Source organism: Phragmites australis, chromosome 9, assembly GCF_958298935.1.
Source record: "Phragmites australis chromosome 9, lpPhrAust1.1, whole genome shotgun sequence".
Classification (NCBI taxonomy): Eukaryota; Viridiplantae; Streptophyta; class Magnoliopsida; order Poales; family Poaceae; genus Phragmites; species Phragmites australis.
This window is the reverse complement of record NC_084929.1, coordinates 333752-397097: the sequence shown is the minus strand read 5'-3', so window position 1 is coordinate 397097 and position 63346 is coordinate 333752. Positions and strand designations below refer to the sequence as shown.

Sequence of the window (63346 nt, the reverse complement as noted above, 5' to 3'; positions counted from 1 at the left end):
CATATATCCTCATGTCATTTATATTCTTCATCACTGACCCGATCAATTTTATAGCATAAACAATATTATGATTTCCCCCCTACAAGCATTATGATAATTCTTGTGTCTTCCCCAACACTCTGATCATGAGATGTAATATAAGAACAATCTCAAAACTTTCCATTTTTTGCTATCAAGCTTGATGCTTGAGTTCTCTTCACATTTTTTTTCATCTTCACTAACATTCTCTGATACCTTCAATTCAGAGGTCCACATTAGCCAAAGACAGGACAATGTTTTTACGATGGGTGCCCCACTATGCATTATCGGACCTTGCAAGATTAGATTTTTGGTTTTTCCCTCTTCTTAAAAATATCTCATCTGTCTTTAATTGCTCAACATTTATTTATGTTGATCTTGGAGAAGTAATTCATCCTGGGTGGTTTGAAGAGATAACAATAAAAGCAATAAATAGTATCTTTATGCACACTATATTCTAACCATCAAATATTTTGAACCATCTTTTTACAAATACTAACCAATCAAATCTTTCGAACCATCTTTTTACAAATGCCCTCATTTGTCCCCTCATTATCTTTCTGTTTCATGGATTCGAAACATGTTGTTGTGTTTGAATTGCTATATTGTAACTGTATATGTTGCAGGTATGCCAGTATAAGTAAAGTATGCGAAAGAAATAGAGACAATTGTAATTGAAAATACGTAACTTTATTCATTCATTATCGAAATCATAAAGTATAGTTTCATCCGATTACAATGTCACACACACACGTACAAACGCACACGCTATCTGACTAAACTTCCTCGGTGACTACTGTCTTGGTTCCCAGGGCCTCGTGAGGCCGCCGGTTAATTACGTCCGACTTCTGGCCCAGACAACCTCCGATTAAGCTGCTTTGTCACTGATCGGCATTAAGTCATCTTCGAGTCTGCAAGGCTGTAGTCACATACATCATAGACAAAGCAAAGTAAGCGTTAAAAATCAACACAGTAGAAAACACAGAACAAACAGTGTAGCATGAGCTTTATGGACTGTTTTATATATCCCGGTGTAGGATCAAGGATACCGACTAAAGGAGGTGAATAGGCGGTTTTAAAACTAATTGCTAAGCGATCACGAAAACTTCTGAAAATAAACTAAGGATCACTAGAGCAATATGTAGAACAACTAAGAGCTAAGTTGTGGTTTGCAAACCTAGGGTGACAAGCAACAATTTATAATATAGGAAGATAAATTACTTGAAGTAAATTACGTGAAAGTAAATAACTCAATGATAAGGTAAATTGCTCAAGGATGACACAAAGAGATTTTTTCTCGTGGTATCGGTGATTTGTCGATCTACCCTAATCCACGTAGAGGTGAGTTCAAGCTTTAAAGCGTTTCTCTATCAAGTATTCAATTCTAACACGAGAAAGGCCTCATTCGAGCAACTTGACCTTAAGCCGGAAATGAACAAGAACTACTCAAAATCTCGATTTCACTAGTGAAACACTTTACCACTCCGGCAAGGCATGCTCAAACCTCTCACAATCACCACCGCGACTCCTTCACAATCTTTAGATGACTGCTGTTCAAAATCAGTGACAATTTATCAGTGTTGTGTTGAGATTCCGTTTAGGATATTTTAGAGGCATGATAAAATTACTTTTTCTGTATGTAAGTTGTAGATATCCTTCTGTAGTTTCCAAATATGTATTTATTTGTTATCATATATATGGTAGAAAAATAGATACGAAAAAGTGAAGCAGTACTGCTGCAGTCAATTGAATGTGAAGATGTTGGTTTGTACGTTGTGAGGTGTAGGACTGTGTTCCATGTTGTTTGTATGTTATTTGTTGTGTTGTGGTGCTGATATGTGAGTGTATGAGTATATGGTGTTGCAACGAGGCGTGTACATCTTATCTTCATCGTCAGTAACGCAAGTGAATGTAGCTGTTGCATTGCTACAACTTTAACCTGTTATTTTTACTACTAATAATGCAACATACATAGTTATATTTAATAATTTAGAGGATTAAAACTGCTGCCCTAATTCAGTGGGAATGTGCCATTAAGTTGATAGTATTGTGGTTCTGATATTGATATTTTTGCTTTATGCTTAAATATAGATGAATGGGTAAATGCAAATACTTAAGGATGGTTCCAGAAATTCAGTGTGTGGATGATTGTATATCGAACATATGAGGTATGCTTGTGTAAGTTATCTATGCTTTGAACTAACTCAATTATAATAATGAAGTTCTTGTTATATACATGTTTCAAATGAAATAGATTAATCATGGGTTAACATAGATGGATTGGTTGTTTTATTGGTGTTCAGTATGGAATATGATATTCATAGTGGATACATACGAAACAAGTCTATTGTTAAATTTATATTTAGTATGTCGGGGTTTGACTATAAAGTCTTTATTTGTGTCTTGATGGATGCTTGCAAAGAATGCATTATTTATATCTTTGTGCCGAAGGTACATGTTGAAGATCATGTTATATTTATTGTACCTTTTGTTATTTGAAGTATTATTGGTGGTATACTTTAATATGAATGCAGTATATCATATGCACTTGCATTTCATATGTATTGTAAGTTATGTCGTAAATATCACGACTGTACCGGTACACATCGTACGTTGCCCGAGGAGGGGTGCGATGTAAAAGAAGACATATTATTGCATTCATATGTATTGTTGTATGGAATTGATTGCTGGATATGTTGAGGTTGCATTGGAGATCATTATGAGAAGCGTCGTTTCTGCGTGGATATGTTCATTGTGGTATGACTTGTGAATTCATGAAGGTATTGAAGTCCTACGTGGATTTGCATTGCATGGTATCCATGTGCGTCATATTGTGTTGCAGTAATTTTTCATGGGATGAATTGCATGCAAATATTTGAGTAATCTTACTAATCATAGAAGTTATGTGGTTACGACTAGGTTATTCTTAATGCTGTCATTTACTATTATTATGACTTAAACTCTATTCATGATGTTTTGGATAATGATATTTTTTTAAAGTCTTATTTAACTCTTAGAAGTTGAAGTCAATTATAGATGTTGATATCATGTCATATGGGATAGATAAATTTCTTTATCTGGCTTATGCTATATTTATGTTTGCTATGAACATGTTTTTATTGATCTACTTTTAGAAGTAACAGTTTAACCTTTTTAAAAAAATGAACATGATGAATATTGTAATGTCTTTACTACATGTGTAAGTTTTAAATTGATGCTTTAAATATTATGGTTTAAATAGCTTGTTAAAGTAGTTCGCTTGCTGAGATTACCCAATCTCACCATTGCATTTTCCCTCCCCAGGTTGTCTTCTTGAGGCTAGTTTGGAGGGAAGAGCTTAGTAGCACGTCTTACACATTCCTAACATCACTTATACTATTCAAAGTAATGTTACAGTAATAATGTAATAGATGCTGGTATTGTTGCTTGACTATCTTAAATATGCCCTAGAGTGATTAAGTTCTTGTTCTTCTCTTTTACTAAGATATTGTTAAATGTTAGTGTGATGTTATTTCATAATATATACCTCTATCTATTGTTGCTTTCGTGTTGCCTCTTGTTTCAAAAGAGATGTTACTGAAATTTATATATATATATATATATATAGTTTGGCATGTTTGAAGCGTAGTTAAGTAGCATTCCAAGCGTCTGTAAGACCCTGGGGTGTTACAGCTTGTATCTAAAAGTAACTCAAGGCAGATGAAATATGATCTCTGACTTCACCGGTGAAGTCTTTCAAATTGACGTGAACCGTTAGATTTGAAACTAACTAATCAAATCTGCTGCTACAGCACGGGTACTACAGTATTTTCGGTTACAATACTCTTTACTGTTCATCCGCGATTTGAAGTCAGAGTATTTCGATCTATTGCGGACTGGAATCGGACTCAATTATAAATAAATACTCCTATTTATAAATAAATCGGTCTCGCTCTCCGAAAAAGAAAGCATACCAAGGCGAGGGAGGCAGAGGTGATCTCGCCGCCGCCGCCGCCGCCGCCGCCGCATCGAGTTCCCGTGGTCGCTTCCCTTCTCCTCGCCGCCATGGTGCTCGGCAACGTCGCCATCCTCGTCGGTTCCGGTCGGCCCCCCTCCACTCCCCTCAAAATCCCATCTGCTTCTCTCTTCGCGGGGCGATTAATTCTCGAGCGAGCCGACTTGGGTTTGTAGCTGCTCATGGAGGGAATACAGAGTTTGGTTAGTTCCTATGGTTTATTCAGTTCGGGCGGTTCCATCTTCGATCGATGTTTGGCCAGGTCCAGTTTGTTCTAGATTGCCCTGGCACATGAGCAGGATTTAGTTCGCTAGCTGCTCTCTATTCCTAGTTCCTGCTGCCCCCCCCCCCCCCCCCACCTCTCAAGCTTCTTGTCTGGATTGCTGATCACGAGGAGCATAGGGCTAGAGGCGATGCTAGTAGCAAGCTTAATCTACAAAGAATAGCAACGTCAACTAATTGCTCGGCTGCTTCCACATGCTCTAGTTGTAGAAACCAAAAGGACTACTGTACTCTTCTGGTTGGATTTAGACAATGGATCTACTTCTCCTAGATACTATATAGGAAGGAACTTTTACCAAGGCCACTACTCTTCTGTTACTCTTATCTATGCACCATGGACTTGCAACCTTTACAGCAAAATTGCAGTTCCGGGCAAGTGTAGTAACTGTCAGCAACTTTTTTTTTGGCAGGCATTGTTGGATCAGTTCTTACCAGTGATGGCAAAATTCCTAGTGTCCGTGATGTAGCCTCTGGTGTTGCCAAGGTATTATCTTCATGCCTGAACTCTCAGCTCAGCACACAAGCATTCATATTTACGCCAAGACATAGTGTTTTCACCTTCGCATTTGTTTGCTTCTCTTAGTTTGGGAAAAAACTTGGGAAAGAAGGCGGGGACGCAAAGGCTGGCAGCGATCCACATACTGCTCAGTTGATAACTCAGGTTTGTCGATATATTATTTCTGTCTAGTTCACAGGATGAAGAATCCTACGTGTGACATGATGCTTAAAGGGCAGGGCTCTTCAATATTTCAGGTCAACTATCTCAGAGAGGAGCTACAGTACCTGGCCTCAAGACCAGTTACAGTTGTGACAAATGCTGCTACATCAGGTCAGCGCTTGCTTATGGTTTCTATCAAAGATATGAACTGTGGGTACTGTGTACTAGTTATGGCTTATGAGTGGAATAGAGTGTCATAACCACGAAATCACAACAGGAGCGTAAAATAGAGCTTTCACAAACTCAAGTTAATGGTGCGTGACATTTGTATATTGGATCCAAAGCAAGCATGCATTATATGAGAGCTACATTTGGCAGTGCTGACCCATCTTGAGAAGTATTCATGTGCTCGTATAGCTCTATATTTTCCCTGTAGTTTTTTTTATGTCTCAGTCTACTCAGATATGAGGGTTTATTTTGCATGTTGATATACCTGTGAACATACACGGCCAATAACCTACATTTTTCTATATCCTATACAATTCTGATCAAAGTCCTTGAATAATTAGCATCTTATTCCTACCTTCTTTTGTAGGATCTGGTGCATACACTATAACAGCAGTTGTTGTTGCTGGGATTATTGGCTATGCATACATAAAGTGGAAGGTAAAATTTGACTCTTTTAGCTGATGAAAGAGTGCAGGTCATGGAGGACAAATATACCATCTTAGATTATTGTAGTTTCTGCTAATGTTTATTATGTCATTCTAAGATCATGGATATAACCGCTTATTGTTAGAATCCTATATTGTTTGATTGCTGTAGCTAGTATTTAAAGTTTGTGCATTAATTTGCAGGGCTGGAAACTATCCGACATGATGTTTGTGACAAAGCGTGGTCTATCTGATGCTTGCAACGTAGTTGGCAGCCAATTGGATCAAGTTTCAGATAGTGTTATTGTAAGCTTTTACTTAACTTTTCCTTGCCAAAAAAAAGTTTGTACTTACTTTCATATTCACTAATGCTTCACCTGAACTGCGTTATGGGCCATGACCCCAGAATTGTGTTATATTTTCGAATTTGTTTTTTTTTGTGTTTCAACCACAACATATACATCGATTTCTGATTTTCTGCTCAGGTTACAAGGAAACATCTAGCTGGGAGGATTGATCGTGTGGATATTACCTTAGATGAAACCCAGGAGATTATTGAAGGCACAAGGGATGAGGTTGGCACCTTGCTGCCACATACCATCTTCCTTTTTCTGGTTTTGATGCATATTGAAGTGAGACTGATACAAAACTAATTGACTCGTAGGTCACAGTCATCCATGGGGATCTAAGCGCTTTCCAGGAGGACTTACAATCGGTTAATTTAGTAGTTCAAAGTCTGGTAGGCACCTTGTACTGAAACACATTTCCACCTTATTATTTATTGAATATTATTATCATGCACTGATGCACTCATGTACATATCTCAGGAGTCAAAGCTGGGGTGTCTTGAATGCGCTCAGGTAAGGAGAAGTGGTGGTACCACTACTTTTTCCCCTCGTCAGATCCTACATGTCCCTAATGTTATCTACTTGAATCCTGTCAGGATCAAACGGTACAGGGAATACATCAGTTGTGTGAGTTCAGTGAGAAAATGAAACATGGCCAGAATGCCAATGTTCGTCAGGCAAGTCGCATAGCCTATGAGTTTTTCTTTATGGAATGTTTCTTGTATGAGTTGTGACCATTCCCTCCTGAACTGTTGTGTATTCCACCTTAGATACTCATCCTGAATAGGTGTTTTGAATTTCAGGTCTCATCATCCATTCCTGCAGCTATCGGATCTTCTTCAGAGCGAATTGTGAGGGTAAAAGAGTCAGACCTTTTCCAGCTGTGCCATAGTTTGAACTTTGAATACTCATTTGTTAACTATGTTTCACAGGCTACTTGCTTGCCTCGTTCTTCTCCTCGTCTAGCTCTGGAACCAATCCCACCTGTAGCTGAACCGCCTAGAGCAGAGACATCTGCTGAATCGCCTAGAGCAGAGGCATTGCAGGTTTGCTTTGGTTTGAGTCTTCATTTGGCTGATATACTTGTTTGTGCTGCTTGCTGTGATTTTTAATCAGCTGCGCTTGACATTTGCAGGAGCCCCAGGGTGTTGTCAGCGGGACATCTTGGACAAGGGAAGGATCATCTGAGCCACCATCACCTGGAGCCTCGTCCTCGACCGGAGCTAGCACGAGCACGCTGCGTAACCCGAGCTCGAGCTCGAGCCTATTTGGTGGACTGAGGCTACCTGGGCTTGGTTTTCTTAGGGCTTCTGCCAGTTGACGAGGTGCTTTAAGTTAAGGTGATGGTGGTACTGCTAGTGCCATGAGGGTCCCAAACGGGGCGGCTTCTTCTTCTTCTTGTAGTTAGGTTGTGGTAGAAGTGAGTCATAGCAATACGGGACGGGTGAGTCCCTTTTGCCCCCCCCCCCCCCCCCCCAAATTTTGTAGAAAAACTAGTGTCTCTGTATCTAGCGGATTCAGTGTTTTCATGGCTGGGCGTTGGTGACCATACCTCACTCACCCTCGTCGATGTACATGTTGAAACAAGAAACGAAACGGGAGTTTCATTGATGCCAAAGGGGGTTTTCCTCAACCTTTTTAGCAGCTGAGATACAGATAGTGGATTGTGAGTCAGCATCCAGTAGGGGGCACTTTTCTTATCGTCATGATCATGTTCAATGGGTTATCTTCTCTGAGCGCCAAAGACGAGAGCTTCGCCTTTGGTGCTGAGAGTTAGGATCGGCCGGTCGTAAATACTTACATTTTAGATAAGATATGGTCTTTAATGCGTATTTTTTTACCATTATTTTTTATTAAGATATATTTATAAAATCCAAAATCTTTAATGATATTGTGAAGCATTTTTCAATATTAACCTGAAGTCTACACATATGATGTTTCCGTTTCCAAATCAAATTTTTTAGAATCTATTGATATTGAGACTTTGACAGGACCTCCTCTAAAACATGGACTATTTGTAACCAGGAGGAGTATTATTTTGGTCCTGAAGCTTGTACAATAGCTTCTTCACAGGAAACTCTTTCACCAGCTTACCCCACAAGCTGAATTCCTTTTTTTCTTTTTTGAGATGCCCACAAGCTGAATTCTGCACAAGTTAGGCCATTACATTATTTGCCATGGTTGATGAGATGAGAGAGTCCGACTTCATCTTCTTCCCCTCGTCTCGCCACTAGACTAGAGTCTTTCTCCGCCGCCGCGCCGCCTCCAGAGAAGAGAAGCTTATAGAAGAACCCTCCCCCCTCTTCCTCCGCATCTCGATGCCCTCTCAGGTTCCAATCCAATCCAATCCAATCCCTCTTTCTCTCTCTCCCTCTCAGTTTAGTTTGGTTGAGTTTGATTGGATTCGATTTGACTGCCTGGCTCGGTAGCTCGGAGCAAGGTGCAAGCTTTCCTGGAAGCCGCGCGCGCCGGAGACCTCGATTCCCTCAAGAGTACGTGCCGTGCCGTGCCATCTTCTGTTCCTATCCGATTCCAGTCTCAACGGAACCTACCTGCAGAGCTCGTCGCGGCGCTCGACGAGGAGGGCAAGGGCGCCGCCGCCGTGGCCTCAGCCGTCAAGGACGCCAACAAACGCACCGCGCTCCACTTCGCTGCCTGCGAGGGCCGCACCGACGTCTGCGCCTTCCTCATCGACCCAAAGGACGATGACGGTACCAACCAGCATATGCTTTGCATTTCACAGTCCCCAATACATATACGTAGTAACAGTGTGTGCTCAAATTGTATGCTTTCGTATTTATTGGTTACATGGGCATCTGTACCCGCTTCCTACCTACCTACCTACCTGCTAATCGTTCGTTATTCTCGTTCCTCACCAGGTGAAACTCCACTCATCCATGCTACACGGCAAGGCCATCTGGACACTGCACAGTATCTTCTTGACCATGGAGCCGATCCTTCAGTGGCCACTAGTCTTGGAGCCACAGCACTACATCATGCTGCAAATGGGTACCATGGGTGCTCCATGCAACATTTCTTGCGATAGCGATCAGTCACCAAATCATATGTATGACAACAAATAAATGTGTGAAAAAAATGTAACGTTTCGTTTAAATTGAGCAGGAAACATAGAGCTGATGAAGCTTCTTGTCTCCAAGGAAGTCGACGTCGAATCAGAAAGCGACGCCGGTTCTCCCCTCGTATGGGCTGCTGGTCATGCACAGCAAGATGCGGTCAAAGTTCTGCTTGAACACAATGCTAAGGTAGCTCATCCATACATTCTCTTTCTCCTTACTGGTTTTTTTTTTTTTGGTCCCACCACAATATTAATCAGAGTTTTCGGTTATTCTTTGAAAATCTCTTGATTAGGTTGTCGTAAATTTAACATCAAACATAAGCTTGACTAAGCTTGCAATTGTTCTGATGCTGTCATTTGGTCTCAGTATTTATCTCCGCTATCTTTCATTATGATCGCAACCCTTTCTCCTTGATTTAAACCAATGAACTACAAAAACATGTAGCGATAATTTCTTTTTTAGGAAAACAATAGGGAAAATCCCTACTGAATATGCTAATATAGATATAAAATAGAGTTCAAGGTCTACAAGACCAGAGACAAAAGTACAAAGGTCTATGAGACCAACAGATATCAAGCGACTATAGTATAAAGGGATAAGTTCATTTTACTCCCTCAAAGTATCATATTTGTTCGGATAATTCTATGAATTTTTAAATCGTCTATTTTACTCCTCCGAACTATCAATACCGTTCATTTTACCTTTTAGAGTGATTTGTTTGGTAGTTTTGATGACATGTTGGCGGTTTCGCCACGTGGCAGTCCTGATATTAGCGTTCCGTAGTAATTCGATTTTTTAGAAAAATAATTCAAGAAAATAGGTTATTCCGAAAAATAGGTTTTATGTTTAGAAAAAAAAATCCAAAAAATATAAAATGATTTAGATAAATGTTTTAATATGTTTTTAGCTCTGTTTTTATTTCTGTAAATATTATTTAATGTTTTTCTAGTGTAAAAATTATTCCAAAAATGTTAGAATAAATGTTTTAATTTGGAAAATAGTTTTAGAAAATATAGATTAATTCTGATAAACTTTAAAAATATTTTCTTTGATAAAAATAAATGCTTTTAATATGTTTTGTTGTATATAAAATTAGTTTTAATTATAAAAAAATAGGTTTAATTCCAGAAAAATAGTTTTCGTTTTTTAGCCGTAGCTTTCGCGTCGTTTCTAGCCGTTTAAAATTAGTTTAGCCGTACTTTCTGGACACATTTTGGGCACATTTTTTAACACATTTTGGCACATTTGACATTGTCGGAGGATGAACTCCTGTCGCAGGGATCCCGAGAGACCCCTTTTTAAAGATTCGGCCGGGGGGATGATCCTGAACGAGTTCGTCGGAGAAATAAATGGAAGTGGAAATAAAATGCAACGGCCGGTGGTGGGGGATGATCGACCTAGTGCAAAGAGAAATAAATGCACCGGAGTTTAGACAGGTTCGGGCCGCACGGGGGCGTAATACCCTACTCCTGTGTGGATGCAATATCCTTCCTCGAAGGGAATCCTTCAAGGATGTATCTGGTTACAAGGGTGTGTTGTCTAACAGAGAGCTTGAGGCTCCCTTGCTCTAGCTCTACTCGAGCTTGCTTGTGGTGTTCTTCGGATGTTTTTGGGGAGATTGCTTCCTTTTTGGAGAGATAGCTCGATCTATCTTCGTATGTTCTCTCGTGTATCTCTGTCGTGCTTCTGCCTTGCTGATCCGATTCTTTATCCTTTTCCTTTTATACGCTCGCCGACCACGACTTACCCCAAATGGGAAAGAGGGGGCGCAAGTTCCAAGACGCCACGGAGAAAGGCGTCATCATTCCCTCCGGACGAAGCGACAGGGGCGGTGGAAAAACGTAGCGCGCATCCGATCACCCGTCACTGTGGACGTCCTGGCGCTGTTGAGAGGGCCCACCGGGCGGCCACAGAGGCACCCGGCGCGCCCACCCTGTCTTGTTCTTCTACCAGGGCAGGGTGGCAGGCGAAACGCTTTGATCCTGGCAACGTTATCCCGAGATACCCCGGATGATACGGGACGGGACCCGTGCAGTTAATGGACCCACGCCCCTCTGCCAAAGCATGGCAGGGATTGACACCGCGGCGTGGGCAGTTAGGAATGTCAGGATGTCAGGCCGCGCATGTCCATTAAATGCGGCTTCGGACCTTTGACTGGTTGACACCTCGCCGACGGGTCCTTCCGGGTCGTCGGGGCGTCGGGTGATCTTGCGCGAACCTTCGAGGAACCGGGTGCTCGGGGGCTGCCACGTGCAGCCCCGAGCACTCTCTCCCGAGCACTTCTGCAGAACCTTTGGGGAACCGAGTGCTCGGGGGCTGCCACGTGCAGCCCCGAGCACTCTCTCCCGAGCCCTTCTGTAGAACCTTCGGGGAACCGAGTGCTCGGGGGCTGCCACGTGCAGCCCCGAGCACTCTCTCCCGGGCACTTGGCTGTTCGGTCCATCGGGGGACTATGGTACTCGGGGGCGAGCGGGCACCTCCCCGAGCACTTTCTTCCCGGTACTTGGACTCTGCGGATCATCGGGGAACTAGGGTGCTCGGGAACCAGAGGCTGTGGCCCCGAGCACCTTCTCCCGGAACTTAGATTTTCCTCATCCTTCAGGGGGACCTCGCGGGATGGTGACACGTGACGGACGGCCGGCCTGTTCTCTGGACTCAGGGACCCCTAGTTCCTAATACACCGACAGACATATTTGGCCATATTTTAGCCACATTTGGGGCACATTTGGCCACATTTTGATACATTTTAGCCACATTTTGACACATTTTAGTCATATTTTGGTCACATTTGGGTACATTTTGGGCACATTTTTGCCTATTTTAAACACATTTTGAGCACATTTTTGGTACATTTTTGCTAAATTTGGGCACATTTTGGGTATATTTTGGACATATTTTGAGCACATTTTGGGCACATATGTTCAAAATATGACCATATGTGCTCAAAATGTGACCAAATGTGCCAAAATATGACCAAAATATGTCTAAATGTGCTAAAAATGTATCCAAATATGACCATAATGTGCAAAAATATGGCCAAATGTGATCAAAATGTGCCCAAATAGGACCAAAATGTGGTAAATGTGCCCAAATGTAAGAAAAATGTGCTCAAATATGCACAAAAGTACGGCTAAACGAATTTTAAACGGCTAGAAATGACGCGAAACTACGACTAAAAACGACGAAAACTATTTTTCTGGATTTAAACATTTATCTAAATCATTTTATATTTTTTGGATTTTTTTTCTAAACATAAAACCTATTTTTGGGAATAATCTATTTCATGAATTGTTTTCTAAAGAAAAATCGAATTACTGCGCAACGCTGATGTCAGCATGGTGACTGGACACGCTGACTAGGACTGTCACGTGGTGGAACCGCCACCATGTCATCAAAAACATCGAGAAAACCACTTCGGAGGGTAAAATGAACAGTATTGATAGTTCGGGGAGTAAAATGGATGGTTTAAAAGTTCAGGAATTATCCGGACAAACGTGATAGTTCGAGGAAGTAAAATGGACTTATTCCTAGTATTAAGTCAAAGATGGCCAGCTAATTATTTTGTAGCCATGCCATTATATGGGGCAAAAACTTCTTTGAAGCTCTTTCCTTTACCAAATCCATGCCTGCCAATAAGGACATCTTCGATGATTCCATCAAAACTTGTTTGGAGGAACTATATCAAAGATGATACATATATTTCTCTGGATCCAGATGTGCCAACAGCCCAAGGTGACCAATTCTTTTAAAAGCAATTTTTGCAGCAGAAGACCCTTTGGCAGTCTCCAATCTTCTGGAAGCCCAAGAATTGTTTTTTCTGATTCGCTGTGTATGACCTGAAGTTAGTTAGTTTTTTTTTTTTTTACGTTTGTACTTGGGCTAATTCGTCTGCTAAATCTTATTTTTGCAGCCAAATACTGAAACCGATGATGGTATCACACCATTGTTGTCTGCTGTTGCTGCAGGTTCCCTCCCATGCTTGGAGGTTCTAATCCAGGTACACGGTCCAATTTAATGAGTACAATACCTGTACTTCTCCCATACTATGTTTTTTTGTTTCATGTTGTGGCTCAGGCCTCGGGCCACTAGAATTTGGACAAACATACACATGGATAAAACTAAACACATTTCTTATGCCCCTTCTTTTTATTCTTGCTTATATTGCTGTGTTGCAAACCATAATACTTGTTTACCGGTATACAAAAGTCTTAAGGAAAAGAGCTGAAATGTTTCTTCTCTTCACTTAGTTGACTAAGCTGTTTCTATTATTTATCTGATATAGTACACAATATTGTTCTATGTACTTAGTTACTAATACACCTGGTATCAACTATGCTTTCTACCTCAGAAACTAACTTAATAATCTGCAATGTAGGCAGGCGCAGACCCAAATATTAGGGCTGGTGGAGCAACGGCATTACATATTGCTGCAGACAGTGGAAATATAGAAGTAATCAAATGCTTACTTAAAGCTGGAGGTGACCCAAATACCTGTGATGATGTAAGTTGCATATTTCATGTTAAACTGTTAATTAGACAAATAGTGTTATACTGAAATGCTAATATCGAGGTTCACGCTATGCATTGACTGGTTTTAAAGATCCATAAGATGCCGTCAGCCTTTGGCTCTTTGTATCCACACCATGTCAGCTAACACCGCATATAACTTGCTGGTGCAGTTGTGCCATAATTTCTTCTATGTTCATATTACAAAGTGTGTTAACATTGTAACTTTGGATTGCATTTGTTTATCTGGGTTGAGCAACAGCCTTTCTCTGGCTTTTGTACCCAAACCTGGTGTGCTGAAAGTTAATCTTTGTTTTGGACGTCTATGCAGCTCTGTGCTGTACATTGACACGCCGTTAAATAGTACATGGCTCATTATTACTTTGTCATACAGCCAAGTGAAGCAAACATTTGATTGCCATATCATTTCCTTGCTCAGGATGGACTAAAGCCAATACAGGTTGCTGCTTTGGGAAATAACCGTGAAGTTGTGGAACTTCTTTTACCATTAACATCCCCGATTCCAGGTGTTTCAAATTGGAACGTCGATGGAATTATAGAATACACATTGTCTAAAGAGGTTGAGGAAAAGGTGCCACTTGAATCGCCTATTTCAACTATTCTGTGTCCTCATAGGTTCCTCAAACCTCTTACATTACAGATTCGCTGCCTCTCCTAACCGTTGAATAAATTTTGCAGCCCCAAGTAAAGGAAGCTACATCTCTGAAGTCAGCCAGGGCACAACCTGTTGAGGTATGTCATGCTCATATATACTTTTGGTGAAGAGTCAAGACTTCTGTTATCTTAAATAATAGTCAAGTCATATGTCGGTGTATTTAGAACCAGGGGTCCCTAAGTCCCGAGGCCAGACCGGCCGTCCACCACATATCACCACCCTGCAAGATAGGTAGAAACAGAGTGCTCGGGAGCGCGCAAGCTCGTTCAAAGACTCGAAGGGCCCCGTCGTCAGGGTGTCATCCAGTCAAGGGCCCGATGCCGCATTTAATAGGCGCGCGTGGCCTGACATTCTGACATCCTGACATTCTCGGCTGCCCACGCCCCAGTGTCAGACCCTGCCATGCAATGGCAGGGGGGCGTGGGTCCATTAAATGCACGGGTCCCGTCCCGTTTTCGCCTGCGCGCCTCGGGATAACGTCGCCAGAATCGAAGCGCTCGGCCTGCCACCCTGCCCTGGCAGGAGAACAAGACAGGGTGGGCGCACCGGGCACCTCTGAGGCTGTCCGGTGGGCCCTTTTCAGAGCACCCCGAAGCTTCCGCAGCGGCTGGTGGTCGAATACACGCCGCCTTCCTCCACCGCCCCTGTCACTTCGCCAAAATGAAATGATTACGCCTTTCTCCGTGGCACCTGGGCATTCGCGTCCCCTCTTTCCCATTCAGGATATGTCGAGGTCGGCGCATCTATAAAAGGAAAGGATGGAGGACACCGAACAAAAAAAGAGAAAAGAAAGGGGAGAGGAGAGTCAGTCGAAGAACAAGAAAACAACAGCCCCCGATCGCAAGACGATCAAGAGACCAGCTAGCTAGAACATAAGAGCCTCCAGCTCTTTGTAAACAGCTCTCCTTGGAGAACCAGATATATCCTTGAAGGATCCCCTTCAAGGATAGATATAACACTCATACAGGAGTAGGGTGTTACGCCCCCGCGCGGCCCGAACCTGTTCAAAAACCCGGTGTACCCGCAAGCCAGCGCATTTACTTCCGTTCCCGCTTTTTTCCCGTACAAGCTTTTCTAGGATCATCCCCCCGGCCGAATCTCTAAAGAGGGGTCTCTCGGGATCCCTGCGACAGGAGTTCACTCTCCGACAGCTGGCGCGCCAGGTAGGGGGGAATATCCCTAGATTGTTTGTTTCCCTTTTTTCTCCACAGGAAAAGATGGCCGGTGGGCACCGTCTCCAGCGTTCCGGCTCCACTTCCAGTAACGGAACGCCGCCCCACGACCAAGAGGTTTTTCCCGCCCAAGGGGATCAGGGCGCTGGGCCCATCAGCGCCGCCGCTGCCGGCGTGCTCTCCGACCCCCAGCAGATGGTCGGGGCCCCGGCCGCTAGGTCCGCCTCTGGATCACGTCGAGCGCCGCCCCGGCGCAGGCTAGCTTTTAGTGAGGCCAGCCCAGGGAGCGCCTTGCTTGCAGCGCAAGCCCTCCTCAGGCACCCTCCCATTCGGGCCACGCCAAACACTCCGGAAGGCCGGTGGATGCAAGATATCGCCGCTTTGGTCGGCACCGCTCGTCGCCAGGTGCAGGTCGAGAGCCCTCGCGCCACTTTTCAGCGCGGTGCCGCCAGAGTCGGCTCCTCAGCGGGCAACACCCGCACGGGCGGAGGGGCCTCCAGGCGGAGCGCCATCCCCCAGGACGTATCCGAGGCCCGGGACCTCCGTTTGCGTCTCGACGAGCGAAGGGGCCACGAGGATGCCCGGGTCACTCTCGAGCGCCAGCGGGAGACCCGGCAGGGGGTTGGGGCAGAGGACCAAGCTTCCTCTCTCCCGGTCCACGACCACCGGGGATCCCCGGCTCGCCGTTCCTCTCCACCAAGAACCCCCGCTCGTGCTGCGGGGTACGGCACCGGTTGCCGTGCCTTCACCACCGAGCTCCGTCGGGTGAGGTGGCCTTCCAAGTTCCGCCCCGAGCTGCCGGAGAAGTACGACGGGTCCATCGACCCCGTCGAGTTCCTCCAGATCTACACGACGGCCGTCCAAGCGGCCGGAGGCAGCGAAAAGGTGATGGTAAATTATTTTCATGTTGCCTTGAGGGGTTCCGCCCGCTCCTGGCTTATGAACTTACCCCCGGGATCTATCAGCTCCTGGGACGACTTGTGCCACCAATTTGTGGCCAACTTTCAGGGTACGTTCGCACGTCCCGGGCTGGAGTGCGACCTCCACGCCGTCCAACAGCAGGAAGGGGAGACGCTGCGTCGATTCATACAGCGTTTCAGCCAGGTTCGCAACACTATTCCGCGAGTGGCCCCCCATGCTGTTATTGTTGCTTTTCGGCAGGGCGTACGTGATGAGCGGATGCTCGAGAAGCTAGGTACGCACGAGATCGAGACCCCTGCGGAACTTTTCGCACTGGCCGATAAGTGCGCCAAAGCTGCGGAGGCCAGGGCATGGCATGCTCCTCGCCCCGCTTCCGATCGACCAAGTTCTTCCCGCTCTGATAAGCGGGAAAAGAAAAAGAGGAGGAAGCGCGAGGCTGCTCCCGTTGAGCTAGCCCAAATCCCCGCTCACGGGGAGCCACAAGAGCCCGATCGCCGGCAAGAGCGTCGGCCGGATGCCGATCGGCGCCCCGTCAGGGCCCCCGCTCGGGCTCCTTCTCGGGCCTCTGCGCCCGCGAGGGCCCCAGCGCCGGCTAGGGCGTCAGCTCCAGCAAGAGCCCCGGCCCCTGGCCGGGCTCCTATTCCCGCGAGGGTCCCCGCTCCCACGGGGCCCGAGCCAGGTAAATGGTGTCCCATACACCTGACCAGATGGCACGACCTCACAGAGTGTCGTACGGTCAAGGGACTCGTGGAGCAGCGCCAGAGGGAGCGCGACGAGTCTCGCGGGGGAGGCAATACCGAGGTCATTCCCAACAATGCCGAGCTCGGTTTCCAGGAGCCAGAGCATGCGGTTGCCTTCATCGACGGAGGCGCCTACACACCCTGCTCGCGCCGTGGCATCAAGGTCATGCGGCGCGAAGTATGCTCGGCAACCCCGAGCGAGGAGGCCGCAAGACCCCTGATGTGGTCGGATGCTCCGATCACGTTCAGCATGGCCGACCACCCCGTCAGTACTGCAGCTGTGGGGCGGCTACCTCTGGTCGTATCTCCCACTGTCTGCAATGTCAAAGTCGGCAGAGTGCTGATCGACGGTGGTGCCGGCCTCAACCTCCTTTCCAAAGAGGTTTTTGAGAAGCTGCAAGTACCTTCCCGACGCCTAAAGCCGTCGCTCCCCTTCTGTGGAGTAACGCCCGGGCACTCCCTGCCCCTCGGGCAGGTTGAGTTGCCTGTCACGTTCGGGAGCCGGGACAACTTTCGTACGGAGTGCGTCCTCTTCGATGTCGCGGAGCTCCCTCTCCCCTACAACGCCATCCTCGGGCGTCCGGCGCTCGCCAAATTCATGATGGCCGTGCATTATGCATACCTTACGGTTAAGATGCCCGGCCCCGCAGGCTCTATCTCCGTGATCGCTGACTCCGGTGGCGCTGTCTCCTGCGCCGAACAAACCTACATGGCCCTAGTCTCAGCGCAAGCCGAGGCTGATGGCTCTTCAGGGGGCCCGGGACCCTCTTCATCCAGACCCCGACCCGCCGCCGACACGACTGTTCCAACGAAGGAGGTCAAGGTGGGCGAAGACGCTACCCAGGTTGTCCGTATCGGCAGCGACCTGGGCAGCAAATAGGAAAGCGCGCTCATCGCCTTCCTCCGGGCTAACGTAGACGTGTTTGCCTGGCAACCGTCCGATATGCCCGGGATCCCTAGGGAGGTGATCGAGCATCACTTGGCCGTGCGTCCGGACGCCCGCCCAGTGAAGCAGAAGGTCCGGCGGCAGGCGCCAGAACGCCAGGAGTTTATCCGCGAGCAAGTCCGCAAGCTCCTCGACGCCGGATTTATCCGAGAAGTTCTCCACCCCGACTGGCTAGCAAATCCAATCATCGTCCCGAAGGCCAACGGCAAGCTTCGCATGTGCGTGGACTACACCGACCTTAACAAGGCTTGTCCTAAAGATCCTTTCCCCTTACCTCGCATTGATCAAATCATAGATTCAACTGCGGGATGTGATCTTTTATGCTTCCTAGATGCAAATTCTGGGTATCACCAGATTCGCATGGCCGTAGGGGACGAGGAAAAAACTGCTTTTACTACCCCGGTGGGGACTTATTGCTACATGTCAATGCCTTTCGGCCTGCGCAACGCTGGATCATCCTTCCAGCGCGCCATTCGTATCACACTTAACTCGCAGGTTGGCCGCAACGTCGAGGCTTACATCGACGATCTCGTGGTCAAAACCCGAGACCGCGCCACCCTGCTCGAGGACCTTGCCGAGACTTTCAACAGTCTCCGCTCTACCCGCCTCAAGCTCAACCCGGAGAAATGTGTCTTCGGGGTCCCGGCGGGCAAGCTCCTTGGTTTCTTGGTCTCTGGCCGAGGAATCGAGGTCAATCCGGAGAAGATCCGGGCCATCGAGCAAATGCGACCCCCGGTTCGACTCAAGGAGGTCCAGCGCCTCGCCGGCTGCATGGCCGCCCTCGGGCGCTTCATCTCTAAGCTCGGGGAGCGGGGGCTCCCCCTCTTCAAGCTTCTGAAGAAATCCGGTCGTTTCGACTGGACGCCGGAGGCCGAGCAGGCCTTCCGCGACTTAAAGAAATACCTTACCTCGCCACCCGTTTTGGTGGCTCCTTCTCAAGGTGAGCCCCTGCTGCTTTACGTTTCGGCCACTCCTCAGGTTGTGAGCGTAGTATTGGTGGTGGAGCGAGACGAGTGTTCAGGGCCGGGTGCTGGGTCCCAGCTCCCAGAGGCCCCCGATCACTCACCTGTCCTCGTGGCTCCCCCGGAGCGAGGGGTCGAGCCCGAGCACACTGCTCTTCCTAGCCAAGGAATCGAGCTCGAATGCCCGGTCAACCCCGACCATACCGCCGACCCTGGGAGCTGTAGCAGCCCCCCGGGTGGGGCCACCGTCCGGGCCCGTCGGGCACAGCGACCGGTGTACTTCGTCAGCGAGGTCCTCCGGGAAGCCAAGACAAGGTATCCTCAGGCTCAGAAGCTACTCTATGCCGTGCTCATCGCCTCCCGGAAGCTGCGCCACTACTTCCAGGCGCACAAAATCTCAGTGGTTACCACTTATCCACTGGGACCCATTCTCCGAAACCGGGAGGGCACCGGGCGCGTTGTCAAATGGGCAGTAGAGCTGGCGGAGTTCGATCTACACTTCGTTAGTCGCCAGGCAATTAAAAGCCAGGCGCTCTCCGACTTCTTGGCAGAGTGGACGCCCGTCCCCTGCGTCGACCCAGAAGAGTTTTCTGCCTATCCCGGGCGCGACGCGCCCGGGTACTGGGTCATGCACTTCGACGGCTCCCTCTCGCTGAAAGGCGCAGGGGCCGGAGTGGTTCTCACCTCCCCAACGGGTGAAGAGCTCCGGTACGTCGTACAGTTGCATTTCCGCGCATCCAACAACATGGCGGAGTATGAAGGTCTCATCGCCGGCCTCCGGGCTGCGGTGGGGCTCGGGATTCGTCGCCTCCTGGTCAAGGGGGACTCCCAGCTGGTCGTCAACCAGGTCTCCAAGGAGTACCAGTGCACGGATCCTCAAATGGCGGCGTACGTGGCCGCAGTCAGGAAGCTCGAGAAACGCTTCGATGGCCTCGAATTACGGCATATCCCTCGCCGCGACAACGCTCCGGCCGACGAGCTCTCTCGCCTGGCCTCATCACGTGCGCACGTCCCTGCCGGAGTCTTTGAAGAAAGACTCGCACGGCCTTCCGTCCTGCCTGCCGAACAGGATGAAGGGGAAACCTCGAACTCAATTCAGGGGACCCCGGCGGTGCCCTCAGTGGGAAACCCCGTCAGGGCGCCGCCGTCCGGCGAGTGCGCTGTGCTCACCGAATGTTCTCAAGATGCCTCGTGGATGTCTGACATCCGAGGGTACTTGAAAGAAAGGTTCCTACCCGAGGATGAGGCGACTGCCGAAAGGGTTGCTCGGCAGTCCAAACGCTATGCCATAGTAGACGGGGATCTCTACCGACGTAGCGCAGGAGGTGTCCTCCTAAAATGCATCTCTCGGGCAGAAGGCGGCGATCTTCTCGCTGAGATCCACGAGGGCGAGTGCGGTGGCCATTCATCGTTCCGCGCGCTGGTCGGGAAAGCCTTCCGGCAAGGTTTCTACTGGCCCACAGCTCTCCAGGATGCTTCCGAGCTGGTTCGGCGCTGCAGGGCATGCCAGTTCCATGCAAAGCAGATTCACCAGCCCGCTCAGGCTCTCCATACCATTCCCCTGTCATGGCCTTTCGCGGTCTGGGGTTTGGACATTTTGGGTCCATTCCCCCGAGCAGTCGGGGGCTATGCATACCTATATGTCGCTATCGACAAATTCACCAAGTGGCCGGAGGCAGTCCCAGTCATCAAGATAACCAAAAGCACGGCGCTCCAGTTTGTCCGCGGTATCACTAGCCGTTTTGGTGTCCCCAATCGGATCATCACCGACAACGACACCCAGTTCACTAGTGCCTTGTTCGGGGACTATTGCGAGGATCTTGGCATCAAACTTTGCTTCGCTTCCGTCGCTCATCCTCGGAGTAACGGGCAGGTCGAGCGTGCCAACGCAGAGATACTAAAGGGCCTCAAGACCCGGACCTATGACGTGCTCGCTAAGCACGGGAAGGGATGGGTGGATGAGCTGCCAGCCGTGCTATGGGCCAACCGGACTACGCCAAGCCGCGCTACCGGGGAAACTCCTTTCTTCCTCGTCTACGGCGCCGAGGCGGTCCTCCCCTCCGAGCTTACTCTAGGCTCCCCTCGAGTGCACGCATACTCTGAGGGCGAGCAGGAGCATCAAAGGCGCGACGACGTAGACTACCTGGAAGAGCGCCGGCGGCGTTCTGCTGTCCGGGCGGCTCGGTACCAGCAGAGTCTGCGCCGTTATCATCTGCGTCACGTCCGGGCCCGGTCTCTCGAGGTGGGGGACCTAGTTCTCCGGCGCATCCAGTCGCGCGAAGGAATGAATAAGTTGTCCCCTGTGTGGGAAGGTCCTTTCACCGTAATTGCAGTCCCCCGGGCAGGTTCTTTCAGGTTGGCGACGGAGGAAGGGCAGCCACTCCCGAATCCGTGGAACATCGAGCATCTTCGACGCTTCTACCCGTAGACGGTCAAGCTCGCGGTTCAGGTTGATAAGGCCGGGGGCTTCTCCCCGCCCGAGCAGTCTGGAGGCTTCGCCCCGTATGGTAAATCGCTGTCACCCAACCTTGTAAATATCGTACATTCAGTATTTTAATAAGCAATCACTATGGCAAATTATTCCTCTGGATCCCCTATGTTTAATCTGTCTGGTGAGGTGCTCGGTTGTGCGAGAAAAAGTTCGCTCTCTCATTTTTTCCCGTTGATAAAAAAATCCCAATCGGTATACATACGAGCAGTCGCCGCTGACTTACGTCCGACATGGTAGGCTGTGGTATTCGGTGTCGTAACGGGCTCCCGGGCACTAACCGAGTTTCGGGGCGCTTTGGGTAATCCCATCACTCGAGCTACTCGAGTAGGCCGGAGCTCAGGCCCCCGGAGCGGGCTGTCGGTGCTCGGTCTGGCCTGTCATACCCGGGCGCCACCGAACCATAGGACCTCTAGGTTATGCCTCTGTCCACCCTTGTCTGCCGGTTCGGGTATTCGAGAGGTCTCGGGTCGAAAAAACGAGAGCAGTCTATGGCAAGTACCGCACTAACAGAGCGCACCAGACAAAGAAATTCTATATTCTCTCTTTCAAGTCACAGGTCGGCAATCACAAGCAGTTCGGCCGCAAGGGCTTCAATGCCCCGGTCTCTGGTCGGCCCCAAGGGTCTTCGGGTGGTCCTACCGCCTAGGCTTGGGTGGTCGAGATCACCCGACCCTAGGAGCCTCGTATGCCTCCGAGCGCTCGTGCGCTCCGTTGAAAGAATCAAGTCCCCGGGCCCCCGAGCTCGGAATCAACCCCTTCTGGATCGGCTGGCCGGAAGGCCGACGGCTGTCCGGTGAGTGGTTATGACCAGACAAGTCTGTTTTCAGTGAATTTATGTTCCCGAGTCCTTCTCGGGGGCTCTTGCGCTTTAATCTGCTCGGTGAGGTGGTCTCCTGGCACGCAAAAACCCTGCCACGTGTCGGCTTTTTTCCAGAACGACAGAGCGGTTCGTAGAAAGGAGTACCGTGCGTGCGGTAACGTCTGACCGAAGCCCTTCGTGGTGGTCGTGGTGTTCGGTCCGCTCTTAAGGACCCCGAGCACTACCGGGTCCTCAGGTGCCCTGGGTAATCCTATCACTCGAGCTGCTCGAGTAGTCCGGAGCTCAGGCCTTGGGGGCAGGCTGTCAGTGCTCGGTCCGGCCCTTTTTTGAGCCCGGGCACCACCGGACCGCGAGGACTCTTGGTCACATTCTCGCTCACACGCGTCTCCCTTCTACCGGCTGAGTGGTCGCAAAGTGAAAAGGTGTCCGCTGGGCACGGCGTGTTCCGGGCAGGGCCGTTCCATCTCCCGAGCAACGGAGTCTGTGTCTTTGTTTCTTAAACTAGGCAGTACGGACTCGCGAGAGCTTGAAGGCTGGCTGCGCCAACGCCAGCAACCAGAACAACTTCATTTCTCGGGGATGGGAAGGTCGGGAGCGGCCCGACTGAGTACTCCTCGGGACTTCCAGGCGGAGCGCCAGAGGAAACATCAAGCATACAGAGAAATTGGAGTTGCGAGCCCAAGGAAAAGCTGCCATTATATTCACAAGACATAGACAAAGCATTTTTCTAAGGGTTCACTCCTAATATTCACTCCTGCATCTACAACAAAAGAAAAAAGGGCGCCGAAGGCCTAGTCAGCGGCAGAGGCGTCGGCTGAGTCCTCTGAGTCGTCCCCGGGGGCTGGCGGTGGCGGCACCTCTCGCCTGAAGCCGGCCGCCACCGCAGAGGCGGTACTCCTAACCGCTGCTCGGGCGACCTCCTCCTCAGCCTCGACCACTCCCTCCCGCGCCGGCTCCAATGGGAAGTCCGGGTCCCTGCTTCGGTAGCAGGCCAGGACATGCTCGGCCACGGCTTGGGCCAAGCCACGTCCCTCCCGGGCGGCAAGTTCCTGAACTGCCCAGGGCAGGGTCTCGAGGCGCTCGCAGACCTGCTGCAGCTCCAACACTTGTCGTGCGGGGCCGTCGCCCTTCGTGTCGCCGACAAGCCGCCCAAGACCACCTTTCTCCATGGCCCGTCGCATCCGCCGGAGTATATCCTCCAGCATCTGCACGAGGTTGACCCGCGAAACAAAGGCTGCCTCGAGCTTCTCCCTGGCAGCCCGCAGCTGTGCCTCGAGTCCCTGGTCCTCGGCCGGACCGGAAGAACCGCCAGCTGCGGCGGGGACGGCATCCTGCTTCGCCTTAGCCACCACCTCGGACAGGGCTTGTTCACGGGCGGTCAGTTCCGCCTCGTGTTTCGCATTCTCTTCCGCCCTGGTAGCCGCGGTGGCCGCCGCGGCAGCGGCTTCGCCCTCCCGGCGACTCAGCTCGCCCTCTCGGCGATTCAGTTCGCCTTCCCGGCGACTCAGCTCATTCTCCCGCCGGGCCAGCACCTCCTCCTGCTGGACCACCGAATCCTCCCGGGCTCCGAGATCAGACGCTAATAGCTCGTTATCCACTTCCCGGATGGAGACGTCCTCTTCCCAGCGCTTGACTTCTCCTCTGATCTTCTGGAGGTCGTCTTCCCAGCGCTGGAGGTCGGCGCGCGTCGTCTCGACCGCGCCCTCTCGGCGGGCCAGCTCGGCCTGCCGCTCCTCTGCAAGCCGTTCCCGGGCCGTGACTGCCGCCTCCCTCACCTGCGCCTGCCCCATCCTGGCAAGGGCCTCGGCCGCCTGCTGCCTCGACGCCTCAGCCAGGCGGGCGGCGTCTTCTCGTTCCCGCGCGGCCTCTGCCCGCGCGGTCCTCAGGCCTTCTCGTTCCCGCGCGGCTTCCGCACGGATGTCCTCCAGGAGCTTCTGCTCCCGCGCGGCTGCCGCACGGGCCTCCTCTCGGGCGCCCGCCAGCTGCGCCTTCTCCAGTACCAGGCGGGCGTGCTCGGCCTCGAGCTCCCCCTCCTTGGCCTCCACCGCCGCGCCCAACTGCCCGACTGCGGCTCGGACGCCTTCAATGGCGGCCAAGAGGGGATCGGCAGGCCGGCCAGGCACTGCGAGCGCCGGTGGGTACCAGGCTTCTCCGCCGGATGCCTCCAGGGGGGCCGAGCTCTCCACAGGGCCCTGTGCCGCCATCCGCCCCGGGCTCTGCCTGCCCGGGGTAGGCTCCTCCGGAGCCAAGGCCTCGGACGGCAGCTGCGTTCCCGCATCAGCCGCCTTGCCCACCGGCCCCGGCGAGGCATCCGCCTCCACCGTTCTCCGCCCCGGGCTCTCCGCGCCCGGGGTAGGCTCCGCCGGCGCCCTTCCGGTAGTTGCCGCCACCGCCTCTCTCCCTATGGCCGCCACGTCGATTGGCGCCTCCACGTCGATTGGCGCCTCCGCCGTTCCTACACTGGCCTCCGCTGGCGCAGCGGGCAGGTTCGGCTCTGGCCTTGGCGCCTGCTCCCTCTCCGTCGCCGCAACGCCTGCGGCCGGCCTACGGGAGACAAGTAAAAGTTGTCAAAACTTAGTTCGGGCCGAAAGGACCCATGGAAAAGCAAGAAAAATGACTCACCGATACCGCCATTTGGCCGCTGGGAGCCTAATGTCCGGGTCCGGTGCCGTCGGTCCGGACCCCTCCCGCCGCCTCTTCCGCTGAGGGCTCGGCTGGGCCACCGCGCGGGCCTCGGGTGCCGCCGCACGAGTCTCGGTCTCCGCCGCGCAGGTCGCAGGCGTCGGCGCGGGCCCCATCCGCACCAGGCGCGGCTCCAGCACCGGAAACGCCGCCGCTGCCGTCGGCGACGGCGGAGACTCCGGCAGCAGGATCAAGGCCCGGGGTCGTTTTCCCCGGTCTCCCGGCGTCAACTCTTCAGCAGCTTCAGGGGCGCCCTCTTCTCTGGCGCGGCGGCTACTGCTTGTGGCGGCCCCGTCGCCAGCCTGCGCCGAGCTGCCAACAACCTCCTCACCCAGGAGTTCTTCCAGCCCGGGGAGCTCAGAGGCCTCGGGACTCCGGCTTCTTGGCCGGTCCACGGGCCCTTGGGCGTCAAACTCCGGCAGCCGCCTCATGATAGCCACCCGGTCGGGATGGGCGCAGAGCGCCATCTCCGGCCACGGGAGCTCCGCCCGGCTCATGTCCTCCGACCCGGTGATCACTCGGGTCATCCCTCGCAGCTCCGCCTGCCCCAGATCCCAACTCGCGCCGATCTGGGTCCTAGTGATGTCCTCCGGCCCGGTATAGAACCAGCTTGGTCGGGCCCGCTCCCGCAAGGGCGCCAGTCGTCGACGCAGGAAGTCCACGACCACCATGACAGAGGTCAGCCCGGACTCGCGCAGCTCCAAGATGCGCTCCAGCACCGGCTTTAGCCTCGCATCTTCTGGCGGCGGCGCCTCCCACGTCGATCGCCGAGGTTCCGCCGCCTTCTCTGGCAGTTCGAGCCGCTCGTGGGGGTCGATGTCGACGAAGAACCAGTCCCGTCGCCATTCCTCCCATTTGCTGCGCACCACCTGGGGAATATAATGGTCCCCCAGGCCTTCCCGGAGCCGAAGGTTGCAGCACCCCGCGACGTCCGCCGTGGAGTGCCCCCTCTTCTTCCCCACCGGCCGAAGGACGAAGAAGTGGCGAAGCAGCGTCGCCGACGGCATCACCCCCACGAACATTTCGCAGAGATGTGCGAAGACCGCCAACGCCACGACGGAATTGGGGCTTAAGTGCGCCATTTGGATGCCGTACGTCTCCAGCACTTGCAGGAAGAAGGCGGAGAACGGCGGCACTAGCCCCGCCGCCACGAAGGAGGTGAAGAGGACGATTCGTCCAGGAACGGTCGTCGTCGGCGTCAGAGTCGCCGGCCTCACCACCACAGCACCCTCCTGACCTTCCGGCACCAGCAGCTTCTTGATTTTATCCGCCGCCTCCTCATTCCTCAGGCGTGATTCCGGCAAGATGCTGTCCGGAGTCCTATCCCGGCGTCCTCCTCCAACCCTCGTCATCTCAGCGGAGTGGAAGGCGTTTTTTGGTGGTGAAGAGAGAGAGAAGGAAGAACGCTCCGGTCGCCTGGGAATTTCCTAGGGGCTTCGAAGCGCAAAGGAAGCAGGAGCACGGGTGCGAAAGAGCGTGAAAAAGGGGAACGGACCGATCCATTCCCCCTTTTATATCTCAAAATTCAAAAACTGCCGCCCCGGACGGTTCGCTCGGCGAAACGTCGCCTCGGTCGACGCAACTGTCAGGCGAATCTCCCGCCGATCGCGCGATGTCAGCGGTTGCCAGGCGTATTTTTCCTCGATCTGCGCGGCGACCGCGCGGGCCGCCCGTATGATTATCGTGCCCTTCGGAAGTTGAGTGGACACGCGTCCACTCATTTTCCCGTTGGGGCATACTTGATGTCTAAAATCCGCAGGGACCACCTCTCGAAAGCTTGCCACATGGCGTCCGGCCAGCCTTGGCCTCGGTCGCGACGAAGGGCCCATTCGCAGTCTCCGTCCCATCGACTGCCAGCGGGCCCGGGGGCTACTGTCGGTGTATTTAGAACCAGGGGTCCCTAAGTCCCGAGGCCAGACCGGCCGTCCACCACATATCACCACCCTGCAAGATAGGTAGAAACAGAGTGCTCGGGGCTGCACGTGGCAGCCCCCGAGGACTCGGTGCCCCGAAGGTCCCGCTGAAGTGCTCGGGAGAGAGTGCTCGGGGCTGCACGTGGCAGCCCCCGAGGACTCGGTGCCCCGAAGGTCCCGCTGAAGTGCTCGGGAGAGAGTGCTCGGGGCTGCACGTGGCAGCCCCCGAGGACTCGGTGCCCCGAAGGTCCCGCTGAAGTGCTCGGGAGAGAGTGCTCGGGGCTGCACGTGGCAGCCCCCGAGGACTCGGTGCCCCGAAGGTCCCGCTGAAGTGCTCGGGAGAGAGTGCTCGGGGCTGCACGTGGCAGCCCCCGAAGACTCGGTGCCCCGAAGGTCCCGCTGAAGTGCTCGGGAGAGAGTGCTCGGGGCTGCACGTGGCAGCCCCCGAGGACTCGGTGCCCCGAAGGTCCCGCTGAAGTGCTCGGGAGAGAGTGCTCGGGGCTGCACGTGGCAGCCCCCGAGGACTCGGTCCCCCGAAGGTTCGCGCAAGCTCGTTCAAAGACTCGAAGGGCCCCGTCGTCAGGGTGTCATCCAGTCAAGGGCCCGATGCCGCATTTAATAGGCGCGCGTGGCCTGACATTCTGACATCCTGACATTCTCGGCTGCCCACGCCCCAGTGTCAGACCCTGCCATGCAATGGCAGGGGGGCGTGGGTCCATTAAATGCACGGGTCCCGTCCCGTTTTCGCCTGCGCGCCTCGGGATAACGTCGCCAGAATCGAAGCGCTCGGCCTGCCACCCTGCCCTGGCAGGAGAACAAGACAGGGTGGGCGCACCGGGCACCTCTGAGGCTGTCCGGTGGGCCCTTTTCAGAGCACCCCGAAGCTTCCGCAGCGGCTGGTGGTCGAATACACGCCGCCTTCCTCCACCGCCCCTGTCACTTCGCCAAAATGAAATGATTACGCCTTTCTCCGTGGCACCTGGGCATTCGCGTCCCCTCTTTCCCATTCAGGATATGTCGAGGTCGGCGCATCTATAAAAGGAAAGGATGGAGGACACCGAACAAAAAAAGAGAAAAGAAAGGGGAGAGGAGAGTCATTCGAAGAACAAGAAAACAACAGCCCCCGATCGCAAGACGATCAAGAGACCAGCTAGCTAGAACATAAGAGCCTCCAGCTCTTTGTAAACAGCTCTCCTTGGAGAACCAGATATATCCTTGAAGGATCCCCTTCAAGGATAGATATAACACTCATACAGGAGTAGGGTGTTACGCCCCCGCGCGGCCCGAACCTGTTCAAAAACCCGGTGTACCCGCAAGCCAGCGCATTTACTTCCGTTCCCGCTTTTTTCCCGTACAAGCTTTTCTAGGATCATCCCCCCGGCCGAATCTCTAAAGAGGGGTCTCTCGGGATCCCTGCGACAGGAGTTCACTCTCCGACATCATATATGTGTCTAAATAATGGTAGACTTGATCTAACTATTAATGTTAACAATTGAATTCTGACAGTACTTAACATATCGTGCAGGTGTCATCCGACTCAAAAAAGAGATCCTTGGAAGCCAAATCGAGAGGTGATGATGCCTTCCAAAGATAAGACTACCTTGTAGCGGTAGATGCTTATACACAGGTAACTAAGAATGAACGAATTTTTCCACATTGGTAGCTACAGTGTTGATTGGGACAAAAGGCTTTGTTGTTGTTGATAGCTACAGTGTAGAGCAAAACAAAATCAACTCTTGAATGAGAGTTCTAAGTTTACCTGAGATCTGAGTGCTGAGTGCCATCCCAAGTCAGCCTGCCTTTGCTAAGTGCCATAAGTTTAGCAGGTAGTAATCTGTAAGAGAATAACATTGACATGGAAATGCATTTCAGGCTACGGAGTTGGATCCAAATGATGCTACAGTGCTTTCAAGCAGAAGCCTTTGCTGGCTGCGGGCAGGGCAAGCTGAGCGTGCCCTGGAGGATGCGAGAGCCTGTAAAGCACTGAGGCCAGACTGGGCGCAAGCTTGCTACAGGGAAGGCGCGGCCTTGCGCCTGTTACAGGTTTGTGAAATTCATAGATGTGATTTTATTGGGAATTCATCCCCCTTCTGTTTATCTTTAGACGATGACATATAAATGATGTGAGATATGCACTTGTTGTGGTGACCCTGGCAGAGGTTTGATGAAGCCGCAAATGCGTTCTATGAGGATGCGCAACTTGAACCGGAGAACAAAGAGCTTGTCAGCGCGTTCAGGTAGAATCATTTCCTGTCTAAAGAACATGGCTTTCATTACCATGGCCATGGCCATGCTGCGCTACGGTTTGTTGTTCTGCTCTTTAATCTTTTCCCCCCTTCGTCATGAAACAACAGGGACGCTGTCTAAGCCGGGAGGAAGTTCCATGGGACGGACAAGCCAAATCCAACACAATGAGACGATGAATTGAGGAGGAACTCAAGTTGTACTGTAGTGAGACGATGAATTTAGGAGGAACTCCGATTGGATGGGCAGGAATTTTATAAATTTAGTCCCAATTTGACGAGATGATGATGAGGAACTCAAGTTGGACGACCAGGAATCCGACATCATTTGTTTTTGTGGGGAGGGAAAGGACCGAAACTGACAAATTTTGTTGGTTCGTATCTGGGGCTGCACGAGCAGTAAGTTTTCACTATTCATGAATAGTGTAGAATATTGATGGATGCACTGCAGGGGCGATAATTCGCAAGTATCAAACCCCCTCTAAAAGAATTCATATCGAGACAGCTTTGAATTCAACGGGCATGTTTGGTCTAAAGAATAGCAACGCGTAGCAAAGGAAAGCTGACAAGACAAGACCACTGAAGCTTTCTTCCCCAAACAAGACCAAAGGGCTTTAATAGGGATGAGAGGGTATGATACAATCAATCAGCAGTCGAAGGGCGTATTGAAGAAGTTTCGGATCTCGGTGGTATATTTAGCACAGTGGTATATTTAGCATGTTTAGAGGGGAAACTACATTTCATACTTCGGGAACCTGGTGATAACTTTGGACAAGTTCAGGGACCGTTAATGTATTTTACTCTTTTGTTTCATAGCTCAGGATATGCGTGGCTTGATTTGGTTTCTATAGCTTCAGGGAATATTTTTTTCTTGATGATGAAGATGATCTGATTTGGCAAAATGTGATGAAAGAAAGAGATTGATCTTGTGTTGCTTTGAGGAGATTGAAATATCTTCTCTTGTACCATATAAAATATAAAATATGAGTTGGCTCTTACGCCATTTCTTCTCTTACTCCCCTCTTATCTAATAAAAACCTATAAAACTTGAATAGATTATTCAATTTTGCTATTCACTCTCGTCTCCAGCATCCTGTTTAGTTACTGGCTATAGATATATGACTTGTTTACTAACAAAAATAATGAAGAAATCAGGAGGGGAAAATAGCGGATAATCTCTACCTCTTTTTTCGATTCCCATCTGAAATCTAACTACGACATCGCTCTCGACGTATTTGTATCCTCATACCTTGAATCTGTGCTTGATGTTATCGCGTACAATATTTATATTTTTATTATAATGTACAGACATTTAGTTAGTACTATATTGTACATCATAGATAATTTAGCGAAAACAAGTATTATGAATTGTATAACAAACTGAGGGTGAGGAATAAAATTATGACTCATCGCCATCAACCTGTTTTACTAACAAACTGATGGCTCATCGCCATCGACCTGAACAAGGGGCATGTCCGTCGCGGCCACCGCGCACTTCGACTCGGGGGGGGGGGGGGAAGTAGAAGGGGAGATATTCTAATAATTTGATTCTGTTTGTTTTAAATTGTACAATCTAGATTGTAACAATTCATATTATAGAAGGTGAGAATCAAAATCTGAATAGTTAGAATTATAATAAAAAATAAATAGTTCCTTAGCATAGTTTGAATCATTGATGTTGCAATCTTGTTGAGATGACAAATTAAGGGTCTATTTGTTTCAGCTTTGAAGTGTGGTTTTCAGCTTTTATAATTCGAAGCTGAAACAAACAGACAGCTTTTGTTTATAGTTTTTTAAAATCTGCTGGTTGGATTGTGGGAATCTGAGAAGCTGATTTTCCTCAGTTTTTGATAGATTGTGAAAGTCTATTTTACTAAACTGTTCATCAATTTTTTTTAATCTACAATTTAAAAGCTTTTCACAATTTAATTTTTTTACAATCCAATTTTTCATAATACAGCTTCTATAAACTGTTTTTCAAAATTTTCAACTGAAACAAACAGTCCACCATCAAATCGAAGGAAGGAAAAGAAAGGCTGAAATCCAAGGAAGGAAAGGACCGTCTTCCCTTCCCTTCCCTTCCCTTCCCTGCCTTGCGCCGGCGGTGCCCATCCATCAATCGACGCCCGCGGCCGACCGCTCCCCACCGCCACCGACCGCTCCCTGCCGCCAAAGGTTCCTTCTTCTCCTTCTCCTTCTCCCTCTTCCCTCAACCCGTAGCACAAACGAAACCCTAGATCGCGCCGTCGTCGTGGCCAGTGCGCCGCTGCCGCCTTTCATCGCCACCACCGCGCACTTCTCCTCCCGTGTGTCTCCTGCTCTCTCTCTCTCCCGCCGAGCTTGAGGTTGATCGAGCACTCGGGCTCGGGGAATACCAGTTGTGGGCAAGAAAATGGCAGTAATGGAACCCCCGATGTGAATGGTGTGGGTTGCCAAAGGCCAAAGGGATGATGCTCCTGCCATGTTGGTCTCCGAAATAATCTTGGGATCTCAACATGATGGTTTGCGCCCAAGAGTAACCTCGAATTTTTTTGAGCAGAATGGTATTGGTGCCCAATAAAAGCATCACTGGATCTCATAGCTGGTGATAAGGGGGTATGTGCTCATGTTGGCCCAAGGTATATAAACTGAAGGGCTATGAGCTAGGAAGTAAATGTTGGTTGATTGGTACATTGAAACTGCGATTGGAGCAAACATTGTTTGCTTGATAGTAATTTTGCCTCTTTTGCCACATGGCACCCATTTGTCTGATGGGTGAAGGGGTGTCTCTGGGCTTCCACACAATTTGCAGAAGCACAGATGCTCCCCTGATGCCATGTTATTTTGTTGGCGTTAGCATTAGGTACATAGCTGAGTTTAGGCTTACTTTTCCCCTTGTTGATCCATAGCTTAAATAAACTGGAACTGCTGACTCCCTTGTCATGAAAGCGGAATCAATTGTAGAGTGATAAGAGGAAATTCTGATTGCTTTCGCCTTCATTTTGCGTCCCCTATTTCTATGCACGATAACTTTTCTTGATCTTTACTGTGCGATGATGGACAAAACTTTGAACGATGTTCTTCTGGTCACTTTAGAATGTTATATTCAGGCTGTTTCTATTGATTTGGTCTCTATTTGACCTTCTGTATGCTGCTAGTTTGTTTTTATCCGTCTAGTATAGGTTAGAACTATTGCTTTTTATATGCTTATCCAAAATCTGTCTTCCTCTTAAGAAGGTTGTCAAGATTTAATGAGGTACATGGATAGTTTTCTTTTGTTTGATGTTGATGAGTACTACAAGAATTCAGAAATTAGGTGTACGGTTTGTTACGTGTGTGTGCTACATGTACAACTGCGCTGCAAGATTAGCAAGCTTCAGCTTCAACTTCATGCTGTTCCCCTTCCAGCATTATTTTCTGACACTGCTGAAGGTGGTTCATTTGCCTGAGGTGCATAATACTGCATGTATTGCATCTGTTGCACAGACGAATGGTGGTTATGGCTCATTTTTTCAGATATCAAGAATAAGAAATAAATTTAACTTCCTTATATGCATCAACCAATACTCTTTGCCTTTTTTTGTATATTCAGTAATAGTAGCTGGATTGTTGGCTGCAATCAGCTGCTCTAATCAGATCAGACCTAATATTCAAAAAGTACAGTATTTCTGCATATGCACTTGTTATGTATAGTATTTCTTATTCAAGCTATTTGCATATGCGCCCATGCTGAAGAATTAGAACCAGCTGAGATAAACAAAGTACCACCAGGATCCAACGGGGTAATTTCCAAGAGAATGTCAACAAGCAATATGTCACACCCAAGCCCGCCTAGACATCTAGCTGATAAGTTCCTTTAGCATACCGTGTAATCATGTAAACGTCACTGCTCTCAGTTGCTTGCTTTTGTAACACAAGGATGTAGCTAGTCGTGACTGTCCATAACATCAAATGCGTGCTGGAAATTGACTGAAGCTTGACCACCTGTCCAACACACAAATCTGGTGTGCAATCAAAATCAAGTGTGCTAGTGGCATCCTGGAGCACCATGTAATGAGAGTTGTAACTCCAGGAACTGAAACCTTCATGTATGAATGATCCCTTGAAAAAGTCTCTCTTGAGCTTGCAATCAACTTTGTAGGGAGACAGTACTTATTCATCTTACAGGTCATGTGGCATAAATTCTAAACTGGCCAAAGGCCCTGCTCCCATGCTGTACTGTCCAAGTAAGAACCATAAAGCTTTAGAAACTCATTAAGTCGTTTTGACAACATCATACCTCCAGGCTCCAGGACTCGCTTGAATTGCACAATTCAAAGACTGACATATTATCTGCTCCTCAAATTTTCTTGCACTGTAGCTCTTCAAAGGAATTAGTTCTACCCAAACAACAAATTCCACATTGCTGTCACTGTACCATTCTCTGTTACTACCAAATGGCCGCATACACTGCAAATATTTCCCAAGCTGACCAACTTAAGTGTAAGATCTGTTACTACCATCCTCTGTTATAGATTCCAGTGGCACTCTATTAAAGAAATTCTTGAGTAACGGCCAAGCAGTTGACAGCTGCGGCCGCCAGAGCTCGCCGAGGTGGTAGGTCCGCCCCTGGTTTTAACTTTGGGCACAAATGCCTCTTTCATCAATTTAGGAAAAAAGAAGATGCTGATAGACCATGGACTCGTGGTGTCTGAAGAACATTGTGCATTGTACTAGTATCCTCATATTATTATTGATAATGCAGTAAACTTCCTGCTGATTCCTGTAACTTGTTTACATCTTCCTGCCGATTCCTGTAACTTGTTGGGCCATGATCCTTATATGCTAATATGATATGGGTGTAGTGCAGGATCCGTTTCTGCCATGGGTGACTACACAATCCAGATCAGCACCAAGCTCATCGACCAGCTCGCTCGCGACGATGAGAAGGTGAAACGGAAAGCCAGGAAGCCCAAGCCTAAGAAGAAGACCACTGTGGTACACCATGAGGAGACCCGGGAGGAAATTCCAAGTGAACCCAAGACAAGCAGCCCTGCTCCTGGGTGGCCTCTGCAGCCTCCCCCCATGTTTCTGCCAGTGACCCCTGCTCCTCTTCCACCACCACCAGCTGCTGCTGCAGTGCCAGAGGTGGAAGCCATCCGTGCTCTCCTGAAAGAAAGCGAGATGGTTCTGGAGAAACTGGAGAAGCAGGAGGCCGGAGCGCGCGAAGAACTTAGCAAGAGAGCAAAGGAGCTGCACGACAAGGAGTTCAAGCTGCCATACCAGAGCCCCATGCCATGCGCCCAGGAGAGAGCAGGCTGCCTCGAGTGTTACAAGAGCAATGCAAAGGACCCGCTCAAGTGTGCTGAGGCGGTCAAGAGATTTGAAGCATGCGCTCTCCAGGCTATGAAGAGTGCCAGTGTGAAAGCGGATTAGTAAGTATCCCATGAATCTTTGTGAGTCGGGGTGATTCTGCCTTTTCGTTTTCTCTATTGAGGTGATTCAATAACCTGGATTTTTCATGGGACCCGGAAAACATCGTTGTAGATTTCTAATGGCATTGCACTGGTCTAAAAAGTGAGGCCGCGTATCCTTGAGTTTAGGTGTTCCATGTTTACATATGTTTGGCACAAATGAAAGATAAATTGCTTGCGCCATGGTTTTTGTCTGAATGATATCATGACTGAGATTGGTATCCACTACCTGAACTGCATATCGTTGCCTTCTGGGAACCCATGTTCCAGCTATTGTCATACTTCATGATTCAGATATTGTCATACTCTTTTGCCTCTTTTCCTTGTTCTGTTGCATGGTTTAGCGGCAGCAATGTTATTTTGATATTCATTCAACTGTTTGGATGGGAATTATGCATGACATCCGGAGGTTCACATGGATGACTGAATGATACTTGTAATCTGAATCTGATATATAAGGTTGAACTGAAGGAAGCAATTGTATGTATATTATGAGGTCTAAACTCTAGAGAAGTTTTAGATAGGTTGATCAAGTCAAAGTTGAGTGTGAGGAAAAGAAAGAAAGAAAGAAAGGAGCTGAATGGAATGGAATCAATAATGGAATGGTTGATATTTTGCATGAATTCATGATGGATGAAGCTAGCCGCGGCATTGATGGATGGGGGAGCAGCCGCGCTTGTAGGAGTGGGCCTGCTGCGGCTGCGGCTGCCTTGGGGCAATTGCCCATGGCCTCGCGATCATGCCCTCCTCCTCCTCCTTCATTGCGCCGCCGCCATTGCCACTGCCATTGATGCCCCCAGCAGCAGCACCGCCACCAGCAGCCGGGACGACGCACGGAGGAAATGGAATGCCTTGGCCATCTCAGCCAAGTGAGTCTGAGTGTATCTAGATGATGAATAATATTGTGGTTCAGGTCAGCTCAGTCTCACGCATAGGTTATAGGGTGCTTGGCGCCTGCCTAAAAAACTGGTGGATTAGAGGGGTTTTCTCTTCTCCTGTGCTTTGCTATCTGTATCACACAGACTCAGTTTTCTTCCTTTCCATCTCTCTTTGTTTGCCCCAATTTAGCTCTGCCACCTCCAGGTGGTAAAAATAATTCACTCTTCTCAGTTGCTGCCGCCAGTAGGAATTTACACCAGCAGCAGCGATAGCCTCAAAGCCTTCCTTGCCCATCGCCCTGCAGCTGCATCTGGTTAAATTCTCGTTGCTTGTTTACTGCCACAAGTGAACTAATATACTCCAATTTGCTCAATATAATATATATGATGCCGCTGGCGCTGGCGAATGGATGCTGTCTGAAAATTTTGTCGCCTGGAAAACGGATGGGGGTAGGTAGAAGTATGTACTTCCGCAAATACAAACTAGTTTTTCTTTTATTTTTTTTATATATACTATATATCTATTATGTGTCTAAATATATTGTAGTTTACTGTTGCGTCACCTCGCAGTTACGATCTTAAAAAATAGTATAGTTGTGACTCACAAGATAGATCAGTTACTATAAATATATATGATCGTAACTGGGTACCTTATCTAATCATAATTATGTATTTTTTTTTCATGTGATAGCAACCGGATCACCTTGCGCACACCCTCAATTATGATAAAAAATAGTATAGTTGCTATCATAACTGACTTTTTGTCATGTGATTATAACTCAACTATCTGTGTTATCGTAATTGACTATTTTCTTAGTCGTAACTGTGATTGCAACTAAGTTACCTCTACGCACACCTCAATTATGATAAAAAATAATATAGTTGCTATCATAACTGATTTTTTTTATGTGATCGTAACTCAACTATCTGTGCTGTCATAACTGATTATTTTTTTTAGTCATAACTGGGGATGACATAACAGTAAACTACAATACTCCTCATAATTATATATTTTTTATCATATAATCGTAACTCACGTATAAGATTTCAGCATCATATCAGTTAGGTGTAACTTATCGGTGACAAATTAGATTCCCATTCCCTTAATTATGTGATCATTGTGAAAATGAAATGCCTAGAGAGAATTGAAAGAGATGTCGCAGCCCTCCATTTGCTCGTGTCCGTCCATGTATCTTTCGAAAAGAAGATACATCTTGAGACTGACTCGATCGATCGGCTTGCTCTTATCTTCAGACAATGCAAGAAGGCTCTTATCTTTTTTGAATGTTCTTTAGCTAACACTATCTGGTATATAATCAGGATAGCCTTAGGGATTAAGAAACCGGGAAACATGTCACATTTGATCGGTACTTGGTTACGGGAGATAGGAGCAGAGAAAAAGAGAAGAATCTTAGTGGGGATATCGGTTATGTTCTGTGCTATTTGGCTCTGTCGTAATGATATAGTGTTTCATAAAAAATCAATAATGTCATTCATGCAGGTACTTTTCAGAGGTACTTACTGGCTAAGGTTCTGGAGACTACTTCACAGAGAGGATTTGAGGGAAGATTTTCTATCGGTCTGTCATATGTTGGAGGTGGTGGCATTGGAGCTCTTCGCCAAGCATGGATGATCTTGTAGTTACAGATTGCAAACTTCTTGATATTTTTTTGTGTGATGTGGGCTACTCTTGTTAGGAGTTATAATAATTTGGTGGCTGTATGCATCTTTGGATGCAAAAAGCTGGATGTTTTTATCTATTTTCTAAATAAAAAAAAATGAGGATCAGAGGAAGAAATGTAGTGGTCGTCTATATATATACATGTCTCTGTCATATATGCATGTCTGCGCCTGCTTTCGGGAAGGAACAAGTTAATAATTATACACAATTAAGTACTGTACTTTGCAACAAAATGGATGAGAAATTAAGCATGCCGGTCCGCAGTAGCTGCTGGGATGATGCATTCATAATCATGGTACGTTTTGTAGGGGTTGGATGGGCACTGAATGAAGTTGCTTATGATCGATGTGAGAGCATTGCATGACCTAATTAACGAAATTCCTTGTCTGCGCTCGCGCGCCACCTGCTGCGTGGGGCCTATGCAAAGGCAACTTTATTCAAACTTTTTCTTTGGTAATTTAAAAACTTTTGTGCCAAAATTTTCTCATTAATTTTTTCTTAAAACTTTTAAATTAATTTTTTCTCGTGTAAACTTTTACCAGGCCTTCTCGCTTTCTGTCGGAAGTGGTGCGCGCGGATGCCTGCCAATTAAACTCAATCGTGCATGTAAGCTAGGGGACGGTACTATACAGTCTCTTTCTCATCTAGCTAACAAATTTGGTTCGGCGGGCATATATTAGAGTAGAGCTTCAATTCCCTGCATCTGCGTTTGGTAAATGAAGTTACCAACCTGTACATCTAAACGGCAAGTGTACGTTTATTAAATTTATCAATCTGTTAATGTTATATATGAGACGTGTTAGTGAGGTGATATGTATAGGTCCTGTTTGAGAAAGCTTTTTTTAAGATTTTCTAAAAAGCTAACTGATCTGAAAAGTAGCCGTCTGGATAATCTACTGGTTAGAGAAATTGGTTGTTTGTCAACCTTGATTTTCTTTCGAAAGATTCTTTGTCCTGAGTGTGTAATGGCTAATATGCCTTGAATGTATAATTACTTGCCTGTTTATTGTTTTCATTTACTTGTTGACATTTCTAAACCAATGCCCTATTACTGTCTTCAAGGCTGTGGCTATCTGTGACCTGCCGTATTACCGTAATTATCCCCGATCACAAAATTACAATTAGAAAGTTTCAGTCCATTCTTGCTCTACTATAACTATAGGCTGTTACAACCGAGGAAGATTAAGCAGTAACTGAGATTGGGAACACCAAAAGGGAATTGATTCCGTTCCAGATGTCCAATCATGCATGATGTTTCGTAGAACGCAGCCAACCAAAAATCCTCACCGGAGGTAATACAAAAATGCTGGCCGACAATGGCACAAAACATCAGGCGCGCACCAACAATCTACCACTCCCCGAATATCCTCACCATACAAAGCGAATCATGGTACCACAAATTCAGAAGCAGGCAAGACCCTGCTGTCTTGTCTGGAGTAAAATAAAATGCTGGAGGACAGTGGCGATCAAAGGCTGGCTCATAAGCAGAACTAAACAAATAAGATATGCATGCACAGAAATTAAGGAACGAAAAAGAAGAGGGCCGGGCAGGGATCAGTCTCCAACAAGATCGATCAGGTTGTTGTTATGTCGATTATATCGGAGGAAGAAGAAACAGAAACAGAATCAAAAGATGATACGATGATGATGATGGGTACTGAGGTGCACCTATAGCAGCAGTATTGGAAGGAGATCGAGTAGTAGTACTTACGAATCACGATATACTATATAACAAGGACGACTAGTGTGTAATAGATAAGATATATACTAGCTTGATCAGCGCGCATGCATGGACAGGTATACGATCGATCGATGCATCTCATCAACGTACGATGACATCGTGCATGCAGGTGCAGCCACGTGCGGATCGATGGATGAATTAGCTAGCAGCAGCTAGTCGGTGGTGATGTGTACTCCGATGACGATAACGAAGAGGGTGATGAGCGCGAAGTAGATGATGGCGTGGACGAGGATGGCCACGGCGCTGGTGTGCAGCTTGCCGAACTCCACAAAGTCGTGCCGCCCGGGGAGCTGGATGAGCAGCCCCGGCGAGAGGAGCACGAACAGCACCACCGCGATCACCACGGGGCCCCAGTCAGACATCCTCCTCCTTCTTCACTTCTTGAGCTTGCTGTCTTCAATTGATTCTCCTATGCATACATATATATATATATCACTGGTCACTGGATCAACTAACCGAAGCAATGGAGCATGCAGTCTGCAAGCAGCAGGTCTGGCTGTTTGTACTTGAAACTACAGTGCAAGATTATATTAGCTAGGGATCGACTTGTTGACGACCTGTGGAGTGGAGGGAATTGAATGGTGAGAAGGTGAGGATCATGTGGTCTGGTTCCGTTTGGTGCTCGCTCTGATTTGATTGTCCTGCCACCTCACCTGGTTGGTCATGTTTCGCTTTCCTTTCCTTTCCATGTACATGCCCTCGCCTCTAGCTTATCTCTTTCTAACCATATATATGTTTAATATATACTTGCTTCAACAATAACAAGACATGAAACTTTTTCTAGCTAGTCCCATTCCCAATCACACCTTAGCTTGAAATATATATATTAGAGTGAATTGCGTAAAAGTATAAGTTTTTTTGCCATTTATAACATAAAACTATAAGTATGGTAAATAGTAACACAAGACTACAAGTATTGCACATTAATTTCACCTAAAACCCATTTTTAATTAGATTCACCCAAAAATGGTCTTATCGTTTCTAAAAAATCCTAATTTTTTTAACATGTTTCATAATCCATTTTCAACCCATTTTAATTGGATTCACCCAAAAAATCTATATAGAATTTAAACTAAAATTCCCCAAAAATACTACTTTTATAACTCCTAACAATTGTTAGGGCCTCAAATAAAATCCCAAAAATATATAAAATTCACTAATATTCTTTTTTTAAAATACAGTTATAATATCTAATAAAAATATAGGATTTTTGAGAAACATAAGACCATTTTTGGGTGAATCTAATTAAAAATGAGTTTTATGTGAAATTAGTGCACAATACTTGTAGTTTTATATTACCACTTATAATACTTATAGTTTTATGTTATAAATGGCACAATACTTATTACTTTGATGATTGGGTGATCGATCGAGTCACCAAATGACCACAAGATTACTTGCTTCTTGTTTTTCAGTAGTTATTTCTTACTTTTTTTATATATTACAAGCTTTATTGACTCTAGTTGAATAGTTATTTCTTACTAGAAATCAATAACAGACAGATCGACGGTGAGAGCAAGGTCTCTCTGGACACATCTTGATGTTTCTGTTCTCAGGTCAATTAGCAGCAAGTCTTCTTCAATTGCCTGTTGAGTCATCAAACTTCTACTCTGCTGTCTTTATACGGCGAGTCCATTTTACACCTAAACTCAACTTTAATTACTGTTGTATTACCTCACAGTTACAACTAAAAAACTATCAATTATAATTCGTTAGTAAAACAGTTACAATCACGCGTCCACAAGTACATAATTACAACACGAGAAGCTAACAAGTTACAATCAATTACATACATACATATATATATACACACACTACGATTACAATCGTGTTACTTATGTTGTACATCATTAGACAAAAAATTTGTTAGAAGTTACAATCATTCATAATATAATTGTAATTCATTTTTTTATTTATATCTGGTTGTAACTTTCTGTCTTACGAATTGTAATTCTATTATTTTTTAGATTGTAACCGGAAGTGATGCAAAAAAAGTTGAGATTTAACTACTCACAACTAATGAAACTAGTAGAAAACTCTTGAATGTTACACAGAAGCCGTGAGGGAAGATGACAAGCAACCCAACCGATCTCAAGTTTCCGGCTGTGGTTGCCCTTGATGTTTCGCTTTCCATCAAGGGAAAAAAAGGCACAGACGATGTAGACAAAAAGTTTGCAGTTCTTTTCTTTTGTGGTCACAGATCACAATATATGTGCTACTTTCTTGGGTTTCTTCTTTTTCTTGATAGATAGATTGCACACATTAAACGACTGATTTGATGCCTGAATGTATACTGACGAACCTTTTCTAGTTTTCTCCACAGCACCAAACCAACCAAATCGTCAGAGTAAAGCGAGGAATCTTGTTACAACAAAACCTTAATTTTGTGCTTAATTAATTAGGCTCTTCAAGACGAGTAAATTTAAACAAGCTCTTCAATTCGTTAAAGCAAACCATTTATTTATTTATTTATTCTACCCTGTCTGGAATATTCCAGATTGGACATGTGTATCCTATCCTACCATAACAACTAGATAGATATACTCTTAACAAATTCAAATATCAATATCAACCATATATATAGCTGGCTAATATTAGTGTGAATATCACTGCACTAGTGTTGTTCAGTCATCTTCCATCAGCTTGTCTGTCGCTTGCTCTACAGTACTGCTCTGCTCGATCAGTTGGTGATCTGAGAGGATAGACATCGATAAGGGAAGGGAAGGTCCACAAAACTAAAGCTTCCACTAATCTATACATAAACTGATGGAGTTGTTACTGATCATTTTTGAAAAAAAATAATAGAGATGGAGTTGTTACTGATCATTTTTGGGCATGGAGCTGCATGCACGCGATTGTTAATTTGTGACCTCTCAGACGTCGTCAGAGTCAGATCAGAGCCGAACGTTATTAAAATTGGATCATATCACTTTCTGTTCAATTCGCGGTCTGCTCGAATCATTAGAGACAGATCTAGCTTGCATGGAGCACTCGAGCTGATCCATCATTTTGTTCGGACGACATACATGCTGCTTTATTTTTCTTTCAGGACTATGTTCCTATGAAATATAATTAAAAGTCTGTTCTGAGACTTAATATCATTAAGCGATCAAAGTTGAGATGCTAGCTGCTGTCACCAATTCACCATCGATAGATGCAGATCAAACGCTGGCTACAGTTACTATTATAACTATTATTTCCGGTTTGATTGATGCATATGTATTGCCAGGTTTGAGCCGTGCACCACCACATGCATGTAATTGTAAAGCAAATCGAAGCTGCTATCTGCTCCTGCTCCTGCTCCTGCTCGTGGTTGGAATTGGATGCAGCAATATAATTTTGTTCTGTGTTCATCATGTTCTGATTTTGTTCTCTTCTTGCGCTTTCACATCCATCCTAGCTAGCTAGCCAGTTATGGCGACGTGCGTGACAGCAAACTGTCTTAGATCGATCGCCACGAAATAAACACGGAAAAGAAAGTTGCAATATAATTGATTCTCTCTTTGGATCAGGAAGCTATATATGGTGCATGCATGCAACACTCGAACAGAAATTAATCAAAAGAACATTATATTCACACACAAAGCTAAATATTACAAATATACATGCGCGCATATCCGTATGTTTATGGGTACAGTAAAGCTAAAAAGTTTACAAATTAACAAGTGAAGGAACAGTCATCGATTTTAATCATGCATCCATATAATTAGGAGGTTCCGAGCTGGATCTGGACGCCGATGGCGACGAGGAAGATGGCGTCGAGGACGAAGAAGAGGATGGTGTGGACGAGGATGGAGGCGACGCTGGTCTGGAAGTTGCCCAAGGCGATGAGGCGCGACTTGGCGGGCATCTGGAACAGCAGCCCCGGCGACAGCAAGATGAAGAGCACCAAGGAGATGAACACCGGCGCCCAGTCCTGCATCTTCTTCTTCTTCTTCTTCTTCAAATTCTATCCGATCGATCTTCTTCTTCTTCCTCCTCTTGCTGCTAGCTACCTATGCTAGGTGCAGTGATCGAGCTCTAGCTGTATCTGTATGCGCGCAGTTCCTCTCCCTAGCTATATTATATGCAGTAGTTATTTGTAATTTCCTTGTTGTGACACTGATGTTATATAGTTGATCATTTGCCTTTCCCGAATGGAAATGAACATTCTATTCTCCTCGATCGGTGCATGCATTGTTGCATACCCGTCTCTGTCTGAACCTTTCTTGAATTGGTGTGTGGTCCGTTGGATGGATAAACCGACGGTGGACATCAACTGTGGTTGTTGTAAAGGAAGAACGCATTCTGGAGAAAGAGACTCCCACTCCAAATCAACAACGAAATCTGTTGTTAGTCTCCTTACCTTAATACTTTAGTCATAACCACTCCCATTCAAACTTATTTTTCCTTCTACTGAAAAACTTTATTGAATTATTATTATTCTGATTACTGTATTGGAGTATACTACTACTGATTCATTATTCATAAATATATTATTGCATTGGTCACGTCACACATGATGATGTGCAACGTCTTGTTACAAGCTAAGTAGTAGTAGTAGAAGTTTAGTAGTGGCCACCAATGGCAGAAATGGCAGAAATGGCACAGGGGGTGGTGCAGTAGCTGGGCAGCTGGTAGAGGCCACACATGGCCGGCAGGTTCTGCGCCATCTGCGCCACCGCGATCGGGGACTGAGCAGCCGGCAGCTGAGGCTCGTAGAGGGCTCCTTGCTGCTGCTGCTGCTGCTGCTGCTGCACGACGAACTGAACCACGGCGCACATGGCCTGGCACCGGGCCTGCGGCTCCATCTGCCTCAGCTGCATGCAGCACTGCTGCCGCAGCAGCTGGCAGATGCTCGGCTGCCACATCTGCCACCGCCGGATGAAGTACGGCGCCGCCACCGGGCTGCACTGCTGCCGAAGGTACTCGGCGCAGGGGTTCAGGCCGACGCCGCCATAGAAGCTCTGCTGCGGCTCCTCCCAGCTGATCTGTTGCGCCGAGGCGCCATTGAGAGCCACGAGCGCCACCATCAAGATGATGACCATCTTCATGCTGTCGATCTGGCTTTGATTTTGTATCAACTTTATATGAAATCAAGGATCGAACGATCTGATGGTAAATGACTGCATATTTGGTAGCTATTTATATTATATTATAGCTGTGATCGATGGTAGGTTGCTTGTGCTTTTGCATTTTGCTTTGCTAACTAACTGTGTACATGCATGGGGTGCTTGTTGGATCCTTCTCAAACAGATAATTTGGAATGTTTCATTGCATTACGTGGAAATACAAATCTACTTGGACGTATAATCATCAGAATCACTTCACAACACATAGGGATGCGTCATAAATTCACTTTACATGTCAAGGATTGATCTGGATATCATACTCTTGTGAAGCTAACTTTGCATTGTTGTGTATGTCCTGATAAATTGGATTGTATGGCTCCACTGATTCATCACTTTATACGTCAAGAATTGGTCCCCAAATTATCTCAACCAAGCTGCATGCATGCTATATGTGATAAATCAGATCGGTCGGTAAAGCATAACATGACTCACCATTCTGTTGTACATGCGAAGGACATGACCGGGCCTTTAATTTGTGAAACTAAGTTTGTAATGCTGTGTGAGCTGTTAAGATCGACAACGCTGATTAGTACAGCTAGCTTTACATGACTTCATCACTTCGTATTACATGTGAGATTCTTAGTACTGTGCAAGTTGTTAGGAAAGATCACAAAGAGGAACACAATCGAGACCAACTGTGACTATTTTTGTAGATCAATTGCTCTGCATGATCGAGAGCATTTGCATGCAGCATGTACAGCAAGAGACATTATAGTGATTTGTCATGGGGGAACTTCAGTCTGTGTAAGAGCTAGGTAAGAATCAACAGGCATCCAGCCATTTCGATTCTCATGAAAGTATCATAAATTGTACAGGGTACTTCAAATTTCATCACAAAAGCCATCCCCCCGGACAAGGTAAGGAAAACAAGAACAGGGTATTTATTCAGCTGAACAGCAGCCGTATGCCTCAGATTGAGATCTTAGCTTCAACTCAGAATGATCTCTATAACTAGCAGGAACCAACATGATAAGTTTGCAGTATCATAATATTCTCCGGTGAACTCCAGAAGGGGGAAATATCAATGCCCATCTGAGGTAAGACGATAGACATATAACACTTAGACCACTGGAAGCTCCCCGCACTCGCTGATGACTACTTTCTTCTTCGGACGGTCCCCTCTGTCAGTCTCCTGCGACTCGATCATCTTTACAATGTCCATGCCTTCAAGAACCTGGCCAAATACGACATGTCTCCCATCCAACCACGGTGTCTGCATCCAAGGTTGCAGCCATACCGGTTCTGGGTTAGCTTTGGCAAATTTAGTTGAAACCAAAATTGAAAAAAGTACCAGAGGCAGCAACAAGATCATTTCTCTGGTAGTTGCAGAGGGCACGAAATTACCTTCACAGTGCAAATGAAAAACTGGCTGCCGTTGGTGTTTGGTCCAGCATTAGCCATGCTGACCACTCCAGGTCCAACATGGACCACTAAAACATAAAATAGACACACCATAAGTTTTAGCAGGTAACTAGAAACACACATATCACAATCAAGACTAGTTCAGATGTAAAACATACACTTGAAGTTCTCATCTTTGAAGGTGCGGCCGTATATGCTTTTCCCTCCGGTACCCTGAAAACATCACATCTATTCAATCCCATGCTAAAGCTGCATCTTCCAATTAGGTTATCTCAAAGTTCAACCATTCAAACACAAAAACATAGCTTTTATGTATTCTAAAAACAGATCTACTAGGCCTTACACAAGGAATGGGTGGCCCTAGCTTTATCATATTAATGCCAATTATGGCGCATATATAGTCAAACAGTTGGGACTGTGTACTCACTATCAGTTGGATGACCAAATGAGCACCTGTTACTGATTTTCAGAACCTTGCTTTCATGCTATCGGAAATACCGATCAAGTGTTTAGTGCATGAATCAGCAAAGAGTGGACAACAAATAGCTTTTTATGATAAAAATGTGTGCAGCCATATGGAAAGGAGAACCTGATGTCAACCACTTCTAATTTCAGCCATTAATCGCAAACAAGACAGGGGTATAAATGCATGTATGTACAAAGTACAAAGACAGATAGAGCAGGGGCATAATGTACAATAACAAGAGTTTGGCAGCAAAGCTATTAAAACCATCTAAAAACTTGTGTGTAGGACAACTCCTCTTTCTCATTCACCACCTAAATGCCCAGCATAAAGTACTCCAAACAGCTGTAAATCCAATCCAACTCAATATGCCCAAACATCTATAGAGAACGATACGTAAAATCATTCAGTCTTTTGAGAAAACATATTGGCACAGTAGCATGCGATATTCTTTAATTTCTCTTCATTGAACCTGTAAGATGGCATAAATATGAAAGTGCAGCGCACCAGAGTTTAGTGAGAGCAGGTAAAAACATACATTGCCCTTGTCAAAGTCTCCTCCCTGAATCATGAAGTCCCTGATGACACGGTGGAAACTGGATCCCTTGTACCCGAACCCCTTCTCTCCTGAATAAAAAAAAACTGTCACGCTCCTTGTCTGGGCAAGGCAATCCTCAAAATTAAAAAGATGGCACGACACCAAAGGAGTCCCTCATACCAGTGCAAAGAGCACGGAAGTTCTCTGCTGTTTGGGGCACATCATCTCCATACAAGCCGATGACGATCCTCCCAACATTCTTCCCCACGGGATTCCCAATGCTTATGTCAAAGTACACCTTGTTCGTGACTTTGGACTGAATTTCTGCTTCCTGCAAAGCGCACAAGAACTGCATCAGCACCATGAAATGTATATTTGGAAGCCATGGTCTCCAATCCGTCCTATTATGCCTTACAAACTGATATAACATAGGTAAAAATGCACTGGATGCACCCACAAAACTATATACACCAAGGTGAACCCACAGTTTGAGTAACATGCGATGGCACATCTGCTTCCTCACACACTACTATGACTAATGTGGAGGTACAAAGATAGGGGCCCCTGAAAATAGCAGTGCCCAATGGGCTCCTAGTGTCTGAACAATGAATCACTTTTTATCACAAAGAAACAGAAACATAAGTCGCATACGATGAAACTCAATTTGCAGTTGTGTTTACCAGGAATTGTAGTTCGTGACTTCAATTTCACATGCCTATCAAAGTAAATTAAAGTTTTACATCTAAGGCAGATATACATCCATCTAAAGCGATAATCTCCCCCACAAAATGGAAAACGCTGCAAACTTTACACCTCTCCGTGGGGCGAGAGCTCTCCCCAACCCACAGGCCCAGTAGCCACTCCAGCAGCTATAGGTTAAAAAAAAAGAAAAAAGAAATCAGGAGGTGGTAAAGACGGCACCTTGGGCTCGGCGCTGGCGGAGGTGACGAAGCGCGCGCGGCTGGGGGAGGGCGACGGCGCGGAGAAGGATACGGCCTGGGAGGGGAGGCGGGCGGCGCGGAGGGAGAGGAGCGGCGAGGGGGCCTTGGAGGCGAGGAGGGCCCGGTGCCCCGCCGGGCGCGCGATGGCCTGCAAGGAACACGAGAGGGTCAGGTCAGGTGATTGAGAGCTTGGGAGCCTGAGGAGCGGAGCTTACGAGGGTAGCGAAGGAGGTAGCAGCCGCCATTGAAGGGATGCAAAGGTTTTAGGAGGAGAATGCGCTGAGAGTCCCCTGGGGAGGATAAGAAAGAAAGATATTGCCAAATTGCTCTTACATTTATTTACATATATGCCCCCAGATATTGCCAAAATTTTATAACCAGTTTCTCCCCTTTATTTTCGCAAAATATTGTCTTCTCTTTCATACAGTTATTCTAGCTAGCAGATGTATGTAACCTTTCAAAGTCATTCCACAATCTTTACTTTCGATTCTTTTTTATATGGTACCTTTACTTTCGATTCAATAAAAAAACCATCTTTATGCTATACATATTTATGTGTTCTCGTGTTTAACACCGAATGGATGCATATGTGTTCCATTCAGTGGCCTGTGAGAGGTGGCAAAATTGCTACTAAATATAACTATGATAATTAGTAAATAAATTGTAAAATTTTAAACAGTAACCATGCGAACACCTCTCATTTTGATCTGACTTCACCTGATTCCATTACCTACATAGAGGCCAACAAGTCACAATCTTGAGATCCATGAGACATAAAAATAGAATCACGGTTTCAATTTTCAATCACCAACTCAGAACTTTGTTTGATCCATGATTGGTAATCAAAGCTGTTCAACCCGTGGGGCTTTGGCATAGAGATAACAAGGATGACCAATGGTAGCAGCTGGCGCAGTCTGCAGTCGGGTTTGGGCAAGGGCTCTGCTCATGAGAAGGGCGCCCACCAGATGTTCGATGAATTTACTACAAGCGGATTCGAGGATGGGTAGTCACCTAGTCGCATCATTGAGGTCACCATTCACCGTGTTCACTATCCCATAACCGAGAAGGTGCTTCATCAAGTGTTTGATCGGTTTGGAAAGGTGGAGAAGGTGCATGTGTTTGGGGGACTAGATCAGGTGTTTGCTCGGGTTACATTCCAATAAAAGCATATGCTGGGTGCTGTCAGCTGGAGATCAAGTGGGGGTTATCACAAGAACGCGAAGCCACCCCGGACATGAGTCACGACGAGCTCATCGTCCACTGTGTCCTAAGCAGCCACTACGTCTACCATTGCCAAGGAGTCTGTCACCAACACTGGCCTTGCTGCTGTAGTGTTCCTGGCCATCGAAGCTACAACCAGCGACATCACCATCGATGTGTCCACGAACTGTTCGTCGAAATGCCTCGACTACAACATCAACATTCCGACGTCCGTGCATATTCCAGGCGTTGTTCCAACATTGTTGCTGGCCTATGCTTTGTATATCTGCAATTGCCTATGCTTTGTATTTAGCTAGAGCATATAGATGAATGTTAAGAGAATTGGTTAAAGTAGATGAGCTATTAGTTCGAATTCCTCAACCAGCTGGCGTGTATCCTCCAGCAGCCAAGCCGACGCGCCATCATGGCCAAAAAAAATGCCTACGGTGAAGCCTATCGATCGGCGGTGCAATAGGATGTTGAGCAGGCACAGAAATGAGAGAGAGAGGACACGAGAAAATAAACGAGAGAAAGGGGAGAAGTTTAAGACCGTAAATGTATTTTACTCTAGTTTGAATTTAGTTACTGAACTTAAGAAAACATGCCTTTGAAACAATTATACATAGTGCCGATTGGTAATAAGTATCGAATTATTATAATGGAGCTTCTGCTTTAGGATTCCAATGCGATTCTGTTATTTCATTGAGGGGCTTATCCGATAGGCCCAATTGCCCATGCTAAAAGATACTTTTTACTGTATTCTTCTGGCAGTTTTATGTTCCTTGAGTGTAACTGGCTAGTTTTCTTTTCTGAAGGAGGCCTATTCGACCCCCATCCTTCCACTTGACATCTTTGCTGAGAGACCCCCACAGCAGAAGTTTCAATTGGTTAGTTGTATGGCATTGCATTCAGTTTAGTTTTATACGAAAGCCTTTCCTGATTCTAATGTTTGAATGATGTGCCTTTGGTGCTGGCACTCAACTTTCCGGACTTCTGCCATTTGCATTTGGACCTTTCAGGCTAAGGTAATATCATTATTCTCTATTTTTTTCACCTTACTGTTGCACCAACGTAGGAAACCAGCAAAGCTTCTGTTTAGCACATCATGGACTCATCGAAAACTGTTTCTTTGCAGAGACTTTTTGGGAAATACGGGTCTTTGGTGTCTGTTGTTTCCTTTGTTGGTGTGTTTGTGTACCTCATCGCCAGCCCATCGAAATCCAGTGCTTCAAAAGGAAGCAAGAAGAAGCGCCGAATAAATCTGTTGGCCCTGCCACCCTTTTTGCAGTAGTTGGTTTTCATCCAAGAAACTTTACAAATTGATACTCTCCTTCAAGCTTTGAGTTGGTCCCATGTACTGTAATGAAGTAGCCAGGACTGAAGTGTCACTAATTTTGGCCCTTTGTACTTGAGCATCTCCGGTGAAACCTGAGCTTATTACTGCCTTTAACAAGAGGAGTAGATCTTATAATACTTTCAACAATTTGAGTTTCAGATCGCTGAGTTCAGGTTTTTGGAATTCATTTCAGCGATAAATATTTACACATGCTAGCAGATGTACGAATATGCTTTGTTTTCCCCCCTTCTTGTCCCCCCTTCTTTAGGATATCATTTATTCCTTGTATGTTTGGTATTGTGTCGCAAACATTGGATGCTAGATGTTGATGGTTATGTTTCGTTGAAACCTTAAGCATGCCATGTACTATTATATGTATGAAGTGCTATTAGTAAGTGTACAGAATCCAATTTAGATGGTAAAAAATTGAATTGTGAATTATAAAAACCGATGAAAGATGGATTAAATCTAATTGGTTATTTTAGTTTACATATTATAATAATAATTGAAACTATTTATTTTATTTTGCATATTAAAATTACAATCTAACCTTTACGATTCAAAACAAACAGAACTAAGCTAGCTAGGAAGGGATCATGATGCAGGTAGCAGTAGAGTAGTACTGCATCGTAGGGGCTATGAGGAGCAGAGCTTTTTGAAAAGAAATATGTTGACCAACACCTGACAGATAGATAGATGCTTGTTTTTTAGCCTTGTCTAAGCTACTCCAAAACACAAAACAACATCATTCCTAGGCCTTCCCTTTAGATAGTACTCCTATGTTGTCACTGTAGATAGTACTCCTATGTTGTCATGCCTGGGCTGCTGCAAAAACTTGACTTCTGGGAAAGAAACAAACTGGACCGGGATGGGAATTCAAAACAGGATTGTGTGTTCTTTTCTGGTTGGTACTCCACTAGTCCGATGCTGCAGATAGATATACTAGTCTCTGGTTGGCTAATGGCTAGGCCAGCTTTGAGCTCAAATTAACAAAGAGCTCAGTTGAAGGAAAATAAAATTTGCCACCAGTAATACAGACAAGGAAAAAAATCTCAACAAATCATAGTCCTACATCTGACTATCGACTATACAAGATCTCATCAACTAGTGGAGTACCTTATGAGTGACAACACTATGGCAAGCCGAAAAAGATCCATACCTATTGAGAAAAAAAAAACTTGAGCTCTGGTAAAACACCTTGAATGAAGTTTGGAACAAATACGCATGCATACTCCTGCACTTGGAGACAACAAATCATGAGTATATTCTAGGATGATCAATCCATGGTGGAAATAGCACGAAGCAAGCGTCTTTTGATATTTTAGTCTACGGTAATTAGGAGTTGAAGGTATTGTCATGAAATTCAGTATTTTTTTGTGTATTCTGTGTTTTAGTCTTTATTCCTCCTTTTTTTTTCTTTTGTAAAGGCTACGTGCATCATGCTGGGTGTAGAGGCCGGCATATTATTTTATGTTGGAATAAAATTTCTTTCATATAAAATATTTCAGATGATCCCCCTCGAAAATAAAAAATCAAAGGAGAAAAAAATGGTTATGTGGCATCAAAAGAAATATTTTTGATAAACGAAACATTATTGACCCTTAGCGTTATAGTAAGACGATACAAACATATAAGAGCTCACTTTCGAATTCTGCACAGAACAAATGCACACAGTCAAACAACAAAACAAAAATAAAGAAACCAACAAAGAGAGGGGCACACTAGCGATCTATGGCGGGCATCAAAAGAAATATGCCATTGAATTGTCCTGATTCACATCAAAAGATAGGTTTGTTTATAAATATGCCACTCTGTCACATTTACTGTCCACCATGCCTTATCTCTGTTGCCCGAGGGCCTCTTTCTCCTCCCTTCCTTCTCTCCCTCCACCGATTCTCTCCCCTCCAGCCAATCGGAGGGTACTACTGTTCCCTGTGAAGAGGCACCCCCATTTGCTCTCGTCGCTGCCATCCCTCGGTAAGACACACCACTAGCAGAGGAGAAAGAGAGCTTGCCAGGTGGAGAGATTAGGAGGAGGAGCAACAACGGCTCACTACCTGCAGAAGCCTGATGGGTGCGGCGATTGCCAGCGAATGGGGACAAGTTGTCGAGATGAGGAGAAGAGCGTTGCAAGTAGAAGATTAGGGATGGGTATGAATCGATCTGTGGATCCACTTTTTAACTTAATCAACTAACCAGTTAATTTAATCTACCCATAGAGCGATCCATTCCCATCCACAAGACGGCTTGGGTCAAGTCGGGTGTGGATTCATCCAAAACCGCTCACCATGAAACCCGAAAATCAAAACTCGACCCACACCCAAAATACTTAATTAGGTTGAAATGTGCCCTCACACCTGAACTTGGTGGGAACCCACCGGGTCTTACATCATTAGGAAAAAAACACTAAGACGAACATATATACACATATTGTATCGCTGCATTACTCATGTTTGTCGTCGCCCCCACGCTCATCGCCCTCGCCGCCGACATGCCAGTCCCACCCTAGCCCCGATCCCTGCGCCCGCGCTAGAGCTCCAGGCCGGCAGCATAAGCCCCTCCTCACCGCACTCCTCGCGCTCGCCGCCCTCATCGCCCTCACTGTCGGCCCTGCCCCAGCCCCCACGCCAGAGTTTCAAGCTAAGGCCCTCACGCGAGTCACCAAGCAATTCTCCAACTCCCTCTTCATGGCCCCTAAAGCCCTCCGCTGTCGCGGACCTCCCGAAGGGCTCCCAGTGGTGCTACAACGAGTTAGTGCCGTCAAACATAGCAAGGTCGAGCGCATCCTCTTCTCTAAGGATGGCAGCCTGCTCCAACTCACCGTCATCGCCGACCGTCGCGCTATCGTTGCCATCCCTACAGCAATCCCAACCTTATCAACATTCTCATGAGTGTGTGTGTGTGAGAGAGAGAGAGACTGGCGTCTAGCGGCGGGGAATGGGGCAATGGGAGAATAGCTTATGAGCTAGGGTTTCTAGAGTTGGGCTAGGCTGCTGGGCCAATGGGTCGCTGCCTCGTTGGCGAAACATGTAAGTTTCGGGTGTCCACAAGTTACCCACGGGGAAATTCCAAACTCGCGCTCGCACCCGCTACAAGTCTAAGTACCCAACCCACCAAACCTGTGGGTGGGATTTAGAACCCGAATCCACATCCATTAGATATAAAACTTATAAGGATCTGAACCCATGGATCTGACTAACATTCCTAAAGATGGTAGGATAGACGAAGATGATAGAATAGACGGAAACATGACAGGATGGCATATTTCTAAATGGCTAAATGGGGTGACCTTTCGGTGATATCTGGTGTAGCTAGATGGTATATTTCTAAAATGGGTACGAAGATCTTTCAATGTCACAGGACCAATTTTTTCAAAACAAAATGATCAATCTAGCAGTAACTTTTGCCCCATATTGCATCGACAGGCACTTGCCGATGATCAGGCCCAAATCAATCGTATGGATCTAGCCTGCCTTGTTCTGATGAATTTAAGGTGAGATATTGTGTGCCCGATTGGACGGCCGGCCGGTCAAGTCCTGAACACTGATCAATCGAGATGTGAAGGAGGAGCAGCCTTAACATTATGAAACCAAGATGCAAATGGAGGAGGACATGCAGCATTCAGACTGCATCCATCAGCAGGTGACTAGAAGGAAACAAACCACCACTATTACTCTACTTGATCAGCATTCAGCACTCACCCATGCTCATACTGGGCTTGATTTGCTACCACCTCCCTTCTGGCCCTGCCCCGCCAGAGAAAGAAAGAAAGAAAGACAACAATGCCCATGTACGTAACCAGATCACCAATCCGAAAACGTACAGCAGGGCCAACTAATGAATCCAAAACAAGCATACAGTAAACATTACAGGCAAGTTCAAAATGTAATCTCTCTGATGCAATGTTTCATTCATTCAGTCACCCTGGGCTTCAAATCAAATCTTTAAAAAGGCAAACTCGGTGGCGGTACAATAAACATGCCGAAACAAGATGGATTTTCATATGTATGTACACCATGCCCTCCATATCATCATTATTCCAGAAAGAATGTCAGGACCATCACCAGAACAGGATGTTATGCAATGAATTAAATCTACACCTTCTGCAAGTCACAACAAATCGTAGTGGTACATACGAGGAAAAGTTACATTGAATTGTCCATGCCCAAAATATCTGGTTTTTACATCGACTTCAAGATCCGTGATTGTTTAACTACGAATGGATGCATGTGGCACTGTGGGCAATCCTAGTTCATCCTCCTGCACCAAATCAAAAACAAGAATATAGAGAAATAGTTAGTACGGATCAACCAACGCCAATTGGGGGCAAGCAAACTACGTGCCAGCTGGATGCTACGCCAGTGGAGAACCAGATGCAAACACAAATTGAATGTCAATATGTCTATGAATCATTATTTCAGGTATGCTCAACAGGAATAAGTGTTCGCAGCACACAGGATCGGATCCATCTATAAGATTTTTCCATGTGGGAGCATAGCTCAGTTGGTGGTATGTGTACACTCCCGCCACCCATATCCATCTTCAAATGGGATTGAGGTGCCTATTTTCTTCTTAGTACATAATTTTCTAGTTATCTAGGTTCTCATTTTTTTAGTGTTCTCCTTATACGTGCTCATAACATTTTTCTTCTCTGTTGTTCATCGGGATAAAGTTAGAATGTGCTCTACATTGTTCAGAAATAGCATGACCCCACAGTTGCGCTAGGCTTCGATAATGTCCTACAAGCTATAAGTGTGCACGAAATAAAGAGTTTCTAGCCAATTGGTTAGTGCACATGACAAGATAAAGAAAACTAAATAAATTCAGTCACGTGAAACTCAAGAAACTGATAGCATAGAAAAGCAACACTAAGAGCAAAGCATGCAAAAAGCTAAGAACATTCTCACAATTCACTACCTGCTGCTGATTTGGTAGCGGTGCTGCATGTCCAGTTGGTGCAGCAGGCAAGTTAAGTTCAGAATTTTGATCTGGTTGAAGGTAAGATGGGACTGACTCTGATTCAAAGTCCATGTCAGCTTCCAAAGCATCAAGCTCTGCATTTTTCAAGAAACAGAATGAGGACAGCAAACAGAGAATTAACTTTCTTCATAAACTTTCCAGTAAGGCATGCAGTTTGTGAAAATTTTGTGGCATTAAAAATTATATAAGAACAATCAGACTGTCAATATGAACCGTACCCCCCATAAGTTCTTCCTCATCGATATCATCAGGGACATTGTAGCTTCTGCCAAGAGTTTCTTGTATCTCATTGCTCACGTCCATAAGATCCATCATCTCATCTTGCATGCTCTACAGATTACAGAAGCAGGTATATTGAGATGCAATCAAGAGACAAAAGCAAACAAGAAAAAATAAGGAAATCGAATGAAAATGCATGTAAGGAGGGAATACTGACAAAATTGAGGAATCTGATAAACAGAAGGATGCTACTTACGTCTATATCTTCGAGCTTGACAGTTTTCATCATTCCTTTTAGCTCATTATTCGCAGCCTTCATCGCAGTCATCTGTTCAGCAGCGAAAAACGTTTTTAACCAAAGTATAGGAATCAGGATGGAACTTATCAACAGAAATGAAGCTTCTTAGGGAACTCTGGAACCGTACAGTTTGTTGAGCATCTTTAAGTCCCTCAGACGCAAAAGCAACTTGGTCAAGGTTATATGTTTGGTTGAACAGCATGTCACGCTGTCCTTCGTACCTGTAAGGAAAGCATATGGACAATGAGGATAAGACTAGTATAGATTAACAGTTTAACACAGAAAAAGAAGTGACAGAAACATTAAAATGGCGTCATGAAGCACACACAAATGGTTTGCTAAAATTTACCCAAATGTTAATGGGCAACAAGATGTCCTAACCAATTGTCAGGTGGTACAATAGCAATCCCCTTTTTGTCGTGCCTACAGGAACTAGTTTACTACTCCCTCGAGTCACAATGAAGTCTGTTTTGAACATTGGCATGAGCAAGTTTCGAAAACACAATTTTGATGTCTGATTTGTATGGTTAAATACTTATAAATAGGACCCCTAATGTGGTATCTTACTACATTGAGATACCACTTGTAAAATATGACTTGTATGTTTATTGAATGCACTAGTTAACTTATGGTGAAAAGTTTATTAGCTTTTTTGTAGAAAGAATGCAACAATTAAAAGCAGACAGACAGATGTATCCTTAATGGCTAAAGACTGCATTGTAGGCAATCTGAACAGATAAGTAAAGCAATTAATCAATTAATTGATTATCTCCAGTTGAGGAAACAAGTAAAGAAGAAAGTTGTATATGAGTTGATGGCACTAGTGTTTAGCCATCCTGTACGGAGGTAGAAGATGGTGGGGGCAAGACGGTGAGAGAATTCCTCACATCCTTCGCTGCTTGAGGACCCTCATGGCTCTTGCCTTGACGGCCTCCTGCGCGGGGCCTGGGCGCGTCTTCTTGATCTGGTCCTTGTAGCGGGCGAGCTCGGCGTCGAGTTTCTTTATCTTTTCATCGACGGTATCGCCGCGCTTGCTGATCTGCGACCGAGCAAAGAAGAAAGATTTTGTTTTGTCACTGGAGAGTAATTCGGAGCCCCCTTAAGGAAGGAAATACGATGAGGAGGAGGGAAAACTGTACTTACTCCTTCGGCGGCGTCGTGGATGGAGGGCGGCGGGTCCTTGTTCTTCTTGGCGCCGAAGATCTTCTTCATCGAAGCGAGTCGACTCCGATCCAATCGGGGAGGGAGAGGAGGAGAGTTTGTGGCTGCGCGGGCGGAGAAGGAGGAGGAGGAGGAGGAGGGGAGGGGAAATTTCCTTGCTTGTGGCGTGGCCGCGTGGCGTGCAGTTGAGGTTGAGCCCGAGGAAGAAGAAGCTTCCTGAGTCTGACTCCGTCGGTCGGTCTTCTCGGGGCTGTTTGGTTAGGGCAAAGATAAGTTAAATTTTGGTCGTTTCTTAAAAATTTGATTTTTATTTAGTTTAAGGTTAAATTTTGATTAAATTTTGATAATTTGATTGGTCAAATTTTTTAAGTATTTCTGAATAAATCTTGAAAGGTCAAATCGTCCATCAAAATTTTTACAGCTAAATTTTAGCTTGGTTTCAAACTAAACATCATTTTAGAGCTAAAATTTGACACTACTCTGATTTAACCTCTAGCTAAATTTTAACTTAGTCTATTGGGGTTAAAAAACAAATAGCCGCACGTCTCTGCTCTGTTGGTGTCTTGCTTCTCCTATCTATCTGCATGATTCCGTTTGCAATTTGCACAGGGAGACACGTGCTAATTAGGAATAGGGATTAATACTAATCGAATATGTGATTAGTTAGATGCAGATAATATCATTTATGAATATTTTTTTAGATATTGAGTAAAAAAATAAACATGAGGGAACAATGTAGATAATTACTCCTTTCGTTCAGAAATAGTAGGTGGTTTCTTTTGAACTCAGTCTTCGAAGTTGAATTTTGACTAAAGTTTTCTCACAAAATATATCATTTATAGCTACAAAATATATATAGTGTGAAATTTTTTTAAATTATGAATTTATTTGTATAATTTTTATACACTATACATTCTTATAATTTGAAGATTTTTTTTTAAAAATACGTCTACTATTTTTAAATAGATGGAGTAATATTTTAGATGCGGACAATACATGATTCAATGGGTTTGGACCCGTTTGCAATTGCATGCATGATTCGGGTTCTTCCCAGCCGGGCCTCCGTTCTAAAATCCTAGATGCCGTTTCGGAATTCGTGCTCAAAAACTTAACTTAATACACACAATTGCAATCGCTATTCAATACTTTGGTATCTTTACAATTTTTAGCAAGTTTCTCTTTTCTGTGCCACACCGTGAAATTTCTCTTTTCTGTGGGCGGTCATGCGCGGGCAGAGGCCGGGGGTGGGGCGCGGCTTGCTCCCGAAGCAAGTGGGCTCGACGCTAGTTCCACCCTACCCACGTGCGTCGTGCAGACGGGCTGCTCGTGTTGTCACGCAAACGCTAGTTGTCTTGCTGTCAGAAAGTTGTTGGTTCGCTTGTGTGCGAGCGCGCGCGAAATAGCCACGTCCTGGCACCACCAGCCATCAATTAATTAGTGGTGAATTTGAAAAATACCATAGTAAAGATTACCTAAGTAGAAAAATATCATCGATGTCTTTATGACATATGGCCTTAGGGCTAGTATGTCATTTCCATAGCCAATAATATTTTTTTATCATATGCATCTTTGCAATGGTATCCACATAATTTTTTCTTTTTTTTTAGCGAATGGGGGAGGATTTCATTCATATGCCTTGTAATTACATCCCTGCATTACATACGGACCCTAACAACAACTGAAAATTACAAAACAGGATCTAAAGGACCTTTCTACAATCTTCACCATCTTCCTCGCCTTCCGTCGCCACCAACGCCAGCAACCCTGTCATCAGCTCAGCACAACAGGATGACAACCAACCCCACATTGGAATCCACACGGAGACCCAAACATTGTGGCCAACGATTAGGAACCACCGTTTGGCCGCATCTATACCACTGAACGAGAATCGACAACCTCGACGTGGAATACCAGTAGGAAAAATAAAGACTGACACCACCGACCACCAGCTTGCTGGAGTCGTGGGTCCAGTAACCTTGTACAGTGCTGTCAAACAAAGATTCGATAACCAAAAGATCTAGAAGCAACAACAAGGGGATCTGCAAACACCCCCCCCCCCCCCACACACACACGCAACTTCAATCTACTCACCCTCCCTCAACCTTTGCCAGAGAAGACGTCCGCTGCCTACTTTGGAGAATCCGAGAAAGAAACAAAAGCCGCAAAACTTCACTTATAGCAGCCAAAAGCTCCATCTCTATCACCAAATGGCAACAATGAACAAAAGATGATAGGGACAACGAAATCGGTGATATAAACAATGACCACCTCTAGCACAGTGGTGATGACGAGTGCTCCCATAACCAGCATCCTCCACAATGAGACACCTGCAGCACACCACACGAAAAACACCTCGGGTTCTCGCATAAGCTGCCCGATACGCTTCTCGGAGCCTCCATAGCAGTCTCCATGACCACAGATAGGCCTAGCCGTCAGTACGTCGATGCTATGTGCGCAGGCCGAACCTAAACATAAAAAATTAAGCGCTACGCTCGAAGAAAACTAGCTATAGAACTACAGGAGACAGAGGCCGTAGGGGAAGTTATCGAACTCTTGACGAGTAGTCTCCTAATTTGGATACAGGATCATCTGCCCAGGTTTAAGCTAATTAAATGCTATCTTGTTCGTGATCATCGTCGATCTTCCTTGTTGACTTGTACTTTTATTTTAGTTCTAATTCCAACTGACAGCTACAGGAACGATACAAAAGCGCTGCGTCTGCGCGGCAATTTCTTTGAAGCATCGCATCTGGATGTACATAGTAGATCAGCTAAGTATATATATTGCTGGATATGCCTGATGGTTAGAGAAAGACATGATGATCCAGTCCAGTCAGTGGCAATCAGATCACTGTAAGGTTTAATTTAGTGTTGGTTAAAATCAACATCGGCTGTAAATGCATCTCCAGCAGAACATCCATCACGCCCTCTATCCCTTGTGATAGCTAAATCCAATAAATTTAATGCTCCAGCAATCTCGGCTGAGGAAGAAAGAGGGCGAGGCCCTGCTGCCGCTTGAGCCGTCTTTTGTTTGAGTTCTGCTGCTTGTATCTGCATGTGCTCCGGCCGCTGCACCGTCGTAGCTTCGTGTTCCGACCGCCGCGTCGTGGTAGTCTCACGCTCCAGCCATCGTCGACGTTGAAGCCGTATGTGTGTATGCTTGCGGGCTCTCTCTCTCTCTCTCTCTGAGTCCGGCCTCGTCTCGCTGCTGATCTAGTGTGTTGGCCTCCTAGCATGAGACCAGACAGACGTCCTGCGCTCGCTCCTGCTGGCCCACGACCTCTTCCTCCCTCCCGCTGTCAACCAAATCCCGCGTCGCTCTCTCGGTCTCGCCCCCGCGTGTCCTCCTTCCTTCCCAACCAAGCCGCCGCCGCAGGGGCACCGCCACTGCCTTCGCTAGGAGGAGGATTCCGCCGTGCTCTCGAAGGACATCATCCCTAGAATTGGCCTCCACGAGCCCGGACTACAGCTCTAGCGACTGAGCCTGACCACCGCCAGCAACTATTGTTACTCCTGTTCTCACCTCGCAGATCCGACCACCAGACTACGCCGCCGCTCCCTCATCCTTCCTCCTCGCGTAGATTCACCGCTGCTTCCCCATCCTTCCTCCGCACCTTCGAAGGTGCGGCTTGTCTTTGGATTAGTTCCCGTTGCACATATTTTGTATGAAATTTGACTTTTTCCAATTCTAATACATCCTATATTTTGGAATGGAGGGAGTAGTGATACAGTGATATTGTTCACCAACCTCACTGTTGCATTAAAATATTACCCCACTGGATATTAGAGAGCTCATACCAAGATAAAAAAAAATCCCGCATTGCACTATGAAATCTTAATACTCCAACTCTAAAAAAAAATGTGAATTATTCTGTGCAGATCTTTTGGCGACAATTTAAGCGAAAGATTGAGAGCATGGTGGATATTTATACTTCCTTAACTCTCTTGTCTTTTTTAAAAAAAGAATTAGTCACTGTTGGAAGAAAAACACAATGATTGATGCATTCAAATATACTTTCACCCGTCATGACGCGTATGAAAATATTTGTCGTTTGTCACAATGCATGTGGAAATATTCATCCCCCTCCGTTACACACATGAAAATATTCGGGGAAAGCAAACATACTTTCACCTGTTATGACACACATGAAAATATTCGTTTCCCGTTGTTACCCATTTGAAAATATCCATTCTCCGCACATGCACATAACTAATGGTGTAAAAATAAAGTACCAATGCCTCCTTGTTAGAATATGGAAACCTACCTTCTCCTCTTCCAAAAGCTACAATTGCCTTACGTTTCCTGTGTGTTTCAGCAGCGATGGACGATCCTGGTCGTGGCAAATTTGTTACAAATAGGAAAGACCACAGGTTGGTCAATCTGAAAAAAACCTAGTTTGGGTGAGCACAAAGGGATGGACTTTATTCAGCATAGAGAAAACAGACATAGGTGGAGATAGAGGCAGGAAAGATTGGGGAACAGAAAAATCATTGGCAGTGTGTTAGGTGGTCGTAAAGGGGAAATCTTTGTGCATATGTAGTCGTATTTGTTGTATTTCTAATACATTTCTTACATAAAGTTAATGACTTATTATTATGGCTGCTTGGACCTTCCTTGTCCACCCGGCCAACCTGTTGGTTTGCTACTTCTTTTAGCTATACTGACAATGAATGCAATCTTTGCTTGCTTCACCAAATTAATATATTTATGGATGCAGTATTAAGGTTATTCAGTTTAAAATTAATGAATCCTATATTAAAGGATTAAACATTACATCATATCAGCAATTCAACAATGAAAATTTGGCACCCTAGCGACAAAAACTCGTGATGCAATAGACATACCGGTAGTTAGCATTGCAGGGGAAGTGGGGGGAAAAAAAGATGAATCACCTGTATATAGCATAAGCTGTCGCCTGACCACTCGCTGCGATGGAAGAAGAGGTCCTGAAATAGGGGCTTCCTGTCTGAGAAGCTGACATGGGTGAAGCAGCCTTTCTTAACCGTTAATTACTGGGGTGCCTGCATCACAAACCAAAACAAATGGAGAGTTTTATATGTACATATGATACAAAGAAGAATGCTGGAACAATAAAGTAAACCAAAACGCTCCATGACCTAGCATATGTGCTGATTAATCGATGCTCATGTATATTAGCAGCAGCAGCACCACCAGAGTCGCCAGCAAATGAACTATCAGGCAGGCACCACAAAGCACGGAAGAACCTACCAAATAGATTGTTAGCTCGTTAAAGGTATCTTCATACACCAGCAATAATCGTAGCAAACTGAATGATTAAAAACACGTTAACTGCAATCATACACTAGCAATAATAGTAGCAAACCAAGTGCTTAAGAACACGTTAATTGCAAAGGCAAAGCATCATCCCCTGGCACTCCGTCAGCAGAAGAGAGGCAAACGTGGCGTGATCAGGAAAGAACGTGCAGCAAAACCCAAAGGGCCACAACAAGAGGACGACAGGCACGACGTCCAAGCTGGCGGACGCAATGTCGACGAAGCAAAGGGAGGCGCCGACGACAATGGGGATTAGGCCAGGAGGCGTGTCGGGCTAGAGGAGATTGAACCCTGGGTGCACGGTGAAACGCCAAATTTGGGGCATGTCCGTGCGGGGCGCAACATCACGGTGGTGTAGTGGTGCAGACTAGATGGAAACGACGGGTGGTCAGAGATGAGAATAGGAGGACGATATCAATTTGCTATTTCTTTCCCTCTCTGTTGGATTGAACATGCCGTGGGCGTTGGGAGCAAGAGGCTAAGGAGGACGGTGGTTGAGGCATACGGGCGGCGGCAGAGGCAACCGGAGGATGGACACCACAATCGGACGGCCGTAGGGAAGTCCATGACGTGGGCAGCCAACACCAACACTAACACCAACTATTGAGGCAACCAGTCAATACTATATCCTGTTTAGCAGAGCTCCAGTTCCGAGATTCATATAGGATCTAGAGTTTATATGATAAAATATGAATCTAGAGTTTATATGATAAAATAAAGTAGTTTAAATATCTGTCTACAACTTCAGCTTTAAGAATTCTTGAGCTGGAGCTCTGCCGAATAGACCCTATATACTCTTGTAAAATTACATTAAATCATACACCCAAATAATATGGGACATATGCATGCAGTAGAGCGCACCACATCACGTAATAGCAAATACTAACCAACAACACTCACTGGTTAGTGCAACCTAACTACCACCCCACCAGATGCCCTTTGACTTGGTAGCGACTGGACCTTCGTCTTCCTGCACCTCCTTCCCTGTCATTATCTTGCTTAGGCTCTATTGACTGTCATTCGCGCTTCGACAACCCGCCTCTCCCTAAATGATGGCACTGTCAATGGCACCTCCGCAACCTATCACACTGCCCATACCATTGCCATTCGCCACCTCCAAGGCTGAGGCCGATGGTTCGTTGCATCACTGCTCTATCCACACACCCTGTCGTCACCCCTCCAACCCTGCCATACCCTAACATCTACCATCATCATGACTCCACATCGACCTCGCCTACTCTCAGGCCCCCTCCATGCGGTTTCTATACTCGGGGGAGAAGAAGCACCCCTTGAACCCGTATCATATGCGTGCATGGCATGCTTTAAGCATAACCAACAATATAACTTCCAATATATGCTTCATACTTTAAATCTCACAATATATTAAAGAACAACTGAAAGTGACATATCACACTTACTGCACGTCATAAATCAAGAACCTAGAAAACTTATGAAAGATAACAACAGGATAACATGCTCGTAAATAATTTATCAGATTAGATGTATGCATTGCAATTAAAAGAATAGAGGCAACAAAATAACATGTTAAAGCATAGTCATCCGCTACATTTACTTGTCTTCACTGGTGATAAAACACAGCACTAGCTAC

At 46.5% G+C, this 63346-nt stretch overlaps 7 protein-coding genes and 1 pseudogene across 9 annotated transcripts; 3 read left to right on the top strand and 5 right to left on the bottom strand.

The window, feature by feature from the left end:
* Positions 1–3931: 3931 nt before the first annotated feature.
* Positions 3932–7570, top strand: LOC133928239 (uncharacterized). 2 transcript variants are annotated; one of them, XM_062374471.1, is made up of 13 exons: positions 3932–4099; positions 4705–4778; positions 4878–4955; positions 5048–5123; positions 5548–5618; positions 5810–5911; positions 6091–6180; positions 6270–6344; positions 6433–6465; positions 6549–6629; positions 6756–6803; positions 6885–6998; positions 7088–7570. In XM_062374471.1, the coding sequence occupies exons 1-13, from the start codon at positions 4063–4065 to the stop codon at positions 7271–7273; spliced, it is 1065 nt and encodes a 354-aa protein (XP_062230455.1). In that variant the 5' UTR covers positions 3932–4062; the 3' UTR covers positions 7274–7570. The 2 variants fall into 2 exon arrangements, with proteins under 2 accessions (XP_062230455.1, XP_062230454.1); XM_062374470.1 differs by having other exon boundaries at positions 3933–4099; positions 6756–6809.
* A 397-nt stretch (positions 7571–7967) lies between these two features.
* Positions 7968–29382, top strand: LOC133928238 (uncharacterized; annotated as a pseudogene).
* A 1736-nt stretch (positions 29383–31118) lies between these two features.
* On the top strand, positions 31119–34812 carry LOC133928240 (uncharacterized). Of its 2 annotated transcripts, none has more exons than XM_062374472.1 (2): positions 31119–31276; positions 33930–34812. In XM_062374472.1, exon 2 carries the CDS (start codon positions 33944–33946, stop codon positions 34493–34495), a length of 552 nt encoding a protein of 183 aa, XP_062230456.1. In that variant the 5' UTR covers positions 31119–31276; positions 33930–33943; the 3' UTR covers positions 34496–34812. The 2 variants fall into 2 exon arrangements, with proteins under 2 accessions (XP_062230456.1, XP_062230457.1); XM_062374473.1 differs by having other exon boundaries at positions 31120–31276; positions 33925–34812.
* A 3484-nt stretch (positions 34813–38296) lies between these two features.
* LOC133928237 (uncharacterized) lies at positions 38297–39426 on the bottom strand. Its single transcript, XM_062374468.1, has one exon. It carries the CDS (start codon positions 39193–39195, stop codon positions 38986–38988), a length of 210 nt encoding a protein of 69 aa, XP_062230452.1. The 5' UTR covers positions 39196–39426; the 3' UTR covers positions 38297–38985.
* A 2960-nt stretch (positions 39427–42386) lies between these two features.
* Positions 42387–42983, bottom strand: LOC133929654 (uncharacterized). Its single transcript, XM_062376446.1, has one exon. The coding sequence runs from the start codon at positions 42753–42755 to the stop codon at positions 42540–42542; it is 216 nt and encodes a 71-aa protein (XP_062232430.1). The 5' UTR covers positions 42756–42983; the 3' UTR covers positions 42387–42539.
* A 288-nt stretch (positions 42984–43271) lies between these two features.
* LOC133928236 (prolamin PPROL 17D-like) lies at positions 43272–44566 on the bottom strand. Its single transcript, XM_062374467.1, has one exon. It carries the CDS (start codon positions 43864–43866, stop codon positions 43381–43383), a length of 486 nt encoding a protein of 161 aa, XP_062230451.1. The 5' UTR covers positions 43867–44566; the 3' UTR covers positions 43272–43380.
* A 134-nt stretch (positions 44567–44700) lies between these two features.
* LOC133928234 (photosynthetic NDH subunit of lumenal location 5, chloroplastic-like) lies at positions 44701–47594 on the bottom strand. The gene is made up of 7 exons (XM_062374466.1): positions 47464–47594; positions 47229–47396; positions 46488–46638; positions 46308–46396; positions 45465–45519; positions 45289–45374; positions 44701–45157 (listed from the first exon to the last, which is right to left on the bottom strand). Exons 1-7 carry the CDS (start codon positions 47491–47493, stop codon positions 45005–45007), a joined length of 732 nt encoding a protein of 243 aa, XP_062230450.1. The 5' UTR covers positions 47494–47594; the 3' UTR covers positions 44701–45004.
* A 6115-nt stretch (positions 47595–53709) lies between these two features.
* On the bottom strand, positions 53710–56623 carry LOC133928233 (vacuolar protein sorting-associated protein 60.1-like). The gene is made up of 7 exons (XM_062374465.1): positions 56425–56623; positions 56169–56320; positions 55409–55502; positions 55240–55311; positions 54983–55094; positions 54702–54838; positions 53710–54044 (listed from the first exon to the last, which is right to left on the bottom strand). The coding sequence occupies exons 1-7, from the start codon at positions 56491–56493 to the stop codon at positions 53994–53996; spliced, it is 687 nt and encodes a 228-aa protein (XP_062230449.1). The 5' UTR covers positions 56494–56623; the 3' UTR covers positions 53710–53993.
* Positions 56624–63346: the final 6723 nt, after the last annotated feature.

What these genes read in the sequence shown, in the direction of transcription:
- LOC133928239 (XM_062374470.1), top strand. Translation starts at nt 4,063, where the DNA reads ATGGTGCTCGGCAACGTCGCCATCCTCGTCGGTTCCG. An exon ending in CGCCATCCTCGTCGGTTCCG is followed by an intron (nt 4,100 to 4,704) that starts GTCGGCCCCCCT and finishes TTTTTTTGGCAG; the next exon opens with GCATTGTTGGATCAGTTCTT. An exon ending in GACAAATGCTGCTACATCAG is followed by an intron (nt 5,124 to 5,547) that starts GTCAGCGCTTGC and finishes CTTCTTTTGTAG; the next exon opens with GATCTGGTGCATACACTATA.
- LOC133928240 (XM_062374472.1), top strand. Translation starts at nt 33,944, where the DNA reads ATGGGTGACTACACAATCCAGATCAGCACCAAGCTCATCGACCAGCTC.
- LOC133928237 (XM_062374468.1), bottom strand. Translation starts at nt 39,195, where the DNA reads ATGTCTGACTGGGGCCCCGTGGTGATCGCGGTGGTGCTGTTCGTGCTC.
- LOC133929654 (XM_062376446.1), bottom strand. Translation starts at nt 42,755, where the DNA reads ATGCAGGACTGGGCGCCGGTGTTCATCTCCTTGGTGCTCTTCATCTTG.
- LOC133928236 (XM_062374467.1), bottom strand. Translation starts at nt 43,866, where the DNA reads ATGAAGATGGTCATCATCTTGATGGTGGCGCTCGTGGCTCTCAATGGC.
- LOC133928234 (XM_062374466.1), bottom strand. Translation starts at nt 47,493, where the DNA reads ATGGCGGCTGCTACCTCCTTCGCTACCCTC. An exon ending in GAGACTTTGACAAGGGCAAT is followed by an intron (nt 45,520 to 46,307) that starts GTATGTTTTTAC and finishes TGATGTTTTCAG; the next exon opens with GGTACCGGAGGGAAAAGCAT. An exon ending in CAAAGATGAGAACTTCAAGT is followed by an intron (nt 45,375 to 45,464) that starts GTATGTTTTACA and finishes TTTATGTTTTAG; the next exon opens with TGGTCCATGTTGGACCTGGA.
- LOC133928233 (XM_062374465.1), bottom strand. Translation starts at nt 56,493, where the DNA reads ATGAAGAAGATCTTCGGCGCCAAGAAGAACAAGGACCCGCCGCCCTCC. An exon ending in TCCACGACGCCGCCGAAGGA is followed by an intron (nt 56,321 to 56,424) that starts GTAAGTACAGTT and finishes GCTCGGTCGCAG; the next exon opens with ATCAGCAAGCGCGGCGATAC. An exon ending in GTCCTCAAGCAGCGAAGGAT is followed by an intron (nt 55,503 to 56,168) that starts GTGAGGAATTCT and finishes CTTTCCTTACAG; the next exon opens with GTACGAAGGACAGCGTGACA.